Here is a 71225-nt window from a genome sequence, read left to right as displayed (position 1 = left end):
GATGCCAAACAACTAGCAAGACAGGAACACAACCCCACCCATTAGCAGAGAGGCTGCCTAAAACCATAATGAGTTCACAGACATCCCCAAACACACCACAGGATGTGGTCCTGCCCACCAGAAAGACAAGATCCAGCCTCATCCACCAGAACACAGGCACCAGTTGCCTCCACCAGGAAGTCTACACAACCCACTGAACCAACCTTAACAACTGGGGGCAGACACTGAAAACAACAGGAACTACAAACTTGCAGCCTGCAAAATGGAGACCACAAACACAATAAGTTAAGCAAAATGAGAAGACAGAGGAACACACAGCAGATGAAGGAGCAAGGTAAAAAGCCATCAGAACAAACAAATGAAGAGGAAATAGGCAGTCTATCTGAAAAAGAATTCAGAGTAATGACAGTAAAGATGATACAAAATCTTAGAAATAGAATGGAGACAATACAAGAAATGTTTAACAAGGACCTAGAAAAACTAAAGAGCAAACAAACAATGATGAACAACAAAATAAATAAAATTAAAAATTCTCTAGAAGGAATCAATAGCAGAAAAACTGAGGCAGAAGAATGGATAAGTGACCTGGAAGATGAAATAGTGGAAATAACTACTGCAGAAGCAGAATAAAGAGAAAAGAATGAAAAGAATTGAGGACAGTCTCTGAGACAACACTAAACACACAAACATTCGAATTACAGGGGTCCCAGAAGAGGAGAAAAAGAAAGGGACTGAGAAAATATTTGAAGAGATTATAGTTCAAAACTTCCCAAACATGGGAAAGCAAATAGTCAATCAAGTCCAGGAAACACAGACAGTCCCATACAGGATAAATCCAAGGAGAAACATGCTAAGAAACATATTAATCAAACTATCAAAATTTAATACAAAGAAAAAGTATTAAAAGCAGCAAGGGAAAAGCAACAAATAACATACAAGGTAATACCCATAAGGTTAACAGATGATCTTTCAGCAGAAACTCTGCAAGCCAGAAGGGAGTGGCATGACATATTTAAAGTGATGAAAGGGAACAACCTACAGCCAAGGTTACTCTACCTGGCAAGGATCTCATTCAGATTTGACACAGAAATTAAAACCTTACAGACAAGCAAAAGCTAAGAGAATTCAGCACCATCAAACCAGCTTTACAACAAATGCTAAAGGAACTTCTCTAGGCAGGAAACACAAGAGAAGGAAAAGATCTATAATAACAAACCCAAAACAATTAAGAAAATGGTAATAGGAACATACATATCAATAATTACCTTAAATGTAAATGGATTAAATGCACCAACCAAAAGACATAGACTGGCTGAATGGATACAAAAACAAGACGCATATATATGCTGTCTACAAGAGACCCACTTCAGACCTAGAGAGGCATACAGACTGAAAGTGAGGGGATGGAAAAAGATATTCCATGCAAATGGAAATCAAAAGAAAGCTGGAGTAGCAATTCTCACATCAGACAAAATAGACTTTAAAATAGAGAGTATTACAGGAGGCATAGAAGGACACTACATAATGATCAAGGGATCAATCCGAGAAGAAGATATAACAATTGTAAATATTTATGCACCCAACATAGAGGCACCTCAAAACATAAGGCAAATGTTAACAGTCAAAATAAGGGAAATCCACAGTAACACAATAATAGTAGGAGGCTTTAACACCACACTTTCACCAATGGACAGATCATCCAAAATGAAAATAAATAAGGAAACACAAGCTTTAAATGACACATTAAACAAGATTGACTTAATTGATATATATAGGACATTCCATCCCCAAACAACAGAATACACTTTCTTCTCAAGTGCTCATGGAACATTCACCAGGATAGATCATATCTTGGGTCACAAATCAAGCCTTGGTAAATTTTAGAAAATTGAACTCATATCAAGTATATTTTCTGACCACAACACTATGAGATTAGATATCAATTACAGGGAAAAAACCTGTAAAAAATACAAACACATGGAGGCTAAACAATACGCTCCTATACCAAGAGATCACTGAAGAAATCAAAGAGGAAATCAAAAAATACCTAGAAACAAAGGACAATGAAAACATGAAGACCCAAAACCTATGGGATGCAGCAAAAGCAGTTCTAAGAGGGAAGTTTATAGCAATACAATCCTACCTCAAGAAACAAGAAAAATCTCTAATAAACAACCTAACCTTACACCTAAAGCAATTAGAGAAAGAATAAAAAAAAGACCCCAAAGTTAGCAGAAGGAAAGAAATCATAAAGATCAGATCAGAAATAAATGATAAAGAAATGAAAGAAACAATAGCACAGATCAATAAAACTAAAAGCTGGTTCTTTCAGAAGATAAACAAAATTGAAAAACCGCTAGTGAGATTCATCAAGAAAAAAAGGGAGAAGACTCAAATCAACAGAATTAGAAATGAAAAAGGAGAAGTAACAACTGACACTGCAGAAAAACAAAGGATCATGAGAGATTACTACAAGAAACTATATGCCAATAAAAAAGACAACCTAGAAGAACTGGACAAATTCTGAGATAAGCACAACCTTCCGAGACTATACAAAGAAGAAAGAGAAAATTTAAACGGACCAATCACAAGCACTGAAATGGAAACTGTGATTAAAAATCCTCCAACAAACAAAAGCCCAGGACCAGATGGCTTCACAGGAGAATTCTATCAAACATTTACAGAACAGCTAGCACCTACCCTTCTCAAAGTCTTCCAATATATAGCAGAGAGGGAAACACTCCCAAACTCATTCCATGAGGCCACCATCACCCTGATACTAAAACCAGACAAAGGTGTCACACAAAAAAAGAAAACTACAGGCCAGTATCACTGATGAACATAGATGCAAAAATCCTCAACAAAATACTGGCAAAGAGAATCCAACAGCACACTAAATGGATCATATACCATGATCAAGTGGGGTTTATTCCAGGAATGCAAGGATTCTTCAATATATGCAAATCAATCAATGTGATACACCATATTAACAAACTGAAGGATAAAAACCATATGATCATATCAATTGATGCAGAAAAAGCTTTTGACAAAATTCACCACCGTTTATGATAAAAACCCTGCAGAAAGTAGGCATAGAGGGAACTTACCTCAACATAATAAAGGCCATATATGACAAACCCACAACCAACATCATTCTCAATGCTGAAAAACTTAAACCATTTCTACTAAGATCAGAAACAAGAGAAGGATGCCCACTCTCACCACTATTATTCAACATACTTTTGGAAGTTTTGGCCACAGCAATCAGAGAAGAAAAAGAAATAAAAGGAATCTAAATCAGAAAAGAAGAAGTAAAGCTGTCACTGTTTGCACATGACACGATACTATACATAGAGATTCCTAAAGATGCTACCAGAAAACTACAAGAGCTAATCAACGAATTTGGTAAAGTAGCAGGATACAAAATTAGTGCACAGAAATCTCTTGCATTCCTATACACCAATGATGAAAAATCTGAAAGAGAAATTAAGGAAACACTCCCATTTACCACTGCAACAAAAATAACAAAATACCGAGGAATAAACCTACCTAAAGAGACAAAAGACCTGTATGCAGAAAACTATAAGACACTGATGAAAGAAATTAAAGATGATACAAACAGATGGAGAGGTATACCATGAAATTGGATAGGAAGCATCAACATTGTGAAAATGAATATACTACACAAAGCAATCTACAGATTCAATGCAATCCCTATCAAACTACCAATGGCACTTTTCACAGAACCAGAACAAAACATTTCACAATGTGTATGGAAACACAAAAGACCCTGAATAGCCAAACCAATCTTGAGAAAGAAAAATGGAGCTGGAGGAATCAGGCTCCTGGTCTTCAGACTTTACTACAAAGCTACAGCAATCAAGAGAGTATGGTACTGGCACAAAAACAGAAATATAGATCAATGGAACAGGATAGAAAGCCCAGAGATAAACCCACTCACATATGGTCACCTTACTTTTGATAAAGGAGGCAAGAATATACAATGGAGAAAAGACAGCCTCTTCAATAAGTGGTGCTGAGAAAACTGGACAGCTACATGTAAAAGAATGAAATTAGAACACTCCCTAACACCATACACAAAAATAAACTCAAAATGGATTAAAGACCTAAATGTATGGCCGGACACCATAAAACTCTTAGAGGAAAACATAGGCAGAACACTCTATGACATAAATCACAGCAATATCCTTATTGACCCACCTCCTAGAGAAATGGAAATAAAAACAAAAGTAAACAAATGGGACCTAATAAAACTTAAAAGCTTTTGCACAGCAAAGGAAACCATAAACAAGACGAAAAGACAACCCTCAGAATGGGCGAAAATATTTGCAAATGAAGCAACTGACAAACGACTAATCTCCAAAATTTACAAGCAGCTCATGCAGCTCAATATCAAAAAAACAAACAATCCAATCCAAAAATGGGCAGAAGACCTTAATAGACATTTCTCCAAAGAAGATATACAGATTGCCAACAAACACATGAAAGAATGCTCAACATCACTAATCATCAGAGAAATGCAAATCAAAACTACAATGAGGTATCACCTCACACCAGTCAGAGTGGCCATCATCAAAAAATCTACAAACAATAAATGCTGGAGAGGGTGTGGAGAAAAGGGAACCTTCCTGCACTGTTGTTGGGAATGTAAATTGATATAGCCACTATGGAGAACAGTATGGAGGTTCCTAAAAAAACTAAAAATAGAGTTACCATACAACCCAGCAATCCCACTTCTGGACATATACCCTGAGAAAACCATAATTCAAAAAAGTCATGTACCACAATGTTCATTTCACTCTATTTACAATAGTCAGCACATGGATGCAACCTAAGTGTCCATCGACAGATGAATGGATAAAGAAGATGTGGCACATATATACGATGGAATATTAGCCATAAAAAGAAACGAAATTGAGTTATTTGTAGTGAGGTGGATGAGTGAGGTGGATGGACTTCGAGACTGTCATACAGAGTGAAGTAAGTCAGTAAGAGAAAAACAAATACCATATGCTAACACATATATATGGAATCTAAAGAAAAAATGGTTCTGAAGAACCTAGGGGCAGGACAGGAATAAAGATAGAGACGTAGAGAATGTACTTGAGGACACGGGGAAGGGGATGGGTAAGCTGAGACAAAGTGAGAGAGTGGCATTGACATATATACACTACCAAATGTAAAATAGATAGCTGGTGGGAAGCAGCTGTATAGCACAGGGAGATCAGCTCAATGCTTTGTGACCCCCTAGAGGGGTAGGAAAGGCAGGGTGCGAGGGAGACACAAGAGGGAGGGGATATGGGGATATATGTATACGTATAGCTGATTCACTTTGTTATACAGCAGAAACTAACACAACATTGTAAAGCAATTATACTCCAATTAAGATGTTAAAAAGAAAAATTAGATAACCAACCAGGACCTACTGTTTAGCACAGGGAACACTGCTCTATATTCAGTAATAACCTGAACAGGAAAAGAATTTGAAAAAGAATAGATACATGTATGTGTATAACTGAATCACTTTGCTGTACACCTGAAACTAGCACAACATTGTTAATCAACTATGCTCCAATATAAAATAAATTTTTTATACTACTAAAACATACAACAACACAGGTTAAACTCAAGACCATTATGTTGCATGAAATAGACCAGTCACAAAAGGCTATATACTGCATGATTCCATTTATATGAGGTTCCACACAGATAAAAACCTGTCTATGGTGATAAAAATCATAACAGTGATTGTCTCTGGGGTAGGAGGAAGCAGAAGGCACTTTATCTGATGAAAACATTCTATATATTGAGAGGAGTGTGGGTTACATGGGTGTCTACAAATGTCAGAGGAAGGATTATTTGGAGCATCAAGAAAGAATAAAGAGTAATGAAAAGAGTAGGAATATGGGTAAATGCTTCTTCCCATGAATTTTTTATATCACATGCAATGATTAAAATGAAAGTTATTATACCATCTGACATTCAAGAAATAATATTTTAAAATGGGAAGAGTAAAGGTGCTAAATGGAACTAAGGTTTTACCATTAAAAGTGGTAAAATATTGTTTTCAGTGGACTGTGTATCATACATGTATATTTTAATAGAGCAACCACAAAGAAAACTATACAAAGCCATACACTCAAAAACTCTACAAATAAATCAAGAAGGAATGCTAAAAATCTTCAAGTAACCCACAGAAAGGCAAGAAAACAGAAACAGAGGGACTTCCCTGGCGGTCCAATGGTTAAGACTTCACCTTCCAATGCAGGGGGTATGGGTTCCATCCTTGGTGGCGGAGCGAAGCTCCCACACGCCTTGAGGCTAAAAAACCAAAACATAAAACGGAAGCAATATTGTAACAAATTCAATAAAGACTTTAAAAATGGTCCACATAAAAAAAAACCTTAAATAACAGAAACAGAGGACTGAGACAAAGAAACAAATAATAAAATGTCAGACTTAAGCCCTAATATATTAAAAATTACCTGAACCATGAATGGTCTAAACACACAAGTTAAAAAAACAGGGACTGGCAAAGTAGATGGAAAAAAAAAAAGAAAACACACCCCAATCGTATGCTGTTAAGAAATTCACTTCATATCCAATGACATAGATAGGTTGAAAATAAAAGGAATATATATATATATATATATATATATAATTATACAAACATTCATCAAAACAGCAGGAGTGGCTATATCAATAGCAGATGAAGTAGACTACAAAGCAAAAAAAATTGCTAGTGACAAAGAGACACATTACATAATAATAAAAGCATCAATTCACCAGGAAGATATATCCTAAGCATGTATACACCAAACAACAAAGCCTCAAAACACATTAAGCATAAACTGAAATAACTGAAAAGAAAAATAGACAAATCACAATTATAATTCAGTACTTCAAAACCCCCTCGGTGTTGAAGTTCTTCTATCTCTGCAACTGATAGAACTACTAGACAGAAAACGAACAAGGATATAGGATAACTGACCAACATAACCAACCAACAGGATCTGGTTGACATACATAGAAGACCACCTAACAAGTGACCATACATCTTTTTAAATCAAGCACCCATGGACAATTACCAAGATAGACCTTATTAGGAAGCATAAAACAAACCTAAGCAAATTTTTTCCAATTTTATTGAGAAATAACTGATATACATGACTGTATAAGTTTAAGGCACACAGCATGATGATTTGATTTACATATATTGTGAAATGAGTACCAACTAGGTTTGGCTAATATCCATCTTCTCATACAGATAAAATAAAAAGAAAAGAAAGGAAAAAGGTTTTCTCCTTGTGATAAGAACTCATAGGATTTTCTCTCTTAACAACTTTCCTACATCATACGGCAACATTAGCTATAGTCATCATGTTTTACATTACATCCCCAGTAATAATTTATCTTATAACTGAAAGTTTGTACCTTTTGACCACCTTTCTCCAATTTCTCCTCCCTCCACCCTCTTCCTCAGGTAACCAAAAGTCTAATCTCTTTTCCTATGAGTTTAGGGTTTTTTCCTTTCTTCATCTTTTTTTTTTTTCTTAGATTCCACATATTAGTGAGATAATACAGTCTTTGCCTTTCTCTCTCTGAGTTATTTTACTTAGCATAATGCCGTCAAAGTCCATCCGTGTTGTCACAAACGGTAGGATTTCCTCATATATATACCACAACTTCTTTATCCATCAACAGACACTTAGGTTATTTCCCTGTGTTGGCTATTGTAAATAATGCTGCTATGAACATGGGGTTGCAGATATCTTTTGGAGTTAGTGTTCTCATTTCCTTTGGATAAACACTTGACCCATGAACAATGCAGGTATTAGGGCCACAGACCCCCCAAACCCCAAACAGTCGAAAATCCACATAAACTTTACATTTGGCCCTCCATATCCATGGATTCAGCCAACTGTGGATTATGTAGTACTGTAGCATGTATTTATTGAAAAAAAAAATTCACATATAAGTGGACCCATGCAGTTCAAATCCATGTTGCTCAAGGGTCAACTGTTTCCCAGAAGTGGAATTGCTGGATCATATGGTAGTTCTATTTTTAATCTTTTGTGGATCCTTCATACTACTTCCCATAGTAGCTGTATCAATTTATAGTCCCACCAGTGGTGCATACATGTTCTTCTTTTCTCCACATCCATGCTGGCATTTGTATTCTCTTGTCTTTTAATGATGGCCATTCTAGCATGCATGAAGTGATAGCTCATTGTGGTTTTAATTTGCATTTCCCTAATTACTAGTGATGTTGAACATCTTTTCATGTACTTATTGGCCTTTCACACATATTCTTTGAAGAAATGTCTATTCAGGTCCTTTGCCCATTTTTTATATTGGGTTATTTGGTTTTATGCTATTGAGTTGTATGAGTTCTTTATGTATCTTGGATATTAACCCCTTATCAGATACATGGCTTGCAAAGATTTTTTTCCCATTCCATAGATTGTCTTTTCATTTTGTTGATGGTTTCTTTTGCTGTGCAGAACTTTTTAGTTTGATGTAGTCCTGTTTATTTTTTATTTTGTTGCCTGTGCTTTAGGTGTCATATCCAAAGAAAAATATTACCAAGATCTATGCCAAGAAACTTTATTTCTATGTTTTCTTCTAGGAGTTCCATAATTTCGGGTTCATTCACTAACATCTTTAATCTATTTTGAGTTAATTTTTGTGAGTGGTGTAAGATATGGATCCAGTTTCATTCTTTTACATGTGAATATCCAATTATCCCAGCACTATTTATTGAAAAGACTCTCTTTTCTCCATCAAGTATTCTTGGCTCCCTTGTCAAATATTAGTTGACTGTGTATGCTTGTGTTTATTCCTGGGCTCTCAGTTCTGTTCCATTGGTCTATTTGTCTGTTTTTCTTCCAGTACCATACTGTTTTGATAACTATAGCTTTAGAGTATAGCTTATGTTCTTCTTTCTCATGATTTCTTTGGCTATTCATGGTCTTTTGTGGTTCCGTATAAATTTTAGGAGTATTTTTTTCTACTTCAGTGAAAAAAAAATGCTATTGGAATCTTGATAGGGATTGCATTTGAATCTATAGGTGGCTTTTGGTAGTAGTGACATTTTAACAAAATTAATTCTTCCCGTCCATTAACACAAGATACCCTTCCCACTTATCTGTGTCTTGTTCAATTTCTTTCATCAATGTATTATAGCTTTCAGAATAGAGATCTTTCATCTCCTTAGTTACATTTATTCCTAATTATTTTATTGTTTTTGATTCTATTGTAAATGATTTGGAATCATTTATTTTTCAGAAAATTTGTCATTAGCGTATAAAAATGCTACTGAATTTTGCATGTTAATTTTGTATCCTATAACCTTATTGAATTCATTGATTAGATCTAATAGTCTTTTGATTGACTCTTCAGGATTTTCTATATATAAAATCATGTCACCTAAAAATAGAGACCATTTTACTTCTTCCTTTCCAATTCAGATACTTATTTATTTCTTTTTCTTGCCTGATTGCTCTAGTTAGGACTTCTAGTGATATGTCGGGGTGTTTTTTCTGTTGTTTGTTTTGTTTTGTTTTTTAGCCACACCACTCGGCATGTGGGATCTTAGTTCCCTGACCAGGGATCGAACCCGCGCCGCCTGCCTTGGGAGTGTGGAGTCTTAACCACTGGACCACCAGGGAAGTCCTCTAGTGCTATGTTAAATAGGAGTGCTGAGAGTGGGCACCACTGTCTTGTTCCTGATCTTAGAGGAAAAGCTTTCAACCTTTCCCCACTGAGTATGAAGTTAGATGTGGGCTTGTCGTATATGGCCTTTTTTATGTTGAGATATGTTCCTTCTATGCCTAATCTGTTGAGTTTTTATCTTGAATAGATGTTGAGTTTTGTCATATGCTTTGTTTGCATCTATTGAGATGATCATGTGATTCTATTTTTCATTCTATTAACATGACGTATCACATTGATTGATTTGTGTATGTTAAATCATCCTTGCATCCCAGGGATAAATCCCACTTGATCATGGTTTATGATACTTTTAATGTATTGCTAAATTTGTTGCTAATATTTTGCTGAGGATTTTTGCACTTATGTTCATCAGTGATATTGACTTGTAATTCTTTTTTTTTTTAATTTCTTTGTCTGGTTTTGATATCAGGGTGATGCTGGCCTCATAGAATGAGCTCAGAAGCATTCCTTACCTTGCAGTATTTTGGAATAGTTTGAGAATAGTTTGAATTTGGTTTGCCGTATTTCATTGAGAATTTTTGCGTCTATATTTATCAGGGATATTGGCCTGTAGTTTTCTTTTCTAGCAGTGTCCTTTTCTGGTTTTGTTATCAGGAGAATACTGGGCTCGTAAAATGAGTTTGGGAGTGTTCCCTCCTCTTGAATTTTTTTCAAAGAAACTCAAACTCTTTGAGTTTCAAAGAAACTCAAATTCAAGCTCTTTTTTCAAAGAGCTTGAGAAGGCTGGGGGTTAATTCTTTAAATATTTGGTAAAATTTTACCAGTGAAGCCATCCGGTCCTGGACTTTTCTTCACCAGGAGAATGTGATTACTGATTCAATCTCCTTACTAGTCATTGGTCTATTCAGATTTTCTACTTTTTTCTGATTCGGTCTTGAACTGTAAATTGTATGTTTCTAAGAATTTTTCCATTTCTTCTAGGTTGTACAGTTAGTTGGTGTACAGTTATTCACGGCAGCATCTTATGACCCTTCGAATTTCTGTGATATCCATTCTAATGTCTCCTTTTTATTTATAATTTTGTTGATTTGGTCTCTTTTTTTTCCTTGGTTAGTCTAGCTAAGGATTTATTAATTTTGTTTATCGTTTTAAAGAATCAACTCTTAGTTTGGTTAATATTTTCTATCATTTTCCTGTTCTCTACTTCATTTATTTCTGATCTAATCTTTATTATTTCCTTTCTTCTGCTAAATTTGGGCTCAGTTTCTTCTTCTTTTTCTACATCCCTTAAGGTATAGAGTGAGGTTGTTTATTTGGGAATCTTTCTTGCTTCTTAATGCAGGCATTTATTGCTATAACATTCCCCCTTAGAACTGCTTTTACTCATCCCACAGGTTACATTCTAACCTCTTAACGTGTGTAAAATGGTACTACCACTTTTATTAGCTTCCCATCCTTTTTTAAACGTGTCATTGATTAAGTTGTTAATGTTGTGCCCCTACTCCCATTTTTCCCATAGGCCCTGTGGTTTTGTTATATTATCTTACATAGTGTGGTGATTTTTAGAATATGTCTCATTATAGCAGAAAGAATTTTACTCAGTGGACGTGTGGATGATGGTGAATAACTCTTTTTCATTTCCATGGATACCAAAGGCTTCTGAAACTGTAGGAGCCCCTGTTAGCAAATGCTGTTTGCGTGGCTGTTTGGGCCAGCAATTTTGTCCCACAATTAAGAGCAATAAATATTTATTTATAGACAACTAACTACCAGGCATTGTGATAAGCAGTGGTAATATTGAGGCTAATAAGCACTGCCTGTAACTCTTTCAGTCTAGTGGGGGAGAGAGAGACAAGTAATTACAACAGAGGGGAACTGATGCTATTAAAGAATAAAGAAAACAAGGTCTTCTCTCCAGACTTCAGGAAGTCAGCAAAGACCTCCCAGAGGAAGTGTTCCTCGAACCCAGATCTTTCCACTGCCAAAAGTCAGTCTCTTTCCTTGTTGCCCCCATCCCTGCCTCCTTACTCTACTTCCTGAGTTACCCAGGCTAGCAGAGGCAGAACAGGGAAGAGTTAATGTGGCCCAGGTGGGAGGGGTAAGGGTCCTGAGGGAAGTGGGTAGAAAGGGCCCCACAGGCATTGGTCAAGGTGAAGAGAAGCTGCAAACACACGGTGCTTAGGCTCTTTCCCCAGTCAAGTTTTCTGCTGGTGCTTTCTTCCTCCTTCATTTACCCATCCAACCTTTATGAAGTTTCTGCCATTGGCTAGATTCTGGGAGGAATCGGTTCTACTCATCCTGCCTCCTCCAACACCAGAGATGCTTCTTCCTCTTCTGGCTGCCACTCTGGGTTGAGTGCCATCTCCTCCCCTTCTGTCACCTGTTCTGCCTCTGGCACCCCAGGAATGAAACTCGAGGGTAATCCCCTTCTGGTTCGTGAAGAAGGAAAGAAGACAGAGAAGTTCCTTTTTTTTGCTGCCATCTCTTTCTCCATTGCTTCCCAGGCCCAGCATCAATTCTCCAGCCCACGTTCAAGTTCACTACTTCAGCATCAAGTTAAGAATAAAATACACATCCCACACCCCAAAAACCCACGAGGTTTTCTCCTGTCACATCAGCCTTCACTCCAGGTCCCATCTGCCTCCTCCTCCTGTTTCTCCCTTTCTCTCTACTCTCCTTCTTTCTTCTTGTGGGTTGGTGCCCAGAATGTTAAAGCTGGGCAACACTTAAGATCACTGCGCTCACCCGCACTGCAGAGCTGAGGAAGCTGAGGCCCAGGAGTTCTGCTTAAGGATACACAGTCAGGGACAAAACCAGCCTGAGGCCTGATCCCCACCCAGCACTGGCCTTCTCCCCATCTACAAGACCGAAATTGACTCTACTTGGACCCTTAGGAAGAAAAACATTCATCTCCGCTCCACTCTCAGCTGAGCTCCAAATGGAGGGCTCCAGCTATACTAGCCACTGCAGCAGTGACACCACACTTCACTACCACTGTCTCCCATTACTCCCCCTGCAATACTCATGGACTTTCAGGCACAAGGATTCTCCCATCCCAGCTAGGGTTGTGACCTGGATTATCCATCCAAAACAGTCAAAGGTTATAACACTGCAAGTCAAAGGTTATAACACTGCAATCCTCCCAGCCCTGCACCACTCCTACACATACCTGGATGGATCTATGCCACTGAGACACCCCCCATATCTCTCCCTTTGTCCTTCTCCTATCAGGACTGATGCCCCCATGAGCCCTAAAGCTTTGACCCCACAGGATGGCAGAAGCTCCACAGTCCAACTCCCCCTTCTCACGCCCAACCTTCTTCATTCCTTCATTCTTCTGGCATTCCAGAGTTCGGGGTTGCCCAGGCCTGTTTGACACTGGTCTTTGGGCCCATGTATCTGCTTTCCCTGCTGGGCAATGGAGCACTGCTGGCAGTGGTGGAGATAGACTCTACACTGCACAAGCCCATGTTTCTGCTCCTGGCCACCCTGGCAGCCACAGACCTGGGTTTAGCCACATCTATAGCTCCAGGGCTGTTGGCTGTGCTGTGGCTTGGGCCCCAGCCTGTGCCATACGTTGCCTGTCTGGTCCAGATGTTGTTTGTTCATGCACCAATGGCCATGGAATCTTGTGTACTGTTGGCCATGGCCTGTGATCGTGCTGTGGCAGTAGGGCATCCACTGCACTACCCCGTCCTAGTCACCAAAGCCCGCGTGGGCTATGCAGCCCTGGCACTGGCACTGAAAGCTGTGGCAGTTGTTGTGCCTTTCCCTCTGCTGGTTGCACAATTTGGGCACTTCCGAGCCAAGACCACAGACCACGCCTACTGTGCACACATGGCGGTGGTGGAGCTGGTCGGGGGTAACACTCTGGCCAGCAACTTGTATGGGCTGGCGCTTCCATCGGCCGTGTCAGCTGTATAGATATTCTAGGCATCACAGGCTCTTATGGGCTCATTGCCCACGCTGCGCTGCGGCTGCCTACCTGGGAAGCCCGTGCCAAGGCCTTTGGTACATGGAGTTCCCACATCTGTGTCATTCTAGCCTTCTACGTGCCTGGTCTTTTCTCATATCTCACACGCCTCTTTGGTCATCACACCATCCCAAAGCCCATGCACATCCTTCTAACAACTATTTGCTGCTACCATCTGCCCTCAACCCGCTCATCTACGGGGCCCGCACCAAGCAGATCAGCGACCAGCTCCTAGAAACCTTTGCATTCAGAAAAAGCCAGTTCTAATAGGCAGTGAAAACAACGGAGGCTGGGGGTGGAAGTGGGGGGACATTCAGAGGAGTCTGGGGTCTGGAGGTATGGATTATGTCATCTTCGTCCCATGGTCTGCCTATGACTGTGATAATCACTCAACAGATACTTGCTGTGAAGGCTCTACTGTGTGTACCACTGGCATATGTAGACTGGCCTAGCCATGCATTCTGCCTGGGAGGAGGCAGGAGACAGGCTACCACATGTTACCATGCAGAGAAAATAGGAAAAGGGACCAGGGAATTATCATGGGATCACAGTACACACAATTTAACTTAAAGAAGACTACCCTCCTCCTCCTCCCCCTACTCTGCCCCATCATTTTAACCTAAGTCTGCCCCTGTTCCCACACAAAAGCTCCTCTACAGATCCTGGACCCGGGAGCCTGGGAAGACTGACACTGCCTCTGGAGGCAAGTGCTTGGGTACCTGTCTGGGATCACAGCCCTCTATGCCTGGAGCCAGATGCTGTTTTCAGTCTGTCCTTAGGGAAGGAGCTAAACAGGCTTATTCCCCACCTTCTGAGAATCTGGATAATGTGCCCTGGAGTCCCAAATTTGTCTAAAGACCCTGATCCTTAAGACATATTCAGTTCAGAGAATCTTCTTGGTCTCATGTGTAATCACTATTCCTGCTACCCTCACTGCGCTGCCCAAGTCTCGGGAGTTAGTGGCTACAATGTCTCTCCCTGGGCCTGCAGCTTCAGGGGCCAGGGGTCCAACTGAAAGAAATTTTGATATCCCAGAAAATCGTTGTATTTAATATTTCACCTGTTTGCCTGAGGTCGCGGCATTATGGTCTCTTACCAGTCTGCCCTTTTGTGCATCCTGAGCCAGAATGTAGAATTCTCAAAAAAAATCCTCATCAAATAGAACCCCCATTTGTTCTGGCCAACATCACGAGTAGCACACGATGCTGGTGCAATATGATGAAATAGGAATATTTCACACTGTTGTGGCTTCCAGAGAACAGAGATATTAAACAGGAAGCGTCGTGGTATTGCCCAACATGGGATTCACTTTCTGCTAAAAGACTCCACACTGCAAGGACATTGCACAAAAAAATCTTTCATGCCAGCATAAAATCCAGAATGAGAATATTCTCAGACAAAAGGCAGGGAGTCACTGTTATGAGGTCAGAGAAAGCTATGGGCTGCACAGGCAGACCCAAGCTCTCTGGGAAAACTATCATAACCGTGGGTATTAGGGTTAGCCATTAAGACCTGAAGCCCAGTACAATCTGGACCACTCAGACGGCTGGACCAAGCACCATGGGATATCACACAGGAGGGCTGCAGATCCGAAAAAGCAAGTGATGCCATCTCCACAGCCACATGGGGTCTCACCAGGTCCTCATTAACAAGGAACTAAAGAGACAGCCCAGGAGCTCAGTGTGATTTTCAGAGGTGGTAATGCTGAAGCCAAGTGGATGAGGAGGAAATCTACGGTTCTCCTCAACCCAAGTGTGGGCTCAGTCATTCTCAAGGCTAATCTTTTTTCACGAAGTTCTAAGTTAAAAAGCCCTCCAGGCAATGATTTTACAGATAATTGTGACAAAATTCTAATCCTAATGGGTCATGAGTCTTTAAGATGTACACATCCTTCTCTTAGTGATTCCTCCTCAATAAATCTATCCTGACAAAATAGAGATGTGAACAAAGATGTATGCAGTAAGATACTTATTACAACATTATTATAAAGAAATATAAAGAAATGCGTGACAGTCATGTGTCACACACACCATTTTTTGTCTTTCACCTCTGGTACGTGAAAAGGGAAATCATGTGCAGCCGATGTTCAAAAGCAGTGAGTTGTCTCCCTCCCACCACAGGAAGCCTCTCTGCTAAGGCACCTTCACTCCATGGTTGTGCACAACTCCCAAGGCAGCTGAGTCCAAAGCTGTACCTTGTTCACTGCTAAGCCAAAAGTCCACCCACGCAGACATTTACCTTTTGTTTTGGATTGAGATCACATACATACCTTAGCATGCAGTGTGTTCAGAAGGCTTTTCCGGCACGCTTACTCCTCACTACCACCTGAGAACAATTATAAGCCCATAATCCCTTACCTATAATTACAAAATAAAACATCTCTGAAGAAACAATAGTTTTTTCATAACTTTAACCCAAAATCTGGCCTGACCCGTCATGATCATATTTATACTATTTAACTCACTTAGTATGAATATTCATACATTTAGCTACAGAAATACTGATGGGTTTGATGACAGGGCACCGCCCTCAATCTCACTGGGGTATTGCTTTATATATCATAAGGGCACAATATTCCCTTTCTAAAATCTGAAAAATTCTGAATTCCAAAACACATCCATCCCAAAAGGTTTCAAATAAGCGATTAGGGACCTATAGGATTATCCCTGTAGCCTGCAAGAAGTGAAGAGACTTGTTAGGGCTCTTGATCACTCTGAGGTCTTTGCTATCCAAACTATTCTGTACTGCCCTGGAGGCTCTTGCAGAGAGCAGCATGTTCTCCGGATAACAGCCCCTACCTGTTTGTTTCCCTGTGCTCTCCACTCTGGTCACTCCTCAGATATGCTGATAAGCTGTGCCTTTTTTCCCAGGGAGACGCCAGAACGTGCTACCATGGTGGCAAAACCCATGAACAGGATATGGCCCAAAGAGCCCAGGCCTTGGGCTCATCAGCTCCACCTAGAACTCAGCTGTCATGTGCTTTCCTTCATCAAATTTCAGTCTCAGACTCTGTGAGCTGAAAGGAAAGACGGACTTACTTAGAGAAGGGCAGGGTGGAATTTAGGGATCCTAGAGAATCATGGTATTCAGACCACAAAAGACAGAAGACAGAGGTATGGGCTTCTGGTCGAGGAGTTCAACAGTACCCAATTTCCCCTCCAAGCTCCCTCTATGAACAAAAATCTGAAAGAGAGCCTCATCTGATTTCACCAACAACTCATCATCCTTGCACCCCTATTTCAACCACCCCCTTCTCATTCTGGACCCCCTTCAGGATACAGATGTGCATCACTCTCTGCCTCTGTCTCTCAACAGCTCTCAACGTCTCTGTCCCTCTGCATCTGTCTCCTTGCACTGTTGGTCAGTTTTGCCCCACGTCTGTGTCTCTTGTCCTTGTCTCTGTCTACCTCACTCAGAATTCCTTTCTGAGGGAACAGAGGTGCCAGTTGTACTTTACCAGGTGACCTCTCCTTGTCAACAATAACAAAAAATGTGCTAAAGGGGCAGTAGGAGGAAGAGACTTGGTTTCATGTAACAGGAAGCTTGGGGTTTCCGGTTTGGTCTGTTGCAGCTCTTCTCTCATCCTGCCCATTTCCTTGTCACCACATCACGTTGTACTTCCACCTGGCACACACCCCTCCCACCACACTCAGGAGAGCAGAAGGAACGTGTTGATCTCTCCCTTCACCAAAAGGAACTACTAGTTAATGGTTAAAGCTGGAATCAGGCAGACGCAGATTTGAATCCCAGATCCTCCATTAACTCACTGTATGCCTTGCACTAGTTTATTTAACCTCTCTGAGCCTGTTAATTCACTTGTAAAATGGGGAAATGATAGTTCCTACTTCAAGAAGTTACTAAAAGGATTAACTAAGATAATGCATTCAAAGTGTTTGGAATAGCCCCTAACACATTCAATTTCAACAAATATTTGAATATTAATTCCTCTCCTGGAGCACAGGCCCATGCTCACTTGCCAAACCTTTGCTCAAAGACCTGATACCCAAACTCTCAGCTCTCTAGGAAGACCGGCCCTTTCCTGGGGCCAGTCACCTCTCCTTGAAGAAACTTTTCTTGGTAACACTCTCTCCCACCACGGTAGGACCCTTCCCAGTGCTTCATGCTCATGTCACCTCAGACAATGGTCACTTTGTGGGATAACTCCACATGCTGGGCAAGGATAGGGGAGGATGCTCCCCACACACAAGGAGTCTTCGTGGGCACACAGGAGTGTAGTGGGAAAGCAGCTACTAGAAGGACTCTCTAGAGTGGTTCTTCTCCAAGGAAAAACCACTCTTCTTCTCCAGCAAAACACCAGGTTGAGATCTCTGGATGGAGACGCAAGTGAAAGCCACACATAGATTAGGGCCATAAAGGAAGAGTACCCACTAGATACAAAGCAGCCTTGGAAAGGAAGTAGAGGATGAAGAAAAATTTCCTTAAATTTAGCTGGGTAATTTTGGCTTCCTGAAAGTTCTCTCCAGTTACTAAGGCAACATTATCCCAATTCGATTCTTATCCTCCACATTGTCACCACTCAGCATGGCACCCTCCTACACACACCTGGTTCTCACTGCAACTGTAACCCACTCATTAATAATGAGTTTCAACCTAGGCTGCACATGAGAATTGCCTGGGGAGCTTTTAGAAATCCTGATGCCCAGGCATACTCCAGACCAATTAAACCAGAATTTCTGGGAGTAGGACCCAAGTACCAGTAATTTTTAAAGCTTCCAGGTAATTCCAAAGTATGGCCGAGGTTGAGCGCCACTGCTTTGTTCTCAGTTTAAGTCCTGATCTATGCTTCTCCCATGTCCTTCAGGACCCCAATCCAACCTCACAAAGAAGTCATCTGCAACTGACAAGATAGCATAGCAAATTGCTTTAAGGAGGAAAGGCCCGATACTGTTTCCTTAAAGAACTCAAAGAACTACACACACACACACACACACACATATACACACATATACAGACATATACAAACACACCCTAATGGAAACCTGCATCTACCTCCCCTAAAGCAGGAGAATGAATAGGTGACTAAAGAGTATGGACTCAGGTGGTGGGTACAGTGAGGCTATGAAAGCGACTGCCCTCTCCCCACCCAAGGCCCCAACACCCGGCAGGACCTCTATGACCTCATGCTGTAGTATGTCAGAGTCCAGGGCCTGGGGCCTCACCTCTATGGGCAGCTTGGGGTTTCTGCAGCAGCTACTGCCCTGCCTAACCCCTCCCACACTCCATCATGTTGGTTGGTACCCCTCACCTGCTGACACTGGATGAAGCTGATGCTACCTGGACCCTCATCAAAGATAAGGTAGGTAAGTAAAGAGGGCTAAAGAGGAAGTAACAAAGTGGGACCTAGATGGGTCTGAGCAGTTTATAAGTTGGAAGGAGTTGGAAGCCTAAAGACAATAATAACTAACATTTACTCAGTGCTGGCTTATGTGTGAGGCACTGCATTAAGTGCTTTGCACAGAGTGTCCAATTTAATTACAATTGCAAAAACAGTAAGAAAGGTTCCTTGAAAGACAATGGATAGGGAGCTATGAGAGCAGAAAAGAGAAGCGCTAAGTCAGGGGTAGACTTAGGAGGTCAGGAAGGCTTCCTGGAGTGAGTACATTCCAGCTTGGCATATAGGAGTTATTCACATGGAGGGAAGAGGAATACCTGGCACAAAAAAGGTGCTTAATAAACACCTAATGAGCAAGGGGTGGGGGTGTGTGTGTGAGTGAACAGTGTACTAGTTAAAGGCAGAATATATGCAAAAGCCAAGAGAGAAAGAAAGAAAAATGTAAATTAGTGAACTACAAATGGTCCTCTAGAACAGGGTTCAAAGAATTAGTGGTGAAAATGCGGAAGAAGAGGTATAGGGGCTGACGGTGAAAGGCCTTTTACGTTTTCTAAAGAACCTGAACTTTACCTTTGACCTCTTCACAGATATTCCCTCCAGCTTAACTTCCACAGAATGAGAAATTTGGGTTTTGAGCCAAATATACAGATTTCCAGGAGCAGGCAGATCTCAGCTCTGAGTTGCTGGTGTCCAGAAAATCCCACAAAATCTAGATGGACACTAATTTCTGATATTAGAGAATTTAGGGATCGGGTTCTGGTCAGCCTATCTGAAGGAGAGTGAATTTAAAGCATTTGCAGAAAGCAGCCCACCAAGTTTAAAACAATCATCTTAAAGCAGTAACTACCAAACTCAAAGCAGCCTTAATGGCACGTAGCTCCCATCTGCAATGGAGTAGCAGCTCACCACAAAGGTCAGCTTCCCAAGGAAGCAGAAAGAGAAGAGCCAAGGTCCTCCCAAGAATGAGAGCAACTAGTTTCAGCAGCGTTAGAGGTTGGTCCTGGACTAGATCAATCAGAATTAGGGTGAAGTAAATGGGGTCTTTAACTATTAAAAAGCTACACCATCTCTGAGTATCAGAAAAACTCCCTGTCCTATTTAAATGGAAAATTGCCAGGAAAGTCAGGGTAGGGACATTCAGGATAAATCACTGGTAGTATGTGACAAGTTCAAGAAGTAGGACACCTTTGAGTAACCTGGTTTCCTCTTCCAGAACTGCTGATTTACTGGGCACTTTGTAGAAAAACAGAATGTGGCTCAAGGGCTCCCTATTCAGAATTCAAACCCGCCAAGGTACCTCCAGGAAGATAATCTTCCACCATGACTTTCCTGGGCTGCCCCGGGGAGAGCTGAATTTGCAGGCCTCTAAGTCCTCAGAAATTCTACCCAGAAGTGCAGTGGAAGCAGGTCATGGTCTCAAATGGTGACCATGAACACGTTCACCCTAGCATAGTGTTGAGTGCTTTATTTTTCCTGCTTTAGGATAACCACTGGGGCCCTCAGGGTAAGAATAAGGGCCTAATAAACTTCCATGGCAAATTCATGTCTGTATTCTGAAAGAGAGTTTCCAGCTTAATCACCTTTTAGCAGAAATTTAGACCATAAGAAACATCACACTCCTGTTAGAGGGACCTCTCCTGGAGACGTTCCAATTCGTCTCATTTGTACAGAATCCTAGGCACCAAAGGAGCAGCTAGGCTGGGATTCTGAGGTTATATTTGATGATTATGCTTTCACTGTCATGAGGCAGAGCATTCTATACAAAAATGGTAACCCACCATTGCTCTGCTCTCACCCCTGGAAATCCAACTGTTCTTCTCAGGGTCCTGTTCTTCAGACCTATGCCCCCACCCAAAAGTTAAATGCCCCATACCTTAGTGAAACAAAGGAGAAGGAATGATAGGAAATTCTTCCATGCAGATCAACAAAGAGCACCAGTTATTTCCTTGGCTAGGTGACAAGACAGTAGTGACAAGCTATCTCAGCTTGTGTAAAGTCCAGACACAACTAGCTACGCCCCCCTTACGCTGGGGGGCAGCACTTCCAAAACAGCTTTACGTAGCAAAAAGCAGATCAACCTTAAGGGACCATTGGTGAATTCTACAAGAAAGCCAGTAAAGTGGGCAATGCCATCAGCAGGGGCACAGACACATGGGATTGGGGGTCTGGCGGAGGGAAGTAGAGCACACAGCATTTTAAGAATAGGACTCTAACGTGAAAGGGGCCCAAAGAGGGAACTGTGTATGCTCCTTAGCAGAACACAGAGCCAGAAGTCTCAACCAACAATATCTTGGATGAGTCAAGATCATACCTAAGTACAATTACTAGACAGGATCTTACAGGGCTTCCCAGTTGGTCATGAAATTAAATTTTCCAGAACTGGGTTACCCAGCACAAAAAGGCCAGAAGGACAAAACCAAGAGGAACTGTAATCTGTGAAAGACTACTGGAACTAGCATTACAAAGATGAGGCCTCAAATCCCTAAAAGAACTATCCTCTGAAGCTCGGGCAGAAGGTGTATACTAAGATGTTATAGACACGGTGTGGACTTCCAAACCTATTTCTGTGTAACCACTCTTGGTTAATGACATCACCCATGTAACCCTAATCCTTGAGGATGCCTTTTCCCACACCCCTTAAGTGACCGAGTTCTACTAATTCTATAACCTAAATACCTTCCCCCATTATTTTAGTTCAGGGCCTCACCATGTCTTGCCTGGAATTTTACAATACTCTTAACTGACTTTTTCTCTATTTTATGCCTTCCTATTCAAAATTAACTTTCTAAAATGCCTATCTGAATTGTGCCCCTCCTAACCAGAATCCTTCAAGTGGCTTCCCACTGTCCTCAGGATAAAAGTCCCATCACTTAGCACACACACAAGGCCTTGAATAATCAAGCTCCTGTGTGCTTGTCCCTCTCCACACCCTACACTTAAGTAATATGAAAGTATACTTCCCTGACTATGCCCCTCTTAGTTTGTAAGTTCAAGTTTTTTCACTGGCTGTTCCCTCTGCCTGGATTGACCATTCTCCTACCTGGCTAATTCCTTCAAAGTTAAAGCATTACCACCTAGAAACTATCCTTGATCCTCTTCTATCAAAGACAAAGGCTGTTAAATCACATCTCATCTGCTCCACAGCTTGCTCTCTGAGCTATATCAGGACAAGAACAAAGTCTCATTTTGTAATGCATTCCCAGTATCTAGCAGAGTCTGGCACATAGTAGAGATTCAGGTTTTGCTAGAGGGAACTGGGAGACAAGCAGGAAGCACAACAGTTTGAGCACAGTGTGCAGTGACAGTGGGAGGGTCAAGCTAGAGTAGGCTACCAGATAACTCCTAACTCTGACCCTAACTCAGTCCCTGACCTATAAACTGGCCACCTGCAGGTTACAGAGGAGCGCTTTGGGCCCAATGTAGTGGCAGTACCTTTCCTGTCGGATGCAGCCTGCTTTGACCTACTGGGTGTGCTAGTGAAACAGTCCCGCCCAGTCCACACCCGCCTGGTTCTGCCAGGTCGGCAGGGCCGGCGGGCACTACAACCAGTGGGGCCACTACCGAACCTCCTGGAGCAGGCAGGCTCTGAAGGTGCCTTTGCCCACTGCACTAGAGAATACTCACCAAATGGCCGGGCAGAGACAGCCTATGAAGAAATGCGACTGTTGGATGGGCAGCCCTGCCGGATCCGCTTACATATGGGTGGCCTGCGCAAGAAGGTGGCCTTCCTGCTGCTGCCACCAGGGCAGGTGAGCTTACAGCAGACTCTTCCCTGGCTCCGAAGCACCCACAGCATCTACGTCATCTACCAGGTCTTCTCCTGTTCCTGGCTACAGCTGGGGCTGCTGCCTACAGCCCGGAAGCCCCAACTGCTCTGGTTACAGCGGTCACTGCCTATTGCCTTCTCCTGCCTCAAGTTTTCACTGCAGCCCAAGGGAGTGCTGGGACCACAGAAGCCCCTGATCAAAGACCCACTGCCCCATGGGGCCAGTTGGGTCAGACCTGACCTCAGCATCATGCCACCTCCAGCCCCCATGTCAGCCCCTGCTGATGTCCCCGAAGCTGCTGATGTGCTCTCACCTGGCCCAGCCCCACCTTCACCACCTCCCCAGGAAGGGCCAGAGGGCAGACCACCCAGATTCTCCTACAAGGGCCGAAACCCCTTCCGAAGGGGGCCCCAGATGCTGTCAGGTACTGCTAGGGGAAATGAAGATGAGAGGGATGGGATAAGGTAGAGGGAAAGGGCGTGGGGTGTAGAGCCCAGGAGTGTGTGGGGCACCCATAACTCCACATTGGACCCTGGTGAGGGGGATGGAGTGAGGGAGCCAGGGGAGGGCGAGATGGAAGCGTGGTCCTGGTGAGGGGGTGGGTACAGCACAGAAGACCAGAGGGAGGGACCAGGGCGGCAGAAAGACAAGGGCATGAGTCAAGCTGTGGCTATCCTCAACCCTGGCAGAGAACTGGCTCTTCAGCCCCCGAAGCCCCGCACCAGGAGCCCAGGGTGGGGGCCCTGGGGACCCCGAGTGGCACTCCATGTCCCTGCCCCTGCTGCAGGGTCTGTCCTCGGAGTTCGACAGCGACGACGAATGAAGCTGAGGCGAGAGATACAGGGGGCCAGGCCCCCAAGATCTGACAAAGGGATACTGGTCCCCAATAAACATCAGCTGCTGCTCCCCCAAACCATCCTGGGCCCATGGTGCTTCTTCCTGTAGGAGTGTGGAGGAGGAAAGTCCCAACGTTTTTCCCCAGGCTTCATGTCCCCTCACCCTCTAAAGGCATAAGAAGTACCTCAAAACCTTGGCATCGTGTCCTCGCCACACAGAAAACACCCTGACCACTTCCCCATCCATGTACAACTTTCTTGGGGCCCCAGCCCTACAGAAAAAGCGTGGGAAAGAAGAATGAGCACAGAATAGAGATTTCCCTTTTATACATATTGCAACAAGTTCTCCAGAAAACATTCATCGGAAATAAATTAAAAAGTCCTCTTGCCACTGCCTCCAAACATAAAAAGGAGCCTACACCCTGGCCCCAGCACAGGCCACTCAAGGCCCTGATTGTCCATGGAAGAAAGTTAAGGATTGAGGGGCCCAAAGCCTGAGATGGGAGGGCCAGATCCCTCCTCTGAAGTATCCAACAAGAAAGGCGAGGTGACAGCGTGGGCCTGGGAGATGGCAGCCAGCTCCTTGAGAAACTCAGGGAAAATGACTGCACAGTAGACAGCATTCTTGACTCGCAGAGCCTCACCTTGGCGGTCAGGGGCCCCACCCCGGGGGGGTAGGACCGGTGTTGATGCCCCAGGGGAGCCCCCACCTAGGCCAAGTCCTGTGCCGTCTCTCCCAGGCTGAAGAACCATCTGTGCCGCCTGCCGAGCCCTGGTTGGACTGTGTGCATGCCGCAGGAGCAACTCCCCCAAGGATGGCCTCCGGCTCTTCACTGGGAACAAACAGGAGTGTCATGAAGCTGCTGGCGTCAGGCAAAGTTCCCTGGCCTGGGAGAGGAGATTCCCCTCCCCACGCACCCCCACTCCCCCAGGGGCATGGACCTCTCCACTAGAACTCTTAACACCAAAGTGCTGCCTGCCCAGCCTCCTTCCCTCTACCCAACCTCCCCAACAGCCAACCATCATGCTCAGTCTTTAGGCAGTCAACCCTTCAGATACTTCATTCCCAGACAAGACCCTTCCCTTCTCCAGGCCCCTTCACCTTGAGGGGTTCTCTTACTGCGCCTCCCTTTCCAATCACTCTTCTACCATCACCAAGCTCTTTCTCCTCAGTCTGTAACATGCGCTTATTCTTGCTGCCCAGCACCCTCCTATACTAGATGGGTCAATCCTCTAGACATTTCCTCCTTCCCCTGCCTATCTGTAACACCTCACCCACACCCCTGCTCCTTCAATACCCACAGGTGCTACATATGCAGTCATAGTTCAGTGACTTTACCAGATCTGTCACACACCACTGTCCCTCCAAGTTCTGCTCTCCTGTGCCACCACTTGGCCTTCCACCAATCCCTCTCCGACATCCACCAAAGCCACCCTCCCACTGGTTGTGGCCAGACAACTTCATGTCAGCTTAGACTCAAATGAACCATTTAAAATACTGCCTTCTCTTCTTTAATTTCCTTCCTCCTAGATTGCTGGCTCTGGATCTGTTCTTGGCCCTGTCCAGGATCTAGGGCCTAGACTCTAGGGATCTAGTCTCTAGATCATGATACCATTCCCATTCTCGACCTCTAATAATGGCTACAGAGATATGCTAAACAGATATATTAGATTTGGCATTCAGAGCCCTTTACAACCAGGTTCACACACTTCCTCGCACCTCTTCTAGAAACTCTCTACACACTTCCTCCCACCTCTTCTAGAAACTCTCCCTGCTTTGGCATCCACACCTATGTGCTCCTCCTGGAACCCTCCAGGCTCCTTTCATGCCTCTGTAGCCCCTTCTGCCTTAATTTTGCTTTCCTCAATGTTTTCATCCTTGGCCTAATTTCCCCATCCCTACCTCTCCTCTAATTTGCCCTCCACTAACTTCCCATTTTACTGCTCTATCACATTGCATTTTAATAACTTGTTCTCATGTCTTCTACCTCATACATTAATCTGTGAGTTTAAGGGCTTGGACTCTGTCTTATTTACCTCTATATCCCTGGGCCCTCCACAGTGAACATAGTACCAGGACTGTGGAAGCAAGAAATAATTCCTGGTACTGGACCATGAGGAAATCATGCTAAGGAACTCGAGCTGGGCCTTCACAGCTATCTAACAACCCTTCTGGTACTCTCTTCCCAACCTATACACTTTCCTCCTTAAGCCCCCATCTCACCTCTGCTCTCTTGCTCAGCATATTATTTTGCCTCCTACTTCAATTAGCAAATAAAGGATGACTTCAACTCCCTAAAATTTCCCTCCACACCTCAAAACTCCACTTGTACATAACATTTCCTCCTTTGATCTCTCCTCATTTGCCTCAAAGGGGGAAAAAAACCTTCCTGTGCTCTGGATCCCACTTACTTCCACCACCATTGGGACCTTGCTCCCTCAGTTATGACAATCCTCTAGTCACTATCTAGACTATCAGCTTTTTGAAAGCAAAGATCACATCTTGTACCTCCGAGTCCCCTGTATCACAGACAACACCTAGCACATACGGCAAGCACTCAGATACTTGTTGATGAAAGATCTAAATTTAGAATATCATGGTCATATTTAACTCTTCCTTCTTCCTTATTACCCACAACCGCTCACCAAACTCTGCCAGTACTTCCTTCCCATTTCCATCAAATTCTTCCTTTCTATTTCCACTATTCTAATTCAAGCCTCACAGGTCACATCTGCATTATGGCATAAGCCTCCCAATTGCTCTTCTGACTTCATTTTCTCCTAGCTCCAGTGCAACTAGCACATGAACTAACACACTTATCTGTCCATTCCCAGATCTAAGAACCTCCAATGGTTTCTCACTGCCTAAAAGTTTACAACCTCTGCCTAGCCCAACTTCTACGCTGAGAACCTTCTGCTCTGACCAAATCTTTCCAACCCTACTACCAACTGTTCCACCAACTTCCAAATCCCCTGCTCCAACTAAACAATTCATGCTGTCCCCTGAACAAAAGAATAAAGCCATCCCACTCCTTTGCCTACCCAAGTCCTACCCATCTCTCAAGGCCCATGTCAAATGCCATGTCCTTTACCAAGCTTTAACAATATCTCAACCTAGAGACTCTTCTGTCCCCTCGCCCGTCCCCAACTTCTAGAGTAGTTTTTGCTGGTACTGTTGGTTTGGCTCTCAGTGGACAGAACTATGTTTTTCCTCTGCCCAGAAACCTGAGGACAAAATCAAGACTCTACTCTTTGCAACTCCCTAGTTCCCGGTGCAAGGCTTCAACCTAAATAAGAAACTCAGTTAACCTGAGCTAATTAGTTGCCTAGGGAGGACAGGGAGGTGGTGGCAGGGTACGCCTCACCTAGGGAATCAGACCGGCGGGGGGCAGATCCTGCCGCAGGGCCCTCCGTCCAGTCCAACTTGCCACGGGCAATGAGGTACTTCTTGGCTTTGGATAGCAGTGCTGGGAAGTCCTCCTGGGAGGCTGCAAAGCTCTCAATCTTATTCTTCACAGAGCCCAGCACCTATGAAGCACAACTTCATGACATTTCTGGGTGGCTCTAGACTGACACAGTCCTTTCTAGCCCCGCTGGGCCTATTCCCAGCCCCCCCAGGGCCACTCCAGCTGTGGGCCTGGCCCACCATGGAGGCTGGACGCACCCATGCATGCATGCATCGCACACCTGCAGCAGGGACTTGACACTGGGCTGGAAGACCATGTTGGTGTTGAGCAGGAAAGAGCGGAGCAGGGGCTGGGGGTGACAGGCCAGCTGGGCCACCAGCCCCGTCAGCAGGAAGTTGACATAGACGGAGTTCTGCAGCATGTTCTCGAGTTTGGCAAAGAGCACAGCCATGAAGGGGCCTGGGGTGGGGTGGGTGGGCACAAGGATACAAGGCCTAAACACAATGCACATCACACGCATTCCTCCCCAAAATGAAACCCCCCACCACCACTAGATGAAAATTATTTGTGTCAGAAAATGATTTGCATGTTTAAATATCCTGTGACCACCTATTCTGGAGGAGATAAAATGGCAGACACCACATGGACCCACAAGAGGTCCAGATGCCAGCTTATACACATTCTAGCTGAAGGACCAGACCACAGGCTCTGGAATCAGACAGACTTGGTTCAAATTTTAGCTTTACCGTTTACTAGTTAAGTTACTGGATGAATCAAAACTCTCCAAGCATAGTTTCCTACTTGGTAAAATAAGAAAATACACCCACCTCATAAGGTTATTAAGAGGATCAAAGAGATACTGATACACAGCATTTAGGCCAAAGTCTAGCAAATTAGAAGTATTCAATAATAACCATAAGCTATGTAATAGTTCTCAGTTTTTTAAAAAGCTTCACCCAAGAGGACAACTGAAGAAAGAACAAGTGAGAAAGTGATTAGACCAAAAGAAGAAATCAGGTTACATACAAGACAGGGGATAACACTAGACCTGAGTCAGAAATGAAGCAAGAAGAAAGCATAGTGAAGGCAAAGACGGTGACTAGATTGGTCAACTTAAAGTTAGGGGAGGAATCTTTGGAGAACCAAAAAAGAAATCAGGTCTGTTCAGGAGCGGGGAACCAAGGTGGTGAAATAGAATCTGTAGGGGAAAAAGAGCTTAGTTCAGGGCCAGAGAAAACTGATTCAGGACAGACTCTTCGGTGGAAAGAGGATGGCAGAAGGGATTAGAATGATCTTCCGGGAGAACTGGCCTCAACTGAGCCAGATCACCAACACTAGGACTGTAGAACCATCACAGTCTGTCTGGTCAGGGATTTGTCAGGGAGAGGGAGTGTGCCTAGGAACTGCACTAAGACTTGAGGCAGGAGAACAATGAAGGGCAAGAGACACTGAATCCTGAGAAAGATCCTAGAACATTCTTACTCCACATGCACATGACTAGCCTTGGCTCTAAAACAACTCTAGCTTAGCAGGGTCCTAAGATATCCCATAACTTTGTCCTTCTCATCTCCGGGGACTTTTCTGCAAGAGAAAAAGCTCAGATGAGTTTAGAAGAAGAAAAAGGACAGAACTTCAAATAACGCTTCAAGAAAGTGGTAAAACCTGCACACCACCTTCTCGTGGTCTAGAGAAGGAAAGAGCAGAGCAAAGCCTAAATAAATGAAAAGACATACTTTCTGTAGTCTGCAAGAGAGTTGTCATTACTCCAGAGCAAAAGGCCTGATGCTGTGCAAGGCCCAGCTAGGGCATGTACTGATCAATGCATGATAACTTGACTACAAACAACAGGAAGATATGTGGGTACCTTGGTCAACTTGTATCCGCCATGCACCCAAGAGATGATAATCCTAAACTACCACATGCTGAGTTCTCACAATGTACCAGCATCATAGTAAGTGATTTACATGCAACAAAGACATAGATGGAATGCTAACTCAAGGTATGTCTAGTCCAAAGCACTATACAGCTTCCCAGAAGTGCCTCCCCACCAATCCCCAGCATGGGGTGTAGAGTAGGGACAAGAGCCAGATGAGGGTTGGGCTGGGTAAAGCTGGCTCTCAAACAAAAACAAAGAGGAGTTAGCCCAGCCACTCAGGCCAGATCTAGCTCCAAGGTCTTTTGGAGAGACCAAAAGAACTTAGCCAGGGGGCTCAGGGCCATGCTTTGTCATTTGCCCTGATAGAGGTATTTCACTGATCTAATTTACCCAGAGAGAGGTATTTCACTCTATCTGCTTCAGTTCTTACCACTAACCATAAACCCTTAGAAAGTCTTACTGAGCAGTCAGGGCAACCAACAAGGTGCAAGGATAGGGAACAGAAGAAACTTGAAGCTGAGCCCTTCTCTAAAGAGGCTGGGAGAAAGGAGGCCAGGGCTGAAGAAGGGAAGTATAGCAGAATGCTGACCCTGGGCCACAGAAGAGCTGACGAGAGACCCAACACCCAGACAGATATATTGGCGGGAACAACATGGAACAGCATGATTTATAGGTGCCTCACATACAGGACAGCACGCATGTCTTCCACATGGTTCAGATGTATTGCTGTGATTCACCAGGAAACACCAAACACAGAATATCCTAATCACACATCCCAGAAAATGGCCAGACTGAGGAAGAGGAGGAACATGCATAAAGGACAGACATACAAGACTCAGACATAAGTCAATACTCAAACCAGCACAAGCATGGAAGACTACAGACAGACACTGAGACACAAGTATGACATGATATGTATCTGGAGGGGACCCAGGCAAAATGGATGAGGAGCTAGGCAAGTACACAGGAATGACATGGGCAAGAAGTCTCAGAAACCAGCACAAACATGTGGAGAACATGCAAAGAGTACACAAAGGAGAAGACCTAGGCTAAGTAGCTTACCAGTGAAGGGCTGGCTTGGCAGCTGGCTGAGAGTCCGCAAAGGGCTGCTGAGGAAGGGGCCAGGGGGCTCAGGGGCACAGGTGAAGCTTTCGTAGGCCTCCTCCTCCTCAAGAGGTAGTGAAGGCTCTAGAGGGGGCTCTGAGCCAGCGCCCCCATTGCTCAACGCCACCTCCAGCTCCCGGAGCTCCTGCCCAAAGCTCTCTAGTCCTGCCACGCCCTCGGAGGTGCCCTCTAGTAGTTCCCCAGCTCCCTCCTGTGGCACCCGACGAACCTTCTTGGCCCCCTCAGGCCATGGTCCTGGCACCCCATTGAGCTGGGGAGGGCGCAGGTGGCCAGGGCCCTCCCTCACACCCAGAGCCAGCGCCCCCCTCCCCAGTTCCTCCACCTCCCCTTCCCCTGCATGGCCCCTGCCCTCCTCAGGCAGTAGGCTGCGTTTCTTAGTCCGGGAGCCAACAGGACTGGGCTCAGGAGGGGGCCGCTCGCCATCATAGGGGGCAGACCAGGTACGGCAGGCTTGGACACAGCGGTCCACACCAAGGCGCGCCTCACGCAGATACTCCAGGTAATTGTCTTCCAGCTCACCGGGCTCCTCCACAGGGCTGGGCCGTCGGCCAGGGCTGGAGGCTGGGGATGCAGCAAGCCCCGGTGAGCGAGGAGCTGGGGCTGGGGACTCGGAGCCACCCAGGCTCTGCTGTCGCAGAAAGAGGGCCAGACGAGATGGCGTGGAGGCCCGGGGTACCGTCACCACAGAAGAGGAGTCAACGCTTGGGCTTCCAGGGCCTGCAGAGGGGAAAACACATAAGAGAGATCAAAGAGCCAGAGGTGCAGGAGGAAGGATGAGACACCTTGGGTAACTAAGAGAGAAGGCAATGAAGCAGAAGAAACATGGGACTGATTCAGACAGCTGACTCTCCACCCCTCAAATTAACCTTTTCCTCATCCACCACCCCCTCCTCATTACCACCAACACCACAAAAACAACGGAAATAGAAGAGTACAACTGGAGTGAAGAAAAGGAACAGCTTTGCTCAGAAGATAAATTTCTTTGGTGGAGTTAAGGATCCACCCTACAACACCCCTCATCAACCTCCCCAAAGATGGAATGCCACTCACGGCCACCTCCCTCCTCCCACCTTCTGGCTAGCTCCCCCAGAACCTGGGCCATACCCGTCGTGTCCTCCCTTCTCCCTGCCTCTCTGCTAGGCCCACCTCGTGCCCACGAGGCATGCTCTGGACGAGGTGGGCTGGAGGCACGGTGCCGACAACAGCGTGGGATTAAGGAGAGAAACTTGTCTGCTGCTCGTCCATATAGGTCCACATCGCGCACAGCTGGCTTCTGGCTCAGCATCACATGGTTACACGGGACAAGATACCTGGGAAAGACAGCAAAAAAGGGACACAGGATAGATCAGGAAGGAAGGACAGGGCTTGGGAGAACATCAGTGGAACTATATGGCTAAGCCAGGCTTCGAGAGGACACACACACAAGCAACCCCAATGCAACCCATCACCCCAGCAATGCACAAGGCCCTGAGGGCCCGGAGGGTTCAGGATCAGCCATCCCTCAGCCCTGCCCCCACAGGTACCTGAGAACCAGCTGCAGCAGGACATCCTCACAGCTGAGGTTCAGTAGGGTCCTGAAGAGACTCAGAGAGACCATGCAGAGCTGGGGGGGGGGGGCGGGGAGTCACCATAAGAGCTCTCTACCCTCCAAGATGTTTACCAAATGGAAACCTCCCCAACCCCAGGCCCAACCAACCTCTCCTGGAGCAATGATGGCACAGGGCCTGGCACAAAACAATCATTCAAATATTAAATAAATGATCACATGATCTTTGTGGTCAAGACTTCATTATTCACAGATAGGAACGAACCACATGTCAGATTTAATGTATTTCTATAGACCATACACATGTCAGCAAACTCTCTGGCTATATATACCTGGCAGCAGAGATACCAGCAATACTTAAATGGAATGAATACCCATGAAGAGACCCCAGGAAATACTGGGACTGAGTGAATGACTAACAGGAGACAACAGCAACATGGTTAACTAAGGGAATGCCTGTCAACAGACTATAGCAGCATAGTAACTGAACGCCTACCAACAAAAAACCAGAGGGAACCTGGAAGAATCCCAGCTGGGAAGTGGGTGGGGCTGTGAACAAGGAGTCTGAGTCACCTCTCCAACACCAGTGTCTCTCTCAGAAGGTAGGATAAAGAAAAGTTCAAGGGCAGCTGACAGGAAAAGGAAAAAATAGGTGGGTCCAGAACAAGGGAAACTTTTGTTTTAGAAAAGTAAAAAGGGTGGTTCACCTCTGGCTAGATGAAGAGAAGAGACACATGTAAGCACTCCCTCACTCCTGTGAATCCCCGAAGCACTTTCTCTATACTTCCCTTACGGCAAGTATACCTTGAGCACACTGAAGACAACTATTGGGTCTTAGTCCAGGGCACTACCTGCACAGTCTAGGTGCTCATCATTAACTAAATGACTGTGGGGGAATTACAAGCCAATCATGGGACTTCCCTGGTGGCTCAGTGGTTAAGAATCTGCCTGCCTGTGCAGGGGACACGGGTTCGATCCCTGGTCCAGGAAGATCCCACATGCCGCGGAGCAACTAAGCCTGTGCGCCACAACTACTGAGCCTGCACTCTAGAGCCCGCAAGCCACAACTACTGAGCCCATGTGCCACAACTACTGAAACCTGCGTGCCTAGAACCCATGCTCCACAACAAAAGAAGCCACCACAATGAGAAGCCCGTGCACCGCAACGAAGGGTAGCCCTCGCTCACCCCTAGAGAAAGCCCACGCACAGCAATGAAGACCCAACACAGCCATAAATAAATAAATGAATACACACATACATTCAAGGAAAAAACAAAACAAAACCAAACAAAAGCCAATCATGGTGGGAAAGAGATAAGATAGCAGTTCCCATTTTAGACAGCATGGATGTTTATCCTAAATGACCATTTTAACTAGCAATGAAAACATTCAGACTCACTGAAAGATTGTGCGGTAGGTAGAAAAAATGGCCCCTCAAAGATGTCCCGGTCCTAATCTCCAGAACCTGTAAGTTACCTTACATGGCAGAAGGGACTTTGCAGGTATGATTAAGGTTATTAAAAAATTTAAGATGGGAAGAGTAGACTGGATTATCCAGATAGGCCCACTCAAATCACACGAGTCTTTAAAAGCCAAGAACCTTTCCTAGCTGGGTCAAAAAGGAGAGAGATCTGAAGCATGAAAGGGACTCGATCCACCACTGATGGCTTTGAAGATGGAACAAGGGATCACAAGCCAAGGATTTAGTTGGTCTCTAGAAGACGGGAATGGTCCTCAGCTGACAGCCAGCAAGAAAACAGGAGTCTCAGTCCTATATCTACAATTAAGTAAATTCGACCAATGATCCCAGTGAGCAAGGAAGCGGATTTTCTCCTAGGGCCTCCAGAAAGGATGCAGCCCCGCTGATGCTTTGATTTTAGTGGGGTGAGGTCCGTGTCAGATACATGACCTACAGAACTTGTAGAATTACAGAATTTACAAATTCTGTAAAGCAATTTGTGTTGCTTTAAGCCACTATGTTTGTGGTAATTTGTTATGACAGCAATAGGAAACTAATACAGATACGCAGGCTAGCTAGCCAGCATGATTCACCTTAAGCCACAAAAGTTGGACTATAGCAGTTACAAAGTCAGGCCAACAGAATCAAGCTTAAAAGGGCTAAACAGGGGAAAGGAAAGCACCTGCATGTTTAACATGGGCATCCTAAAATCAGAAGAGATTTGGTTCCTCCAAGAACTGAGAGCCAAGAATAAATACCCCAAAACCATGAAAGGCTCCTGAGACCAGGGGACCAAATGCAAGACTAACAGAAATATATGCTGAAGACTAAAGACACTGAGGGAGAATCAAAGAAGTTAGGATAAGATTAAGACAAAAGCAAGACGGACAGAGCCCAATACAGGAAGAAAAATCAAATCCTAGGAAGGAAATCAACATTCCCAAAACATGAACAGGACATTCCATGAGGCCAAACAGATTTAAGACCTTGGTCGAGCTTCAGCATAATGAGAAATAAAACTTTTTCAATGCCTTTGTAAAATTAAAGCTTTGACATCTCTTCCCTATCAGTTTATGACAATAATTCTTAACCCAAGGCATGTATCATAATTACATTTTGGAGTATTATAAAAGTACACATGCCTTGGGCCTACTCCCAAAGATTATAACTCAAGAAATCTAAGGCAGAGCCTAGAATCTGTTGTTATGGTTACTCTCATTTTCAAATTCTAAAGTGTACACTTGGTTCAGAAACACTGGTCAAATCAGAGTCAGTCTAGAATATCTCATATACACCCTAACGTAGCTTCAGAAACCTCAACTATACAAAACATAGCTATCCAGGAACCTTACTTACCTGGAACCCTACTACCAGGTACCTCAGTTATCTAGAACAGTTTTCTAGAACCTTTAGTGATCTAAGAACTTCTATTTTAAACACAAGGACCCAGAGAACGTCAATTATTTATAATAAAAGAAGGAAACAAAAATGGTTGATGGAGCCAAAATAAATGCCATAAAGTCCACGGCTAAACTAATGCTTTACTCCCCCAGAAAGACTTCGGGTCTTTATGACTTAGAAACAATTTACTCCTATTTTATATACATTTCTATTGGTTAAAATCTAAACTTCTTACCATGGTCTACAAGGCCACACATGATCTGAACTCACCCACCTCTCCTTCCCTTCTCCCCTTTGCTCACTATACCTCCAGTCACACTGGTCTTTCATTTCCTCAAATACATTTCATTTCCTGTTCCCCACGTATGTACTTTGCATGCATTGCTCCCTCTGCCTAGACTGTTCTTCCACTTGCTCTTCAATAGGCTAACTCCCTCATGACCTTTAGGTCTCAACTCAATGTCACCTCCTCAGAATGGTTTTTTTGATCACTCTACTGTTTTCTAAGCACCCTGTTGGGTTTTTTATAACAATGACCTCAATTTTCAATTATTTTGGTTATGTGTTTACTTGTCTACCTCCTCTATGAAGGAAGCTCCATGAAGTCAGCAACCACTGCTTACCATTATATCCTCAGTACCAGAGAACAGTATGACATATAGTGAACATTCAATCAAAATGTTCTTCAGGAAGAAGGAACATAAGTAGGTAGGCGGGCAAATGGGTGCCCCAAGTTCTATAACTCTACAGCAAATCCAGAGGGAAGAAAAGGTAAACGTACTAGTAGCAGCTGGATCACCTATCAAAGCAGACACAAAGCCTGAAGAAGTGATCTCAAGTCACCCAGAGCAAGTCACAAAGCGCTACACAGCTGAAGAGAACCTCAGGTCAACGCTACATAACAAGTGTCACACAATGGCAACACCTATAGCCGTGACGAGCAGCCGAAGTCATCCAGAAAAGGTAACTGTGTCCTAGATTTGTATATTACAAAAGCAGGAGGCCACATTAAAATTGTACCCAAAACAGTTAAAAGTTTAATACTAGAAAGAAAATGCCACCTAACTTTGAAGTGATTGCTGGAGACAAAGGCCAAAGAAGGGCAGGAACACCCTCCCAGAACAAAGGTCGGAGAGAGAAGATGGCTCACCCAGGTAAGCCAGGACAGAGGTAGGGGCCATACCCGGGAGTTGCTGCCAATACGGGCAACAAGGGTGTCAAGGATGGTGTGGGTGTCATGCCGGTGTAATAGGAGGAATCGCAGGAAGGTACGGAGCAAGGCAGGCTCTGAAATACTCCGTAGGAAAAGTTCCAGATAAGCGGTACTGGCAATCATCTCCTCCACAGAGGTCTGTACAAAGAAAGGGAAAGTTTGGAAATTCAGGGCTTCCCCACACATATGCTAAGCCATTTTCCCTAAGTTCTAAGGAGGTACCAGGAGCAGACAGGGAAAAAGGGAGGAGTACCCAGCCCACTGCCACCCACATTGGTCCTGGCATTGAGGTTACCACCCCTCAACCTAATCCCTTAATCTGCCTTGCCACCCATGACTCTCACCTTGTGCAGGGCAGGGCCCATGACAGGCACCAGGAACCCATTATGGATATAATCTACCAGCTGCTTTTGCACTAGAGGGTGAGCCACCTGTAAGGGTGCAAGACAGAGGACGGAGGATTTTGAAGGGGGCCATTGTCAGGAAGGGAGCAGAATGGTAGAATACAAATAGGCACCCTATCCCCAAGCTGAAAGAAAACCAGAACTCCAGGGAATGCACCCCCTCCCACCCCATCTCCCCAGAATGACCAAAGGCCAGATCTCCTGGGAACCCCAGGCCCACCTGAATGACTGCGTTGCAGAACTCTAGGGAACTCATGAAGAGAGCAAGGGCTGGCACCCCCAGCCAGTCCTCCCGTCGCAGGCAGTGCCAATCATCTCCTGGAACTTCAATCTTTCGGGGCAGTGAAGAGTACAGGGCACTCAGCCCTGTGGCCAGCACCTGGGGGCCATCCCCAAGGACAGGTTACCAAAGACTTAGACAATATAAAAAAGGGGAACAGGGAACTATTAACCCAGAGTTTTTATGCGAGTAGGGGTAAGAGTTATTACCAGAGCAGATATTTAGTCACCCAAGGTGCCAACACATCACCTGGGAACACTGGCCCATGAAGAGCCTTCATACTTGCCTTATCCACCTAAGCCCATGTTTCATCCCCACCCCAACTCCAGGTGCTGCTTTCAAACCCAGGGGGGCTACTTCCTGAAGGAGAGGGCCCTGGTACATAGTCCCTCCACAACTCCTGGACAGGAAGGTGCTCTCCCGTGCCTACACCATACCCTACCCCCCATCCCAGGAGGTGCTGACCGGGCAGAAGTAAGAGTGATCTGCGATGTAGCGGCCCACAGTGGGACTTCCAGCTGATAGAGCCATGAGCAGGAGCAGGGCATCACGGGCCTGCTGGCCCAGGGTGCCCTCTCGATGGACAAAAGGTACAAGGCGAGAAAAGAGGAGAAGACGGGGAGCAGCTCCGGGCTCAGGAGGTGGCTGCAGGAAGAACTCGAGCAATGAAGGCTCCCGGGCCAGACACACGCACAGCTGGCTGAGAAGTAGCACCAGGCCTTCATCCAGTGCTGGGCTACTGGGCACAGGGCGGCCACAGGCATCCAGCAAGATCAGCAGAGCCTCACGAACGGGACTATGCCGCAACAGTGGCTGGCGAGCTTCGCTCACTAGCATCTCAAATAGTTTCAGTTGCTCAGCCCGCCGTTCCTCAACCCCATCCCCAAGCTCATCCCACTGAAGCTGCCACGTCAACACACGGGTTAGCAGATCCTCGCGCAGAGCAAACTCCAGCAGGGGCCCAGGAGCCGTGGGAGCCGAGGGCACCGCACGATCCTCCGCCAGCAGTGTCAGCATCTGGTAAGTGTGGTTGCACACAGCACTGAGATCGTCGGCTCCCCCAGGAGCTGCCCTAGGGCCTTGCCGCTCCAGAATTCGCACCACCTGGGGAATCAGGACAGATAAGAGAAAAAAATTTAAGATGATCAGGTGACTAGATGGCAAGGTGAGAGAACAGAGAATGTTAGGACTTGGGCAGCCAGCAGACTGGGACCTTTAGCATATAGTCTCCTACCTGGGACCAGTGATTCTTGAAGACCATGAGGCAGGTCTCAGGGTCAGCCATGACAGGAGTCTGCAGACTGGCCCCTTGTGGTACACGATGCCCAGGGCCCCGGGAGGCCAGTCTGCTCAGCCAGTTCATCCTCTCCATGAGGTAGGCCAGGCAGGGCCAGTGGCCAGAGGGCCACACTCTGAGAATTTGCCAGCCGGAGGCTTTCTCTACTTGTGTCTCTAGTCTGCTTCATCCGGTCTGTAGGAGCCAGAAACTGTCCATGGAGCCAGAAGATATACCAGGCTGGAGTAGTGAGCTCAGAGGTCACTGCCCGATCCAGACCTACAAATCTAATTCAAAGAGAAAGGATGGAAGAGGTTAATAGAAGTTTGCCTCTCTCTACCGTCCAGCAGTAAGAACTCAGAACCACCACTCCACTGAGAACTCCACACACACAGTCAGCACCTTAAATTCAACATGTCTAAAACAGAACTCATTCCAACACTAAACCTGTGTTACTCCCCCAGCCTTCTCCACCTTAATAAATGATACCAATATTTACCTACTTGTTCAGGCCAAAAGCCTAGGCATCATCCTTCTTTCTTCTTGTCCTTACTTCTAATATCCAGTTCATCAGCCTATCATCTATACCCTCCAAACGTGTCTCACTATTGCAATAGCTTCCAATCTCGTCTTCATACTTCCAGTCTTGCCCCTCTGAGCATCTATTCCCCACACGGCAACCAGAGTTTTAAAACATAAATTATACTACATCTCTCCTCTGCTGAATACCCTCCAATGACTCCCTATCACACTGGTAATAATCCAAATTCTCTACCTTGGTCTCTAGGGCATTACATAATCTAACCTGTATAACCTCCTACCATACCCCTCCTCACTCATACTTTACTCATACAAGGCTTCTTGAATACTTGCTCTTCCCTCTGTCTGGAGTGTACTTTTCCTGATCTTCACATTGCTCACATCGCTCAGTTCTTTCCAAATGCCATCTCCTCAGAGAGGACTTACTTAACAATTCTATCTAAATAGCACATCTTCCCACCTTCACTCTCTAGCTTCCTAATCCTTTCTTCTTAGCAGTTTTTTTACTTTCTAAAAATATTTATTTGCTTATTTATTTGTCTATCTTCCCCACTACAATGAAGCTCATTGAGGGCAAGGTTTCTCTGTTGTATCCCCAGTACCTAGAGCAGTGCCTAGGGACTCAATAAATATTTGCTGAATGTATGGATGCTTAAGTGAATGAGCGAATGAACAAACAAAGATCAGGAAATCCAGTCTTGATCTGACTCCGGCCCTCTGGGGCTGTTGAGGAAGAAATTTTTTTCTAACTATTATAGGTCCCTCCCTAGAATCCCACCCAGGAGGAAATACACTAATAGACCTTTAACTGGCTGAATAATCTTAAGAGGTAAAAATTCAGAGCCAACCAAAAGAGCAAAAGAATTTTCATTCTAGCAAAGAACACAAGGATACACTCCCAATAAACACACATATACCCACTCCTGTCAGATGCATCCAACACTCACTCCTGGGGACATGACGTCACACCCTCACTAGAGAATGGGGAAAAGTACCAAAACAGCTGTTGGCCTCGGCCATGGCTCACAGTTCCTTCTCATCACATCTACCACCCCCTCAACAATACTGTCTGTCAACAATATCTCACAAGTATAAAAACTTCAGAGGAAAAAAACCAAAAAAACTTCAGAGGAAAGGTGTGGTTCAGTTGTCCTTCCTCTTTACACTCAATAAGGCTAAAGGAACCCAGAGACCTGGCAACAGGCCCACATTTGGCCTCCAGTTATATTAACCACCACCCCTTCTACCCAGATACACTCCCTCTCACCATTATCAGCGCACACTAAAGGAAGATAGCAACTATGCTTAAGAAAACCTTCTGGAGAACAAAAGACAGTCTTTTTTTTTTTTTTCAAAAGACAGTCTTATAAAGGGTGGGAGCAGTCCTAAACAGCAGGCAGGGCTCACTCACTGATTAAGTCGGTGTACATCATACTGATAAGTGCTGGGACACTGTGCTAATAATAGGTAAGCACTGGAAATACAAAAATGGATAAAAACAGTTGGTGGAGCATAAACAAAAACTCCAATAGATATTATAAACAGAGGTACTTACAAAAATGTCATGGGGGTGCTAAGGAAAGCAACTAAATCTTCCTGGGAAACTATAAGAGGATTCCAGAAAAGAGGTGATATCTGATTTAAATCTTTAACAACGAGATACTGGCCACAAAGAAAGCAGACGGAAAGGCCTTCTTCATATTAAAAACAGTATGTTCAAAAATATGGCACTGTGAAAGAACATAGCAAATTTGAAGAACAGTTGCAAGTTTGGTGTGACTTAATCTCAGACTATTTAGAGAAGAGAGATACAATATTAAGTTGAAGGGTAAACATGGGTGAAGGTTATAAATATCACAGAATATCATGCTAAGGACTTTGGGTTTATCTATCAACACCCTGGAATAAAGGAGGTTTTTAAACAAGGAAATGACAAGATCAAATTTCCCTTTAAAAATATGTCAGATAGCAACATATGGTGGAGCAAACAGAGACCTAACCTCACACTCATACCCCAGGGGAGCTGAAGAAGGGCCAAGCAACCAGTCTCAGCAAAGTAAGGCCTTAACATGTCCACAACTAAACTGCTTCCAGCTTCTAGAACTCAATTCCAAAGACTAACAAACAGCTTCTACCTTGGGATGTACCTGGGGCGCCCACCTCTGCTCCACTCCTTGACTAACATAGAGCAATGCTCACAGACCCAAGGGGAACTGGCCTCCAGGACTTTCCCTCCCCACCCCATCCCCATTTCTATTCAAAGACCTCAAAGAGAAAAGCCACACTGAAATCACTGTCTCAGAACCCAAAAGCTAACACTTAACCTGGACCCTCTTCACGTACTTCAGAAATCCAAAAGAAAGCCACAGCTTGGTGTTCCTGTCACCCACCTAAGACTCCCTCACTCCCTGTTAACCCTGAAAAGTTCAGAACAAGACAGAAGAGAATGGGATCACCACCCTATTACTGTGCCCTTTCCTCCCACAGCAAAGTCTAGAGAAAAGTAGATCCCTCTTCCCAAATTTACCTACAGGCTCAGCCACAAGGAAAAGAGAAAGAGATGATCTTTCAGACCCCCCAAAATGGCCAAGGTCAAGCACTCACCGGAGGGCCCGAAATACAGCCTTATAGGAACACTCAGCAAGGGTGTCCACCAACCTGGGAATAGCAGGCACGAGGCAGGAAATGGCTCAGTCTCACTTATGAACCTTTGCCCTGGGAGAGGCAAAGAGGGAGGAAGGTGGGGGCAGGGATACACCTGCAACATCTACAGCAGACAGAGAGAGACCAAAACAACCTTCTAAGACAGGTCAGTGAAGTTCTGAGGCTTCTCTCCCCCTACAATGGCTCTTCCTCTTACTGACGTAAGAGGCAGCGATGGGTTCTTACCCTAGATTCTGAAAGTAGAAAGATCTGATTAAAACTTCATAGTAATACAAAAGGGAAAAACAAATAAACAAACCCCACCTCATAGGAGCCTACGATCTAGAGCTCAGCTCAGACATATCCTCTCTGCCTGTCTATCCCTCAGCCTATATGTAAGAGACAAATGGGTTATCAGTGTATGGTGCTAACTCACTCCCTCCCCTCTCCCCAGTACCACCTCTGCTTCTTGCAGGGATCTCCCCACCTCACTCCAGCAGAGCCCTCATAACTCACAGCGTGAACTCTATTGCACAGTGACTCCCCTTTACAACAGTAAATCCCCACGTCACACACAGCTTTCTCCACCCTTTTGCAGAAGGGCGACAAAGAAGTCAAAGAGGAGGTGAAACTGAACTAGATCCTAATGGATGAGGAAAGTTCACTGGGCAGAGAAGAAAAGGCATTCCTAGCAGAGGAAGCAGCTATTACAAAGATTTCAAGGCTCAAAAAAGTAACATGTTTGTCAGGGAACTGTGAACAATTTATTCAAGCTAGAACACAGAGTAGAGAGAGAGTGGCCCGAGATGAGGCTGGAGAGGTGAGTTGAGGCCAAATGATGCCATATTAAGGAATTTGGATGTTATCCTACAGAACACAAAGAGCCAAAAGTTTTTAGCAGAGGAGCTCCATGATCAAATTTGCATTTTTAGAAAGACCATTCCAGGGACGGATGAGAAAAGAGCAAGCCTGAAGGCAGGAGACTGTCTGGGGAAAAACATCCAGATGAGAGATGAGGAGGTAGTAAACTAAAGCCTTAACTGTGAAGATGTAGCTGTGGAGATGAAGAAAACAGATAATATAAAGGGAAATGTATTAAGATTTTCGTGACTGACTACATACAGGGGGTGAAGGAGCAGAAAGATGGAAGATGACACTGAAGTCCTTGCCTGGATTGCGATATGACACACGGTACAAAAGCAGACTTTCAAGGCAAAGACAACGAGTTCTGTTTTGGACACGTTAACTGCGATACCTGTAGAGATATACCATAGATCACTGAGTAAATATGACTGGAACATAGAGAGAGACTGAGACTAGATACAGACAAGTAATCACCTCATGATATACTTTCATATTTCACATTCTCTCTCTCAACTGAAATTATCTTTTCATGTGTCCATCTCTCCCAACCAGATTGAAAATTCCTTGAGACTTCACAGGACCACATCTTATCTATCTTGTTATCTCATAAAATGTGAGCATCACAAGGGCAGACTATATGCTAAAGTATTTGCTGAATGAATAAATGAATTACTATACGAATGAATGAATTTGTCCTCCCAGCACTTATAAGAGTGCCTGGCACATAGCAGATATGGAATAGATGGTTACACACAGCACCCCAAGCATGTTTCTATCTCTACATCATCATCCACATCTATGTTTCATCTCCTCAGATCTACCACTCAGCTATATATATCATAAAGCAAAATCCATTATACTTAACGCACCACTATTCAACAAAGAATTCAGTATAGCAAACAGGAAGTTTACGAAACCCAGTGCTTTCTCCATATCAGCCAAGAATTTGGACAGTCCCTAAGAACCAGCGGACATGTGACTTGACTCATCTATCACTATCACAATGTGATCCAGGTATTATGTACACCTGTTCCTATGTTTTTGCCACATTATTAAACAAAAACTTCAAACCCATGTCACCCTCAGTCTCTTTAACCTCTTTTGGAAACAGAACAATTACAAATCATAGAAAAGACTTTTTTGCCAGGATAACGTCCTCCATGTCATCACAACCCTTCCTGTATATCACATGCTTTTTACTCCACATCACCTTCACTCTCTGTTACAAACTTTTTTTCCCCAAGTCACTGTCACTCTCTTGAGACCAAATTTTGGGTCCAGCTTTGCCACTTTATCACTATGTGGTCTCTGGCTCTTCGATTTGATTCTCCATCTATAAAATAAGAATTCCTGCCCTTGCATACTTCACAAGGAATCTATGTAATTCCAGTAAAATCTGACATCGCTATGTAATGCATGAATGCAATTTAGATGTCAGACAGTAATTCTACTGTATAAATGCATGCTTCCTCAACATAATTCAGCAGGCACACTATCATCACCCTACATTCCTGGATTTCATGAACCAGTAGAAATAGATTTAAAATTTTTTAAATAGGATTGTTACTTTTTATTTTGGCAAATAGATCCGTTTTTTAAAACCCATCATCCGCTGGCACCATTACTTTACCAGTGAGAGAGAACTTTAATACCAAAAGAATAGGAAAGATAATTTCAGAATAAATTTATCTTTATGGAAAACTCATGTTCCGTATGTTGCCTTTCTCTCCTTCCACCTTGAATAGATAAAAAACTTTATCATGGACTGGCACTGTCCTTGGCCCAGTGTTCAGGAATCATTGTTCTAAACTCTTTCATTATACATGTAAGTTCTATAGGGGTCTGAACATCTGGGCAGATTGCCAAGGGTTCCACCAGCACGAAAACCTGTTCAGCCTCCAGAGAGAAGCAATGAAAACATACCATAGGACAGAACAGTTGGTTCTGAGGCTCAGACTCTAGAACAGAATGGGGACTTGGGCTGCCCCTAATTCCCAAAGAATGGTCTGGATAGGGAAGGTCTACCTCTTCCTGAGGTTGGGGGAGGTATCTGCTCTGTGGCAGACTGTCAATAGAGAGGAAATTTTAGTGGTGTGAAAGGAGCCATTATCTGAGGGCCAACCCAGCTTTCTAGAACATTCAAAATTTCCATGTGCATATGGGTTGGCAGGGAAAAGGGGACCTGTAAAATGCTAATAAAGTGAACCCAATAACATGTCGTGGAGCGAGGAATGAACTGCAAAGGGACAGGAGAAAACTTTTGGGGGTGGGAGAAATGTTCAGTATCTTGAAAGTGGTAATGGTTTCACAGATGTAAACGTATGTCAGAACTCATCAAACATGTACATTTTAAATATGAGTAGTTTATTGTACATAAGTTCGCTTTTTTTTTAATTTAACTGTAAGAAAATGAAAGCAAAGCCATCCTGTTTGGGAGTCGAAATACAGCGTTGTATGTAACAAACCATATGATTTCCATGAAAGTAGAATTAGCAGCTGTAAGTGGTTAGTCCAATACAGGTGGCAACGGTCAAAGCCCCACAGCTCAGCACAGGTAAGGAGCAGCAGTGGAGTAAGGTTGCCCAGAAGCAGGTGGAAAGACAACAAACATAGGCGGTCATAGCCAAAAAATCTCCATGAGAGGGACCATCTTCAAGTCTGCAGTCCCAAGGAGGAACTTGAGGGAACGAGGGATTCCAATGATGACTCTGTTGAAGAGTAAGCCTAAAAAATGATTTCCATTATCATCGTTACTACTGCCCACGACGCTTATCATTTTTTGATGGTCCAAAATATGTAGAGCCCATGCAGCAGAAGAGCCAAGAGCACAACACTTCCACCCAAGCTGTCCTACTCGGTCTAAAACTACTGCTCTCACTGGGCAGAACGCTCCACTCAGAACCGACCTCTCACCTTTATCCAAGTCTCACAACCCTCATTCCTTCCCCCATGCCCTACTCTCAACTCCCTCCCGATTCACCACCAGCCCGCATGCTCCCGCCTTCGCCCTGTCCATTCCCCCGCCCCGCACAGGCCTCAGCCCCTCACTCTGGTCCCAGGGTTGTCCCTCACGCCTGCCCACAGGAGCCCCAGCTCCTCAGTAAATCGTGTTCACAAGTCCCTTCCACTTGGCCCCTCAGAAGGCATCCCGGCCCCTCATACAACCCAGCTCCTTACTTGCCCACTCACCCCGAGGCTCTCGCCCTGCTCCCCTACCTTAAACACTCACACCTGGCCCCTCACCACATGCCAGCCCCTCACCCTGTCCCCTCACAACCAGGACAGTCACCAAACCCAGTGCCGTCATTCCCCAGCCCCTCTTCCCCTCTCACACGCCCTCCGGCCCTCACTTACTGTTCAGTCACAGAACTCCGACCCTGAGCAGGCCCGATCGCCACCGCGGTGCTAGGTGAGTTGAGGCCGCCATCGCTCCTCAGGCGCACCAGCCGCGCCCCGCCCCGCGCCACACGCAACCCGCGCCCCCGCGCACCACACGTAACCGCCCAGCGACGCACCGCTGGGCAGTGGCGTGCCAGCTCATTGGCTGGGCCCGGCCAAAGCCAGAGCGTTGATGCTTGTTTCCTGGCAACGGCAGAGCGCAGGGGCGGGGTCGCCGACGGCATTCCAAGCAAGGAGTACCGCCTCTTCCCCCAGGTTCCGCCCCCTCGCACTGAAAACCCCGCCCTTCTGAAGGACTCTGGCGTTTCATAGGGGAAGACCTCTGGGAAGGCGGAGGCCCGCGGGGCGGGGGCGGAGCCTGAGGAAGAAAGGTCGAACCGGAGGGCAGAAGGAGGGACCTAAAGAGCGACGTGACTTAAAGAGGCAGGGAAAGACTGGAGGGCGGGGCTTAGGACAGAGATCCGGCTGAAAGAGAGGCTAACGTGATAGGGGCGGGGTCACGGATCTTGGCTGTGCTGACCGTGGAAGAGGGGGAGTGGAAGGGGAGGAGATAACAAGAGGGTAGGCCTGAGGGGAGGAGTCGGTAGGTGGGCGGGGCCTGTGGAAAAGCAGAGCCCTAGAGAGGGCTGACAGCGAGAGGTCTAGTTCCTTTTTTGCACCATCAGCACAAACGGTTTGGATAGTACCCGGGGGATGACCGCCCCTCGTTGGCTCGCCAACACCTGCTGCCTTGTGATCTCTTGGGCACTATCGTTTTCAGTCAACCCAAGGAACATGGAGTAAGGTCCTCTTTGTCAGGCAGGATTCCAGATCAATTAAAACCAGTCTCAGCCCTCCAGGACCTCAGCCCTTATTGGTAGACAATTGCAACGTAGTGTAATTGCCATCTTGGAGCAGCACTTAGCGTGTTATGTGTGTTTAGAAGATGAGGGGAAAGAAGAGCGAAGGGGCCTAGGGAAGCCGTCCAGGAGGAGGTGATGTTCGAGCAGTCTTGAGAACCAAGCAAGAGTAAGACTGAGAAATGGAAGTTTCAGATAAGGTCTGCAGTTTAGTTGCAAGTATTGTATCGATGTTAATTCTCCGGTTTTGATCACTGTGCTCTAGTTATATAAGATGATAACAAGGGAACATGGGTAAGGAGTTTACAAGGACTTTTATACGATTTTTGCAACTTTTCTGTAAGCCTAAAATTAGTTCAAAAGGAAAAGTATTTAAAAAGAAAAAGAAATGGAAGTTTCAGCCCAAAGGATCAGCACATAACAAGGTGAGAAAGAATGGACAACATGTGGGAGGTACTCTGGAAACTATAATCAGTACAGCTGTCTGGAGCCTAGGGAACGTGCAGAGGAAACACTGTGAGATGAGGCTGAAGACACAAACAGAGGTCAGGTACCAGAGAGCTTTGCAGACCGTGTTAATGTGTTTAGATTTTTATCCTTGGGATAACAGAGAACTATAAAGAATTTTATGATCAGATTGATAATGCCCAAATTAGAATAGTAAGGATGTAGAGAAATGGATATGTGGTTATTAGGTCACCAGGGCTTGATGACTGGATGAATATGAAAGGAAAATAAGAGGAAGGATTAAAAACTGATGCTTAGTTTATAGAAGTCAGACACAGGCAAAACTAAACTACAGGATTGAGAGCCAGGACAGTGATTACCCTTGGAAAAGCGTTGACTGGAAGTGGACAGAGTGGGGCTCTTGATGTGAGTGCTGGTTCATGACTGTGTTCACCTTGTGAAATTCATCAAGCTGTGTACTTAGGAAATATGTACTTTTCTCTATGTATGTTCTGGTTACTATGCTGTGTAACAAACCATCCCAAACTTAATAGTGTAAAAAAATGGCCATTTTTTTATGCTCACAGATTCTGGGAATTTGAACAAGACATGGCAGGAATGGCTTGTCTCTGTTCCCTGATGTCTGGGAGACCTCATCTAGAAAGTTCAAACGTGTGGCGAGTGACTTGAGGCTGGTGGCTGGAATCATCTGGAGGCTTCTTCACTCACATGTCTGATGCTTGAGCTGGGCCTGTCAAACAAAGTACAGACACCTGACTCCTCCTGTGGCTTGGGCTTCTCACAACGTGGCAGCTAGGTTCCAAGAGGGAGCATCCTGAGAGGGAGCTTCCAGACAGTGAGTGTTCAAAGAAAACCAGAAGGAAGCTGCATGGACTTTTATGATCTGGTCTCAGAAGTCACACAACATCATTCCTGCTATACTCTATTGACTGAACAGCCACAAGGAAGGAGCATCAAAGAATTTGTGACTATTTTTGAAAACTGCCACAATGTTATACAATAGTAATAATAATAAATACTGGTGCTAGGTATTTTGGCTGATAAGCCAGAGATAGGGATTATAAGAGAAAGAGCAGATGGGGGAAGATAATGAGCTCAATTATGGAGCCAATGGGCTGAAAGTGACTGTGGAATGTCCGAGTGGGGACATCCAGACAGCAATTAGTGGTATAGGTAGGTCTGGAGCTCAAAGAGAGTTCTTGGGAGACATTAGATGCAAAAGGAGATCCTGTGGGTGACCAAGATTGACCAGAGAGAGTTGGGAGGATGCAAAGAGAGGAAGGCCTAGGACAGAGTCCAAAGAAACACCAAAACAGGAAGGGTGGACACAGGGGCTTATGAAAGAGACTGAGAAGAAATAAGCAGAAAACCAAGACATTATAGTATCAATAGAAGCCATGGGGAAAGAGGATTTCAAAAAAATAAAATAAAATGTTGGAAACTATAGATGTTCCTTCCAAGAAACTCTCTGAAAACACAAATCTAGCCATATCGCTTAACTGTGCAAAACATTTCATGAGTTCTTCATTGCCTTTAGATAAAATCCTAGCTGTACAACATGACTGACAAAGCTCTCCCTGAGCTGTCCTCTGTCTACCATTCAGCCTCATCTTTTACCACTAGCCTCTCAGGTTCACTACAAAAACCAAGTGATGTTCTCCCAGTCACCCATGCTTTTTGAAATCTCTATGCCTTTGCATACTCTATACACTTTGCCTGAGTGCTCTTCACTCCTCCATCTTATACTTGACTAACTCCTATTCATCCTACAGAACCCAGTCTCAATTAGGACACTTTCTATGTACTGTAATAACCCTCTGTGTACCCACCTAACAGAGTACCCATCAGACTGATGTGTAATTGCCTATCTACCTGACTCTTCCCCCCTACCAGACTGTGAGTTTCTGGAGGGCAAGGAATGTGCTTCATTCATCTTTTATCCCCAATACTTAGCACAATATTGGCCTGGCACATAGCAGGTGTTCTGGTTATGATTTGTTGACTGAGAAAGATGATAGTAGTGAAAGGGACATCAAGTTGAGGGAGAATTTTTAGGATTTTTTTGTTTGTTCTGGTATGGGAGGTTTAAGCATGTTCACAGAAAGGGAAAACTGAAAGAGGTTGAGGATCTAGAAAGCACATGAAATAACGGGTGAGATCAGGCATGAGAGGTAGCAAGAAGGGAATGAAGGCAAAAATGCCACAGGATGGCCCCCATCACACTCATCCAGCAGGAAGGATAGGGTTCAGGTAATGGAAACAGAGCTCATATCTGATGTGACAGGCGTTCTTTGTCCCTGGAGACTAGTTCAGCACCTGACACAAATAAGCCATTCAGTGAATAGTTGTTCAATGAATAAAAAATGAGGTGCAAGCAGGGAACTTGCACAGGGTAAAACAGAATGAATTTCTGAGCCTACACTGACACACAGGTCTCCTGACTAGAGGGCCCCTGTGTAGTTCAACTTTGAGGAAGGCGGAGGGAGACGAGGCGTAGCCTTAACGTCTGAGGCATGAAACTCCACCATCTCCAGGGACTCCATTAGAGATGTTTAGTTGGGCAGGTGTAAGCCCAGGCCCTAGGACAGGGGGCGGAGCGCTGGAGCCACACTGCCTCCACTCCTTCCGTAGCGGCTGGCCCTGGTTGTGTTGCTAAGAGCTTTAGAAGACAAAGACAGAGGAATCGCACCTGGAGACCAAGGGCAGCTTGGCACTACCCCCACCTCCTGAAGCCACCTGCAGGCAGAGGCCCTGGGTATCTTACACCCAGGGACCAGGTCACAGAACCATGAGCCAGGACAGCAAAGTGAAGACGACAGAGTCCAGCAGTTCTGCCCCACCCAAGGCCAGGTGAGAGATCCTGGTCCCCTGTGTAAGATCTGTCTGCCTCACCAGATGGAGGCTGATCCTTCTTTGCTGCTTCTGGTCACAACCGCAGCACTGAATGGTGAATAAGTGAAGCACAACTTCCCCTCTTGCCCAACAGGAAGTTGCTGCCTGTCCTGGACCCATCTGGGGATTACTACTACTGGTGGCTGAACACTATGGTCTTCCCAGTAATGTATAACCTCATCATCGTCGTGTGCAGGTTTGGCACTATGGGAAGGGCCTTAAGCAGAGACCAGGGCTAAAGAGTGAGGCCCAGGAGAGGGGCGGGTCCCTTGCACGGGCTGGTGTAGGGGCGGCGTCTATACGAGAGCCCAGCACTTAATGCTCAGCGGCTGCGGGAGAACACCTAACACACGGAGGGCGCCCTTAAGCCAGTCCTTTCTGTCCCTGCCACGCAGAGCCTGCTTTCCCGACTTGCAGCGCTATTATCTGGTGGCCTGGTTAGTACTGGACTGCACGAGTGACCTGCTCTACCTACTGGACATCGTGGTGCGCTTCCACACTGGTCAGTGAGTCTCAGGACTGACTTTTTTTCCATGTTCCCTTCCTAAAGAGAGCCTCTTAGTAACAAGAAAGTGACCCCCTCCCTGACAGCACTTTCACATGCTTCTATGTTTACGGTATCCCTGGGCTCACCCCAGAAACCCTGGAGCAGGGTTAAGCCGGCCCCCACCCTGTCCCCGGTAACTGTCTCCCTGGCCTGCCCTGGCCTGCCCACCCTCAACCTCGTTTCTGGGGCAGGCAGATGCCCTGACTCCACCCTATATCTGACACCACCCACGGCGGCCCCCACTTCCCCCACCAGGATTCTTGGAACAAGGCATACTGGTGGTGGACAAGGGTAGGATCTCGAGTCGCTACGTTTGCACCTGGAGCTTCTTCTTGGACCTGGCTTCCCTGTTACCCACGGAAGTGGCCTATGTGAGTCTGGGTCCGCACACGCCCACGCACGCTGAGGCTGAACCGCTTTCTGCGGGTGCCCCGCCCCTTTGAGGCCTTTGACCGCATGGAGACCTGCACAGTTCACCCGAATGCCTTCCGCATCGCCAAGCTGATGCTTTACGTTTTTGCTGTCATCCATTGGAACAGCTGCCTATACTTTGCCCTGTCCCGGTACCTGGGCTTCGGGAGTGACGCCTGGGTGTACCCCGACCCCGTGCAGCCTGGCTTTGAGCAGCTGCGGCGCCAGTACCTCTATAGCTTTTACTTCTCCACGCTGATCCTGACCACCGTGGGCGATACGCCGCTGTCAGACCGGGAGGAGGAGTACCTCTTCATGGTGGGAGACTTCCTACCGGCCGTCATGGGTTTCACCACCATCATGGGTAGCATGAGCTCTGTCATCTACAACATGAACACTGCAGATGCAGCCTTCTACCCAGACCACGCCCTGGTGAAGAAATACATGAAGCTGCATTGCGTCAACCGCAGGCTGCAGCGACGAGTCATGGACTGGTGAGGATGCTGGGGTTCCAGACCAGGACAGGGAGAGGTGTACTGGATAGAATCTGAGAAAAGTGGCTGGGTTCTCATTGCCGGGTGGGTCAGGCAGGGCATTCAGGATGTGGCTCATTGGAGGGTTCACTGGGTGGGACTTGGAAAAGGATTTCCTCCACTAATTGGATATGGACTTAGGGCGAGGGGTTGGGTAAAAGATTGACAGGGAGAGGAATTCATACACAAGGAAGGATAACCCAGAACCCAGGGAATGGGAACTGCCACCACCTGGTAGGACTCAGAAGGTCCTGGAAGAGGTAAGAGGGAAAAGCAATACTCCTCAGGGGATGGCCAACAACAAGACGGTTGACTATGTCGTGGAGTCCATACTGTAGGCTGAACAAAGGGAAGTGTCACCAAGTTGGGGACCTAGAGCAGAGGATCGCTAAAGAAGATGGGGCTTGGTGACTGAAGTAGATATCGGTGATATGGTACAAGACATCACTGAATGGTGGGTGAGTAGAGCCTGACAAGAGCTAAAGGGTATCCTAGTCACTGTTCACTGGTGGAGGCTTCCAGGCCCTGGGTGAGGGAGAAGCTGTCAAAACATATCTCTGACCAGCAGGTAGTGCATTAAAGATGTTTATCCACCAACAGTCAAGTATTCCCATGACCCCTGTGAGAACTTGGTGTGGTTGGGTTCTTGGCCGAGGCCAAGCTGAGAGCCCTGATGGAAGACGTAGAGGGAGGCATGTAGCGGGCTGGTGAGGACTGATGATGTACCTTGCCCCCAGGTACCAGCACCTGCAGATCAACAAGAAGATGACCAATGAGGTAGCCATCTTACAGCACTTGCCTGAGCGGTTGCGGGCAGAAGTGGCCGTGTCTGTACACCTGCCTACTCTGAGCCGGGTGCGGATCTTCCAGAACTGTGAGGCTGGCCTGCTGGAGGAGCTGGTGCTGAAGCTGCAGCCCCAGACCTACTCACCAGGCAAACACATCGGCCGCAAGGGGGACACTGGCCGAGAGATGTACATCATCCAAGAGGGTCAGCCGGCTGTGGTAGCCGATGATGGTGTCACTCGGTATGCTGTGCCTGGTGCAGGGCTCTACTGTGGGGAGATCAGCATCATCAACATCAAAGGAGGGCACGCCATCATTGGCTCCGGAGACAGGGCTAGGGGAGGGGAATGGGGACAGCAGAACCCCATGCTGAGACCAGATGGTACTTCAGAGCCTACAGATTAAGGACACCTGGCCCTTGCCTGAGCCACTAGAGGGCTCAAGAGAGAAGCAGGACAAGGAGGGTCTGTTCCCTGAGAAGAGGCTGTGCCAAGGTCAATGAGCAGCGTGGGTCCTTGGAAGAGAGAGCAGACCTGCTCTGTGGATAGCCACCCAAGGCACCAACAGATCCATGGAAAGTGCAGAGATAATAACAATCAATAATAATAATAATAATGGTTAATATTTGTTGCCTGCTTACTACATGCCTTGTTCAAAGTTCTCCACATGTACCAACGCATCAAATTCTCACAGCAGCTCTATAAAGTAGGTACTATTATCCCCATTTTAAAGGTAAGGAAATCAGAACACGGAGAGTTTGGGGAACTTGTCCAAGGTCAGACAGGTAATAAGTATACACTCCTGGGAACAGTACAAGAAACAAATATCTCATAGCCAAGTGGAAAGGAAGGTAGAAGGAAGGAATTCCTATTTACTGCATCAGCTCCAGTCCAGTCCAGGTACTGCACACTGGCTCATTTGTTCCTCCTATCAGCCTGTGCAGTAGGAGTTGTTCTACCTAATCATGGGTAAAGACACTGAGGCCACAGGAGATGGGAAAGACTGAAAAGGGCACGAGAGCACCAGATGTGCTCTCAGTCTGGGGATCCCACTCTCCAGTTGTCCTAAATGCCTCACATCTTCCTCCAAGGACCCCCTCAAGACCCACATCTTGTATGTAGTTGGCCACTGTTTACCTGACTTCGGACAAATCACTTCCCTCTTTTAGGCCTCAGTTTCCTCACCTACCCAAGAGGGATGATATTAAAAACCCAAAGAGTTATTTGGGAGGATTAAATGAGCTATGAGTGAGGCACCCAGTGCAATGCCTTGCACATGGCAAGAGTTCAACAAACGGTAGTTCCCTTGCCCCTTCTAAGGTCCTTCTACCTCTGAGACGTTGCAGCATTCAGACGAACCTGTCTTCCCACCCACCACCCACCACCATCTTTCTAAAATGCAAATGACACCATACAGTTCTCCTGCTTGAAATATTTCAATAGTTTCTCATTGTCCTCAACACAAGGTCTGGACTCCTTGCCAGGGCTACAAGGCCAGCATGACCCGGCTCTCTCCATCTCTCCTCACACCCTGAACTTCAGCCTTCCTGGACTGCTTACTGTATTCTGTAACCACCTGACTCTTTCCTAAGTCCATCCCTCTGCTCGCCTAGCTGCCCTCCCCACCCCCTCCCCTAGTTACCTCCTACTCAGTCCAGGCATAAGTTCCTCCAGGCTTCCCTAAATTCTCTGCCTTACAGCTTGTCAGGGGCTCTTTGCCTATCTTCCCACAGTACCAGATGCACATCTGCGCTGCATTGGCTAGACTGTTACATAACTATCCCCTTAAATGTCTAAGTCCTCTAGACTGTGAACTCTTGGAGGCAGGTCACTGATACCCACCCAGCACAGGGCCCAGTTCCTACGCAGTACTCTACTGGATGAGAGAATTAATGAGGCAGGAAGAGAGGCTTGGAAGCACAAATGTGGAAGTGGGGGTCCTGGTTCCAGAGGGAGATGCCCCCTCACGCCCACCCTGACTAACCTCCCACATGTCTGCCCGTGGCCACAGGGAACATGTCTGGGAACCGCCGTACAGCCAACATCAAGAGTCTAGGTTATTCGGATCTGTTCTGCCTGAGCAAGGAGGACCTGCAGGAAGTGCTGAGCGAGTATCCACAGGCCCAGGCCGTCATGGAGGAAAAGGGCCGTGAGATCCTGCTCACAATGAACAAGTTGGACGTAAACGCCGAGGCAGCTGAGACCGCCCTACAGGAGGCCACGGAGGCCCAGCTGCGAGGCCTCGACCAGCAACTCGATGATCTGCAGACCAGGTTCGCACGACTCCTGGCTGAGCTGGAGTCCAGGGCACTCAAGATCGCCTATCGCATCGAGCGGCAGGAGTGGCAGACTCAGGAGTGGCCAATGCCTGAGGAACTGGCCGAGGCCGACCATGAGGGCAAACCTGGGGAGGGAACGTCCAAGGATGGAGAGGGCAGAGCTGGCCAGGAGGGACCCCCAAGCCCAGAGGGACCCCATGGCCATTCCCCAGACCCCCACCACCAATTGAATCCAGAGTTGTAGGAAAGCCTGCCTGCAGAAACTCTGCCATCCAGTCTGCTAGGTTACGGAGATGGGAGTGAACTGGATATGTAGATGCACCGCCTAGAGATGCAGGAGTATAGCACACATTTATCCCCTGCTCGCGCAGCACACACACACACGCACGCACGCACACGCACGCACACACACACACACGCACGCACGCACACACACCTATCTGCATATATCCACACTGGCCGTGAGACTGTGAAATCCATATAAAATGCTCTGGAGTTCCCCTTCTCAGACACATGCTTTCTCACATAGATACGTCTTATACCCACATCATACATGCACATTCAGTCACACACCTCATAAACACGCATATACTGAGAATCACACATCAGTACACACAGATGCCTTCCACAGGTTTGCACACACTTGTGAACACACAAAAGTACTCCCATAACCCTCTCGTTCCAAGATATCTTTTAAATGCCCCTCCATATGGGAGGTTCACAAGTGTACCCTGCAAGTAGCACTTCAATAAATATCTGCTTCCTCACTAAGCATTTATGGGGCTGATGGGAAAAATCAAAGCCCATGTGGTCCAGGATGAATTCTGTCTGAATTCTCGGTTACAGGGGAAAGGGGCACAGGCTGTGTAGAGTTGGTGGGCTGGATTCAAAGAGGCGGGAGTACCTGATGAATCAAGAAGCACTGAGCCGGGCTTCCCTGGTGGCGCAGTGGTTGAGAGTCCGCCTGCCCATGCAGGGGACACGGGTTCGTGCCCTGGTCTGGGAAGATCCCACATGCCGCGGAGCGGCTAGGCCCGTGAGCCATGGCCGCTGAGCCTGTGCGTCCGGTGCCTGTGCTCCGCAACGGGAGAGGCCACAACAGTGGGAGGCCCACGTACCGCAAAAAAAAAAAAAAAAAAAAAAAAAGAAGCACTGAGCCAAGGCAAAGCAGGCTTCTGCATCACACTGCTGTAAGTGTGCACATGTTTTCATAGACACATTCACATATACACACTGACCATTGCATCTCACAGCAGAGTTTGTGTCCTCAACCTCATGAGCTCTGAAGGGTTTGATCTAGCTTAGTAAGCCAGAGGAAATACCTCTGCTCCTTTTTCCTTCCTTTGGTTCAGCCCTGGAACCTGAGGCCAGGGCTACCTTGCTCTCGGGACTGATTCCAAGGGGAGAGTATTTCCCAGAACTACTCAGCTGGCCCTGTCCTACCATGCTGGTTCTCAGAGCTGGCCTCTGTCCTGTCAGAAACCCAGCCCTCCTCCTCTATACATTCCAAGATATAGGGTGGAGAATAGAGACTAGGTGGAGTGGAATATCATGACTGGGGACAACAGGAGATGAGTGTTTGGGGAGTTTTGGAGAAACTTTTACATACTTAGAAGAAGGTCTGCAGGTTTGGGGCGGAAAAGGTGTTATAGGGTCTGCGGAGCAGAGTCAGGTGTCATCTCTGAATCAGGTTCACCCTTGCCACAACTCTAGCTCCTCCAGGGCCTGGCAAGTCTTTGGGTGTGGGCTGTGCCAGGTGGTATTTTAAAATGTGCCTGGAATTGAATTTATCAATATCAAACTGATAAATTTATATTACACTGATGAGTGATGACACACTCAGAGATCAATGCCATTGAAAGAGGAATTGATTACTTAGAGTCCTCAACAGGAGGGGGCACGCTGTGCCATGCAGGGCCACATGGGGAAGCACCAGCGTCGGTCAGGAGGCAGAAGCAACAAGAAGAAAACATGGGTAAAAGAGCCTTTATTTCTATACCGGTAGCAAGTTTTTAGGTGGGGACATCCCCTATTAGGTAGGAAGCGAAAAACAGTTTGGGGTCTTGTGGTTGAAGTGTTTGCAATATGATTTTCAGGCATCCATGAAAGATCACAGGGGAGATGTAAACAACTTTGGTCATTAATTTTCTCATGATTTCAAGATGTTGAATCATCAGTTACAAAATATCAAGAATGATTATTACAGGTAGTACAAAAGAATGTAGGGTAGGGCCCCCAGTGCTGTGAGGGCAGGATGTGTAGGGAGCATCTGCTAATGTGTTGTCATGGAGACATTCCCCAGAGCTGTTGGGGCCCTCTAAGCTGATCAACCTTTTAGATATGATGCAGGACTCAGATATGAAGGACCTGAAACACAACTTTTTCAAACAGCCATAGAAACTGAGGCTGTGGCTGGAGCCAGGGTGTCAAGAGAGATTATGAGGGTCATTGCACATTAAGTCTTTTTTTTTTTTTCTTTTGCGGTACACGGGCCTCTCACCGCTGTGGCCCCTCCCACTGCGGAGCACAGGCTCCGGACGCGTAGGCCCAGCGGCCATGGATCACGGGCCCAGCCGCTCCGCGGCACGTGGGATCCTCCCGGACCGGGGCACGAACCCGCGTCCCCTGCATCGGCAGGCAGACTCTCAACCACTGCGCCACCAGGGAAGCCCCACATTAAGTCATTTTAAAATGTGTGGTTATTTTTTGATAGCCTCCTCACAAATTATGAGATCCATCAGATTGTCACCGTCTGTCTTGATTATCACTCTATCCTCAGAGCCAAAACTGTGCCTGGCATATGGTAGGTACCTAAATATATATTTGGCAACCAAAGAGATGGGAGTCGAAGCAGGTAAAGGCCCAACATTGGAGGAAGACGAGTGTCAATTTCTCAAGAGGTTTTCCTACCATCTCTACATTCAAATCATGTTGACATAGAATGGGTGGGTATGTAATGAAGGCCTTTTTAGTGGTTCCTGATGGATTTGGGGTGCTGAGAATAAGCTTTTCATTGATAAGGTGCACACCTGTCCCAAGAGAAGGCTCTCTTAGAACAGGTGGCCCTGCCACCCCATAGAATCCTGGTCTACAGCACAAGGAGGGTAATAACTGGCCATCTTGCCTATCTTGGATGCAGGAACAAAATTCTTCTGGAGTCAGCTGTGCCTCTTGCTCTGCCTCTGCTTTTCTAGGATGAGGGGATCAAATTCCTCCTGGTAGAGCGACCACACCGCAAGACATCTTGAATATCAGCAATACCGTGCTGGGGTCCTCTAGTTGTGGAGTGACTTCTGTGTGGAAGACAGTGTTTTGACAACTTGGGATCAAGCTGCATAGAGTTGAGTCAGGATGGGCAGAAGGGAACACAATTTTAAGTTCCTGGAATCACAACAACAAAACAACAACAAAAATAATCTTTTAGCCCAAAGAATATTATTTACTGTGTGTCAATTGCTAGGCTACGTACTTATATATGTGGCAAGAAACTTCACTGAGATATTCATTTGGGTTTTGTTCATTTTATCCCTCCTCTCATCATAAGAAAGTACCTAAATCTCTGTATCCCCTTGACAAAGCTTTTTGAATTGCAGCATCAAAAATAGAAATTTCCAAAATGGGAAAAGAATTTGAAAAAGAATAGATACATGAATATGTATAACTGAATCACTTTCCTGTACACCTGAAACTAATACAGCATTGTTAATCTACTATACTCCAATATAAAATAAAAAGTTAAAAGCATATATAAATTTTCAGAAACTCTCTGCCCTACCTTTTGTTTGTGAAAATCAGAGCTCCGAGGTTTTCACAAAAAATTCACCTAGGGGTGAATTGTGCCCGATTGTCTGCGAGGACTGAGAATTGAGGAAGCGGAAGCTTATGGACTTCTGAGGAAGGAGATTCTCCAAGACTAAGAAAAGGAATGGGATTCTTCAGCATTTTATTAGTTTTCTTATGCTGCTGTAACATATTGCCCTTAAATTTAAGAGCTTTAAACAGCACCCATTTATTATCTCACAGTTCTGGAAAAGTAACACCAGAGGGCAAAGACAATGGAAGTAAAAATTCTACCTATCACAGGGTTTCTGGGAAGGAAAGCAACCTGGACCCCACTTTCACCGCAGGCCCAGAATAGGGAACACTAAGAATTGAGTCTTTGGAAACTGGAGAAAGATCACCTTGCCCCAGCTCACACTGGAGCCTCAGAGCAGCACCCTTAGGGGGAGCACAGACTTGAGCGAGGTGCATACCTTCATAACCAACATGGTCTGACTGCCAGAGGCCCTCCCCCTCTGCAGCTATTCTGTCCAAAATAAAACCCCCAGAGACTTTTATAAGACCCTAAATTTGGAGGAAGAGAGAATGGAAAGAAAGTCACAAAACACAAGTGAGATTAAATCTTCTGTAAGGTAGGTGGTTACACACTTAGATGAGAATCGTCTGATTTAGAGAATCAAGGAAATGTCCAATTTTTTAACACACTGTTATGGAATCACTTATAACTGCTCTATATAAATTATCTCATTTGGAAATTTAAATTAGCAATATTAGGAAATTTAGATGATTTTATGCTCATTTTTCCAAATCAGGAAACAAGCCCATGGAGCAACTAAAAATATTACATATGATTTATTGTAAAGCTGTTTTATGCCAGGTCCTGGGCTAAGTGCATCGTCTCAATTAATCTTTACAACTATGAAAAGATGTTCTTATTTCCCCATTTTGAAATGAGGAAACCAAGGCTCTGGGAGATTAGATAACTTGCCCAGTATCTCAGGGCCCCTAAGTCACATGGAAAGAAACCGAGGTCTGTCTTACTGTTTCTTTTAGGGAGATAAGTAAAGGGACTACCTCAGCTTGAGGTCAAGGCCAGGCAAGCTCCTTCTTTTCTTGAGAATGACTGTTGCAAGCTGTGATGGTGATAACAAGTAGTAACTAGAGGAGAAGGAGCCAGTGGTGCAGAGCAGAACCTGTGAATCACCAGCAAGCCCGCCCAGTGTGCTGAAGTGTGATCTCAGGGCTACTGCCAAAGACAAGGGACCACCCACTGCTCTGGAGAAGAGCTGCCAATTGCAGCTCTCTGCCCTCACACATGCAGCTGTGGGAGGAGGGCAGGTGTTGGGGAGTCACCGCCAGATTCCTACAGGGGTGTCAGAACTGTTCAAGGGCCCTCCTGCTGAGAGCCCAGCTGCTTCTGGCTTACCTCTTCTCCCTCCCGCAGGATCTAGGGCCTCACCCACTTCCCTCCTTGGGTCACTAACCTCAGGACACCTTGGCCTGGCTGAGATTTGAGATGTACACTCCTCCTCAGTGTTCCCAGTTAGCTATTCCCCCCACAGAAGCTTCTTTGGCCCTTGTACTTCACCTTTTCCTTTCTGACAGTTTGGCTGCTAGCCCCAAAGAGAGATGGAAATAAAGTATCAAGCTTGGGAGGAAATCCTATTCATAGCGAGACAGGCCATCCAGCCCGGGGAAGGTCTGGCGCAGACACTAGGAGCCAGGAACAGGAGGCAAGGTTGGTGGATTCTAGCTTGGGGCCGAAGCTAGGGTTTGGCTTGACGCCTGGATCAGAAATGGATGGTCAAGCTGGACTGGAGCTGGGATCAGGGCATGGCCCAAGTCAGGTCAGGTATTAGGCTGGCCTAAAAGCACAACAGATAAGAAAGAGTTTGGAGCCAATCATGTGCTTGTAGGCCAGTCAGAGTCAGATTTTAGTTCCGAAACATTGCTTACTGGCTGGGGGACTCTTCACCTCCTACAAAATCGTTCAAGGTTGTTGAAAGCAGTACTTGGGGAATTAAAATGTAAATGAGATAAGAAATGTAAACTGTCTACCAGTGTCTGACAGATAGCAAATGCTTAATAATGAATAATAGCTATGACCATTACTCCTATCCCTCTAGCAGCTCATTATGCCTTTGAGGACCCTGAGGAGCTGGGTTGTGGCCCCCTGCTTGGCCCTGGGCCTTGGGGCTGTGCTGGCAATGCCAGATCTGGCCAGCAGAGGGCGCAGGGCTCTCCTTTCCTCCCTTCCTTCCAGCTCCCTCCCAGGCATTAGGATTGCATTGCCTTGCAAAGCTGGGAGAATTCCCCAGGGAGAAATGGAATCTTAGAGACAGAATCGGGCTCTCGACTTGGGTTATGAAAAAACGTATTCAGATGTCTTAACAAAAACTAAAATGCAGCAGTGGTGATGCTGAGAGACATTAGCTGTGCCAAATCAGAGCCCAAGGCACCTGGTGGGATCTACACTTATGGAATGGCTGGGATCATTCAAGACTCCCCTACCTGGGAGCTTGAAAACTCCTGTGCTTTTCACGCAGAATGCATGGGCCCTCTCTGTGTCTGGCTTTGCCTTTCCGGTTTCGGTATCTTGGCCTGTTGCCCTCAGCCTTGCCCTTCACCAGTAGGTTTCACAGGGCCCCAGAGGCTCAAATGTATTCCTGGAAGCCCTCTATCCATCTGACTTCCTGGGTGAGCCTTCCTATGGCCATTTTAGTCCTCCAGTGAGGCCCTGACCTGGGGGATCCAGGCCTGTCTTGGCCTACCTGTGAGGGCCACATCTGAAGCCAAATGTAACCCTCCAGCGGGAGCCAGCCCCCAGTGTATGCTCTGCTCTCCCCAGCATAAGGCCAGCCTCTGGAGGGCTGCTCCTGCCCCTGGTTTCTTTCCTCTGGCCAACATCTCTGCCTGCTCTGGCTCCAGGTGGTGTGTCTTCTCAGCCCATTCCCTCTTTGTTGAATTATGCCAAGAGAAGGGGCTTCTGCGTGGGCAGGGAGTGCGTGGGCAGGAGCTCAGCACAGAAGAGTATCTGCACATCACAGAAATGCCCAGAAAAGAAGGCCTTGAACGGGGAGGGGAAGAGGCAACCTGATCAGCCACAGGGGGAGGGGCTGAGCCAGTGGGCAAGCTGGCACCCCAAGGACAAAATGACTGGTTCCCCTCCTAGCACTGGATCCCAGCTGCCTGTGTGTCTGGGCCAGGGGTGTGGAGACAGAGCATGTTCAGGACCCTCACACCACCGTGTGTGAGCACTGGGTTTCCCAAGGAAAGTGCTGATGTTCTGTGGACCTGCAAGCTAGCTGGAAATAGGTCCTATCTTATAAAGCAGGTTATGTGGCTGTGCATTCGGCACTATGTGCTCCTGTCTTTCGTTCTTTCCCTTGCACATTTACTGACATGTTGTTTAAACATTCCCCTCTTATCTCAATTGTGATATGGAGTATTGAAAGAAGGATCATGTGCCCACCTTGGGCAGTAGCGTGGGTGACTGAGACTTCCCCAAGGCAAAGGTAGATTGTTCTAAGCCACAAGAGTCGAGCGAGGTGGGCCAGCACCCCCTGCAAGACACACACACACACACACACACACACACACACACACACAAGCACCAAAAACCAAAAAACTGACAACATTGACAGGTCAAGGCCTGAGTCAGAAAGGCAGCTTCCCTGAGGACTGAACCTGGCCCTACTTCAGGACCTCATGCACTTGCTTCCTTGACCTCTTAGGTTTCTGACTTGTTCTGGAACAAGGGTCCAAGTCTCTGTCCTCTGGCATGGATTTTGCATTTCCCTCCTTGCTCTCATCTAAAATTCCCCTGTTTCCTGGCCCTAAGCAATCCCATTCTCCCCAAGTGTTGGCTTAACTCTCGCATGGATGGAATTTCCTGATTTTGAGAAATGAGCTTTGACCCTCTTAGCAGTGTGTTTTCATCCCTCCTCCTCCCTCCTCTGATCATGATATGTCCTCTTTCCCCACTGTATCCATGACTTGGTTGTTTTTCCTCTTTCCAAACCATCTTCTTGAAACAGTTTATACCCACCGTCTCCTGGACCTCACCTCCCATCACCCAACTGCACTTAGTTCGAGGGGAGAATGTGAGCAGGGTACACGGATGATGAACAATATGGAAAGCACCATGAAACAATAAACAACTCAAGCTTCCTTGAGCATAAAGAAAAGATAGAAATGAGAGTAGTGTGGGGAGTGGTTTGAGAAAATGTTGGAGAAAAGGACAGACACCAGGTCCTTGAAATATAGACAAGCAAAACGGCAATTACAAGACACGTAATTGTAAGAATTACTGTAATGAGAGATACAGGTGTTACAGAAGTACATGGGTTAAGAGGCACCTAACCCAGATGTGTGGGGCTAAGGAAAGCTTCTCAGAGGAGTTTCATCCTCTGTAACTCCTTTCCCAACATCAGCAAACTGCTATGTCCTCAACTTTGAACACCCTCTCAACTCCCATGTTAACTAAAACCAGCCATCCCCCAGGGACAGTATATCCTTCACAGAAAGGGGTGGCTTCTCATCCTCTCATAATCCATGTACACAGATTGGGGGATCCTCTGCCCTCAGCAATGCTGCTTCTTTACTCTCAATAGACCTCTGCACTTTGACACTCGTGTGTTCATTGTGCTACCCTCTTCCCTTCCTTATTGCTGATGACTCCCAACCTTCTAAAGCCTACTTATTACTCATCTAAACTTTGTCACCTACCTCATAGCTGTGTCTTCTCCATGTCCAGCTGAGATTTTGTGGCCCATCATTTCACGCTTGTCCCTTTGTTTTCCATCCCACCCATCTGGTAAAATCTCAACTTAGGAGGAACTGAACCACCAACATTCTCCATGCTTGCATCCAACTGTCTGGGCTCTGCTGGAGAAACTGATACCACTAGACATTCACGGTCACCAACTCTTAAGTGGGTCCTCAACACTTTCCTAATTATCTTACTACATTCCTCAGATGTCCACTTTCCCTTTCCCATTATATACAGTTTTCTTAAACCATCTTGACTCCTAAAATTTCAGTCCTATACACATACACACATACTTATACACACCACTCACTGTAAACAGATCTCCAATTTCATAGAGAAACCAGAAACTATAAAAAAAATAGCTCTCCACCAAATCTAACACCTACTGTCTTAAGCTACAGATCAAGTTGTTATGATAAAAGAGAGAAAAAAAATTGTAGAGCCTTAAGACTGTAGTTTCTTTCCTTTTCATACAAGAGAACCAGAGGTGGAAAAATGACTTGAGCATGTAGGAGACTCAGGCCCTTTCCATCTTGTCACTCTGCCATCCCTAGTGTGTGAGGGATGCACACTTCACTGCATGACTGAAAGTGGCTTATCCACATCCACAGTCAACCTGCAAGAAAAGTCAACGAGGAAGAGCGAGTTCACTCTTTTCCTTTAAGAACTTGATCTGGAAGCTGCACTTATGACTTCCATCCACAACCACTGTCTAGAAAGAAGTCATTAAGCCACACTTAGCTGCAAAAAAAAGTCTAGGAAATATACTTGTTATCTGGTTGCCATGACATTTTCATCTATATACTTGTTATCTGGTTGCCATGACATTTTCATCTATAATTATTCTCTTCTACTAACTTCTTACAATTGAATCTGTACTCCCATCAAAAGCTAGAACCCTCCACACATGCACTGGGTTCCATACTTCCCTACCTTTTCTCAGGAACCTTGCATTAGTGTCTCTCTCTCGTATCTTCAGTCTTTTCTACACATTGCAGTAATTCCCTCTGCCCCTAAAAATGTTCTACTTCTTCCATCTTAAAATCTTGCATTCCACATCCCCCTCTAGTTACTACCCTCTTTCCTTTCCTTAATAACTATTCTTCAAAAAGACTTGTCTAACCAAGGGGGGAAAGTGAGGAGGGGCGGTGCTGTGATGAATTGAGAGATTGGGATTGACATATATACACTAATATGTATAAAATGGATAACTAATAAGAACCTGCTGTATAAAAAAATTAATTAAATAAAATTTTTAAAAAAATCCTTGTCTAAAGTCACTTGCTCCACTTTCTCCCGTGACATTCAGCGTTCAGTACATCTGATCTGTCTTCTGTCTCTAGGACCTCACCAAAATGGCTCTTTCTGTGGCCAAGGACCTCCAGGTCCCTGAATTCAGAGAACATTTCTCATCCTTGTTTTCTTCGTGCAGGAGCAGTATTTGATTCCATTCAGCATGTCTCCTTTTGCTTTCATGATGCCTTGCTCCCCTTGTTCTCCTTTCACCCCACTATATGCTCCTTCTTGGTCTCTTTTACAGACTGGTCTTTCTCTATCCAGCCTTTAAATAATGGTCTTTTCCAGACTTCTGACCTGGTTCCTCATTTCTCCTTATTCAACATACTCTCATTAATTCTATGGTTTACGTTACTTCCTATACAAGTTGCTTATTCAGCTCCCTACTGGAATTCCTGCTTAGATGTCTAATAGGCATCTGAAACTTTACTTATCCAAAATGGACCAGATTCCCTGGTGGGAGCTGCTGTCTTATAGCTACTATTTTTTCTATGAAGTGGGAGGCCGTGTTACTTGTTGTGACTGAAGGATGGTATGTGTGTGTGTGTGTGTGTGTGTGTGTGTGTGTGTTTGTACATATGGGCTGTCAACAGGGTAAGAGATGAAATAAGAGATTTTATAAGTCAAGAAAATTTGAAAAAAATATATTTTGTAAAATGAGAAAAAGAAGGTGACCAGAGAAACAATAAAACTTACACTGGGAAGCAGCATACTAGGAGCACCTGAATTCTGACTTCCCAAATCCCTGGCTTTGAATTGTGGCTTTTTTCACCTAGTAGCTTTGTGGCTTGGGGCAAGTTATTAAAACTCTCTCTGAGCCAGCTTTTTCATTTAAAATAGTGATCAATAATCTTGTGCCCAAATTTGTAGTTCTTTGTGAGGATTAAAGATAATATGCTTGGAACATAGTAGGTGATTATCAAACAGTTCCTATGCAGTTCCCAGTTGGTCCCATTCCTTAAGTTGCTCTCCAAACCAGCTGCCACTACAATATTTCCAAGTCTTTCTAAATTTTAACGAATTTCCAATGCCCTCACTTCTTCCTTGCACGGCTTGCAAGGGTCTGTATTTGCTACCTCCTGAGATGAGAGGTGTGTTACTTTCTATTTCTATGGTAACAAATTATCATGAATTTGGTAGCTTAAAAACATCCACTTATTAGCTCACAGGTAGTATGGCTGGGTTCTTTGCTCAGGGAGGATATCACCAAGCAGAAGTCAAGATGCTAGCCAGACTAAGTTCTCTTCTGGAAGCTCTGGGTGAAAATCTGCTTTCAGGTTCATTCTTGTGATTAGGAGGATCCAATTCCTGTGGTGGTAGGACTGTGGTCCCTAGTTTCTTGCTGGTTGTCAGCCAGAGATGGCTCTCAGCTAGAGGCCACTCTCAGGTACTTGTTCTATGCCCTCTTCCATCCTAAAGCCAACCACAGCCACCCCCATTCCTTGCATCATGGCCCCCTCCATCTTCAAGCCAGCTACAGTGTATTAAATCTTTTTCCTCAAATCTCTTTGACTTCCCCTTCTGCTGCCAACCCGAGAAAATTCGTGGCTTTTAAAGGATTCATATGATTTAGTTAGGACTAGTTGGATAATCTCTGTATCTTGAGGTCAACTGATTAGCATCATTAATTACATCCACAAAATCCCTTTTGCCATGTACCATAATCTTAGGAGTAGAGTCTCATCACATTCACAGGTTCCACCCACACCTGAGGGAAGGAGACCATACAAGAGTGAGAGTCATTAGGGATCATCTTGTGATTCTGCCTACCCAGGAGGGAAAGCCAGGAGAAACACCCCTGAGAAATGCTGAGACCTTGAGCTGAGATCAGAAGGATGAGTAGGAGTTAATTAAATAAGGAAGGAAAACTTCCAGAGAGAATGCCCAGAAACCATGTAACTAGAGGATATACATCCAAAAACTGGACTAAAGGAAGGCCAGTGTCTTCAGTGGAGAGACCAAGAACAACAGTGACTCAAAACAAGGTGGTTAGAGAGATCAGTAGGAGTCAGGACATGCAGGCTTCATAGACTCTGTTAAAACGCTTTTTCTATCCCCAAAGCAAAGGTCAGAAGAGTGGCATAATCGGATCTGTATTCTAAATGTATCACTCTGGCTATAAGGTGGAGGGTGGATGTAAGGAGGCATCAGTAAAATGTGGACCACTTAGGAGGCTGGGAGAGTAGTACAAGAAACAGTGGGGCAACGTCAGTGGAGCAGTAGCTAAAATCAACAGCACTTCATGATGGATTGAACACGGGAGGGAGCCTGTTATGTTCCCCAGGAAGCAGACTCTAAGACAGAGATTACTGTGGAGGATGTTTACTAAGGAGTGCTCTCAGAGTCAACACCTGTATAAGAGAGAGGATGAAAGTGGGATTGGGCAAAGGGAGAAGCTGAGCAGCCCAACGACCTCAGTCAACCCTATGAGCAGCTGTGAACATCTTTCAGAGTTGTCCTCTGTCGGGGTGAGGGAGCTGAACCTTCATACCTCTCTGCTGATCAGTCATTGTATGCAGGATGCCCCAGAAAGGGAACATGACCTTAAATGAGCCAGCTTTCTTCAGCTTAGGCAACTCCCAAAGGGGGCTGACAGTTGTGGCCTATCTTCCAGCAGCATTCTCAGTGAAGAAGGAGAGTAAATCCTTCATTTTTCGGCAGGAGTCTGGGCTTTTCATCACAGCCTCTACCACAGGGGTGCAGGAGCATAAGGGAGTAGGGCATTCAGGATGATTTGTAGATGTCCGATTTGTGCATCCTGATGGACGCACTTATGACCGTATGTTGCCATCATTGGCTTACCTGTCATTTTCCCCCACTCGCTTGGGAGCTACTCAGGCACAGACCGTGTCGGACAGCTAGTGTACAGCCCTATACCTGGCACATACTTTGCTGAATAAGTAAATGCCCGTCTACTTCTCCTATTTCCACTCCCCTTTCCCCTACATTTCCTTTGCTTCCCTGCTCCCACACCTTACCCGCATCCAGTGTGGGAAAAGTCCAGCAGGTTATCTGAGGCCTCACCTGTGCTGGAGCTGAACAAACAGCAAAATCAGGCTGCTATGGTGGGGAAGGCAGGTAGAGCCAGGAGAAAGGGGGAGGGGGGCGGTTGACAACATTCCCACTGACCTCAGGCTTAAATCCTCCTTCAGTGTCTCATCCCTTATAAACTCAGTGCTAGCTGGACCAGGTTCTCTCCAAAAGACTGATTGGCTAAGAGTCTCTGAATTCCCCATAAACTCAGACCTCATCCCCAGTCTAATGTTCCCTTTGACCGATAACTCCCACCTCTGACAGCTACTGCTGGAGGCCAGAGAATGGAATTCCAGGTCATATCAGAGTTTCTTTGGAATGGAGAAGAATGACCTCAAGCAGGGCTGAACCATTAGAGGAGTTACGTCCGGCCCAAGGAACCCAGCGCAGGCTTGCGCAGGCCCCCTTCAGTTTTGCTCCCGCTGCACTCGGGTGCTCCAGCCCTCTTCCAGCCCCCTCCCGTGGGAACCTGACGCCCTACACAGGCTGCTCCACCTGCGCTGAGAACAAACAGGGAGCGCCAGTGTGTCGGGTGAGGGTGGGCGCTGCCTGGAGACCACAGAGAAAGCCAGCCGCCTCCTCCCGGGTTATGCCTGTGCTGGTCTGGGAACCGAACCATACCCACTCCTGTTTATCCCAGGCAGTTCTCACCGCTACCCCGGCCGCCCCTCAACCCCCAAGTCACTCTTCGTCCAGGCAGCCCTTTTCCCCTGCCAGGGTTCCCCGGAGGGAAATGCTGCCCCTTCCCCATCCTTGCCCGCTGAGAAGGGTTCCTTGAGCGCTTCGGGTGGAAGCGTGGGTGCTGGGCCTGAGGTAAGAGGTGAGGATGCGGGAGCTACCCCAGCACCGAGGCGAGGAGCTGCAGGGAACTACCAGCGATGGTGTCGCGGTCACTGCGGCCACTGCGGCAAAGTAGGGAACCCGTGGCGCTCCGCGCGGGCTAAGGCATCTGCGCTGCAGCCAGGGATCCCAGCATGCGGCCCCGTCTCCACGTTCCCCGACCCACCAGGGAAAGATGCTAGACCCCGCGGCAGCCGGGCTCTCCCTCTTACGCTCCCTCCTTGCCCAACCTCTCCATCCACTCCTACCTAACCTCTCCCCAACCCTCGCCAACACACACACACACACACACACACACACACTCCTAACCTCTCCCCAACCCTCGCCAACACACACACACACACACACACACACACACTCCTAACCTCTCCCCAACACACACACACACACACACACACACACACACACACACACACACACACACACACACACACACACACACACACACACACACACACACACGGAGGCTCCCGAGAATTCTCCGGAACCGGGACGCTGGCGAAGGGGAGTGGGCGGGAAGGAAATCTCTAAGAGAAGACCGGAGAGATCTAGGGAGGGGGCGAGGACAGTCGTGGGGGTCGGGGGTGGGAGGACGAGTAAGTCCGGAGCAGGAGAGGGGGGCGGAGAGTCACCTGGCAGGACCGAGGCGGACCCGAGCCTGGGAGGGAGGCGAGCCGAGGCGGGGCGAGGAGAGGAGGAGCGGAGGGGCGGGGGCCGGGGCTGGGGGCGGGAACCAGGCGGGGCGGGAGCCTCAGCCGGAATCTCCGCTGGAGCAGGTGGAGACGCTGCGGGGAGCCGGCCCGGCCGATCGCAGGGGGCGGCGGATGGGCCGGGGCCATGGAGCTGCTCAAGCCGAACCGGAGCGTGCCGGGATACGGACCCGGGCCGGCGGCTTCCCTGTGCCGCCCGGGGGGCCCCCTCCTCAACGGCAGCGGCACCGGCAACCTCAGCTGTGAGCCCCCGCGCATCCGCGGAGCTGGGACACGAGGTGGGTGCCTCCCTGAGCCCCGTCCACGAGCTCCTTCTCACTGCACCCCGCAACACTCACAGAGGCCCCCACTGCTTCCCCAAACGCCCACGCTGTCCCTTCATAGTACTCCGTCTGTCCCCAAACAGCTCCCCCGACGCATGTGACCCCACAGCTCATAAGACTCCATTGCAGCTTCACACTACCAGGTCAGAGCACCTTCACACCCTGGTCCCCTGACCACCCCCAGAGCTCCTGGTCACCCCCAACACACAGCCGCCTCCTAGACAGAGACGGTGGGAAGACAGGCACCTCCTCTGGCCAATCCTCCCAGGTCTCTCCTTTCCTTTTGCAGCCAGTTCACGGAGCCACAGTGGAGAAGGAAAGAAAGGAAGGAAGGCAAGATTGGGGGAAAGAAGGGGCCTGGTTGGGGAAGGGGCACTCGGAAGACCCGAATGGGAAGTTAGCGTTATAATTTCCTGTGTCCCCCACCCAACCCCCTGCCTTCCCAAAAGAGGTCCTCTAACCTGAATTAGGCTGGACATTGGACTGAGGGGCTGCTCTCTAGAGCTGCCTGTCTCCATTTCCTCAGATCCCCTTGCCTCCCAAGTTGGAGTTTTTCTCAAGGGTCTTTACCCTCCCTCTTTTGCTGTCTCCAAGTAATGTCTCCAGGTCCCTTCCAAGCCCCTCTCCAACCTGCCTCTCCTTAGGTTTCAGCCTCCTAGAGCCTGGCTGCCCCATTCATCATCCCACCCCTTTGTGCCACCTTCTCCCCCTCACCACCAGACTGCTTCCACTCACCCAGTCCCCACAGTGACTTTTATTCCTCCCATCAACCAACATCCACATTTTCTCAACGACCCAGCTCAAGCCTTATTTTTCCCCTTCCTATACCTTTTCTTTCCTTAGATGGTTACTGGACACCTGCTATTATAGTCTCTGGGCTAGGTGCCGGGTACACAGGGCTGAACTAGACCCAGTCTGGACTGTCATCTCCAGTGCAAACGGGAGACAAAAACCAATGGGAAAATCACAGTCAGCATTGGAATTCCCACAAGAGGGACCAAACTCTGGGCACCCGAAGGAGATGGGGTCTGAAAACTTCACAGAGGGAACCTTGAAGTTGGAGTTCAGTAGGCAGAAAAGGAAGAAGTGGGATTCCAGGAGAGGGAACAGTGTTAAGCAGAAGGAAATTATTCCAAGCTTTAGAAGGGAAAATGGGAATAAATTGCAATTCAAGTATTTATTTACCCCCATAAAATATTGCATGCATTCTCAGACCAGTTGTCATGCACTCTCCCATTGTTACACCCAGATTCTTTCACTCAACAAATATTTATGGAGCCAGAGATTGTGCTAAGCACTAAGGACAGGAGTAGAACAAAACTGACACAGCTCCTACTTCATGGAGCTCACGGTTCAGTGGGGGAGAAGGACGAGCAAGCAGAGAATTGCCGTACAGAGTGGGAAGTGCCTTGAGAGGGATGTGGGAACACAGAAGAGGAGCACCTCTATCTAGCCTAGCCTAGGCTTAGGAATCAGAGTTGGCTTCCTGAGGAGGTGAAGGCTAAATTGAAATAAAAATTAAAAAGCTGAGGGAAAGCCAGCCAAGTGAAGGGGCAGAAAAAGCAAAAAGCATCTCGAGCAGAGGACCAGTATGTGTAAACAGCCAGAGTTTAAGTCCATGGCCCTTTTGTTCAGTGTGTCATAGTTTCTGTGTGCCTGAGACATGTACCATAAGAGAGGAATAATGAACACTCAAGATGAAGACCAGCCTAAAGCGTTTCCAGAGAGCCTTATGGACCTTGTCTAAGGAGTATGGATTTCATCCTGAGGGCAATGGGAATTACTGAAAAGTTCAGTAGTACTGCCAGGATTAGTTCTGCATTAAAGAGGGTGGATTGGAGGACAATCCAATGGAGAGAGGAGCATCCTTTAGAAGGCTATTATATTACATTGGTCCTGATGAAAGATGATGCTGGCGTAGACTAAGCTACTGGCAATGGGGATGGAGAGAATTGGGTGGATTTGACAGGCACTTCTGGAAGTGAAATCAACAGAACTTGATGATTTATTAGAAATGGAGAGGGAGGAAGAGGTCAAGGGATGACATCTAGGTTTCTCGCTTAGACAATTGGATGGATGTTGGTGCTGTATAATGAGGATAACAAAGGAACAGAAACAAGTTTGAAGGAGATTATACATTCAGTTTGGAACCCACTGAGTTTAAATGCTGGTAAAATATCCAGGTGGAGTTACCCAGTCAGCTGTTGAATCCAAGGGTCTGGAACATAGGGGAGAGGTATGAGCTAGAAATACAAACTTGAAAGGTGTTTGTCTAGAGGTGGTAACGGAAGCCATGAGAATAGATTAAATCATACCGAGATTGTGTCAGATGGGGAAAAAAAAAAAAGAGGTCCTGGGACAGGACCCTGAGGAAAACCAATTTTTTTAAAAAAATTATTTATCTATTTATTTTTATACAGCAGGTTCTTATTAGTTATCTTATTAGTTATACATATTAGCATATATATGTCAATCCCAATCTCCCAGCTTATCCCACCACCACCCAGCCCCGCTTTCCCCCTTTCATGTCCATACGTTTGTTCTCTACATCTGTGTCTCTATTTCTGCCTTGCAAACTGGTTCATCTGTACCATTTTTCTAGATTCCACGTTGATATATGATACTTGTTTTTCTCTTTCTGACTTACTTCACTCTGTATG

General features: G+C 46.2%; 5 protein-coding genes across 9 annotated transcripts in view; 4 read left to right on the top strand and 1 right to left on the bottom strand.

Moving 5' to 3' along the window:
* The first annotated feature begins 12968 nt into the window (after positions 1 to 12968).
* Positions 12969 to 13936, top strand: OR52W1 (olfactory receptor family 52 subfamily W member 1). Its single transcript, XM_067751794.1, is given in 4 exon segments — positions 12969 to 13028; positions 13030 to 13614; positions 13617 to 13824; positions 13827 to 13936. Coding segments are annotated over 4 exon segments (963 nt in total).
* Positions 13937 to 18914: 4978 nt separating this feature from the next.
* Positions 18915 to 23612, top strand: C9H11orf42 (chromosome 9 C11orf42 homolog). The gene is made up of 3 exons (XM_067751793.1): positions 18915 to 18986; positions 22415 to 23213; positions 23479 to 23612. The coding sequence occupies exons 1-3, from the start codon at positions 18915 to 18917 to the stop codon at positions 23610 to 23612; spliced, it is 1005 nt and encodes a 334-aa protein (XP_067607894.1).
* A 323-nt stretch (positions 23613 to 23935) lies between these two features.
* FHIP1B (FHF complex subunit HOOK interacting protein 1B) lies at positions 23936 to 45166 on the bottom strand. Of its 5 annotated transcripts, none has more exons than XM_067750102.1 (12): positions 45014 to 45166; positions 37571 to 37899; positions 36802 to 37440; positions 36277 to 36435; positions 35997 to 36083; positions 35590 to 35790; positions 31557 to 31636; positions 31138 to 31343; positions 29971 to 30750; positions 27313 to 27491; positions 26991 to 27153; positions 23936 to 24458 (listed from the first exon to the last, which is right to left on the bottom strand). In XM_067750102.1, exons 2-12 carry the CDS (start codon positions 37706 to 37708, stop codon positions 24097 to 24099), a joined length of 2994 nt encoding a protein of 997 aa, XP_067606203.1. In that variant the 5' UTR covers positions 37709 to 37899; positions 45014 to 45166; the 3' UTR covers positions 23936 to 24096. The 5 variants fall into 5 exon arrangements, with proteins under 5 accessions (XP_067606203.1, XP_067606205.1, XP_067606204.1 ...); XM_067750104.1 differs by having other exon boundaries at positions 31180 to 31343; XM_067750103.1 differs by having other exon boundaries at positions 35623 to 35790.
* Positions 45167 to 49153: 3987 nt separating this feature from the next.
* Positions 49154 to 54056, top strand: CNGA4 (cyclic nucleotide gated channel subunit alpha 4). The gene is given in 7 exon segments (XM_067751672.1): positions 49154 to 49215; positions 49352 to 49453; positions 49653 to 49759; positions 50060 to 50202; positions 50204 to 50709; positions 51486 to 51833; positions 53543 to 54056. Coding segments are annotated over 7 exon segments (1782 nt in total).
* A 13494-nt stretch (positions 54057 to 67550) lies between these two features.
* The window catches only part of CCKBR (cholecystokinin B receptor), a 12108-nt gene continuing 8433 nt past the window's right edge, over positions 67551 to 71225 (top strand). Inside the window, exons 1-2 of the mRNA XM_067750101.1 lie at positions 67551 to 67604; positions 68309 to 68520. Of these exons, the coding sequence (XP_067606202.1) occupies positions 68370 to 68520 (151 nt within the window). The 5' untranslated portion in view covers positions 67551 to 67604; positions 68309 to 68369. The remainder of the gene's footprint in view (positions 67605 to 68308; positions 68521 to 71225) is intronic.

This window comes from Pseudorca crassidens, chromosome 9 (genome assembly GCF_039906515.1).
Source record: "Pseudorca crassidens isolate mPseCra1 chromosome 9, mPseCra1.hap1, whole genome shotgun sequence".
NCBI classification, from domain to species: Eukaryota; Metazoa; Chordata; class Mammalia; order Artiodactyla; family Delphinidae; genus Pseudorca; species Pseudorca crassidens.
This window is presented reverse-complemented; position numbering and strand designations above follow the sequence as displayed.

What these genes read in the sequence shown, in the direction of transcription:
- C9H11orf42 (XM_067751793.1), top strand. Translation starts at nt 18,915, where the DNA reads ATGTTGGTTGGTACCCCTCACCTGCTGACACTGGATGAAGCTGATGCT. An exon ending in GGACCCTCATCAAAGATAAG is followed by an intron (nt 18,987 to 22,414) that starts GTAGGTAAGTAA and finishes GGCCACCTGCAG; the next exon opens with GTTACAGAGGAGCGCTTTGG. An exon ending in GGGGCCCCAGATGCTGTCAG is followed by an intron (nt 23,214 to 23,478) that starts GTACTGCTAGGG and finishes CAACCCTGGCAG; the next exon opens with AGAACTGGCTCTTCAGCCCC.
- FHIP1B (XM_067750102.1), bottom strand. Translation starts at nt 37,708, where the DNA reads ATGGAGAGGATGAACTGGCTGAGCAGACTGGCCTCCCGGGGCCCTGGG. An exon ending in ATCACTCTTACTTCTGCCCG is followed by an intron (nt 36,436 to 36,801) that starts GTCAGCACCTCC and finishes GATGGCCCCCAG; the next exon opens with GTGCTGGCCACAGGGCTGAG. An exon ending in CTGCTGCAGCTGGTTCTCAG is followed by an intron (nt 31,344 to 31,556) that starts GTACCTGTGGGG and finishes TGTCTTTCCCAG; the next exon opens with GTATCTTGTCCCGTGTAACC.